Source organism: Sceloporus occidentalis, unplaced genomic scaffold, assembly GCF_023333645.1.
Source record: "Sceloporus occidentalis isolate IW3139 unplaced genomic scaffold, rSceOcc1.0.p SCAF_8, whole genome shotgun sequence".
In the NCBI taxonomy this organism is placed as follows: Eukaryota; Metazoa; Chordata; class Lepidosauria; order Squamata; family Phrynosomatidae; genus Sceloporus; species Sceloporus occidentalis.
Window position 1 is genome coordinate 48,708,968 of NW_028316988.1, and position 62,017 is coordinate 48,770,984.

At 43.7% G+C, this 62,017-nt stretch overlaps 1 protein-coding gene, 1 long non-coding RNA gene and 1 pseudogene across 2 annotated transcripts; all 3 read left to right on the plus strand.

Annotated features, from left to right (window-relative positions):
• The first annotated feature begins 18,703 nt into the window (after positions 1-18,703).
• LOC149308876 (uncharacterized) lies at positions 18,704-19,558 on the plus strand. The gene is made up of 3 exons (XR_016282196.1): positions 18,704-18,779; positions 19,125-19,220; positions 19,361-19,558. It is a non-coding gene; the product is annotated as an uncharacterized LOC149308876 (long non-coding RNA).
• Positions 19,559-19,674: 116 nt separating this feature from the next.
• LOC149308877 (uncharacterized) lies at positions 19,675-21,447 on the plus strand. The gene is made up of 9 exons (XM_089537151.1): positions 19,675-19,707; positions 19,794-19,889; positions 20,015-20,076; positions 20,201-20,279; positions 20,382-20,515; positions 20,608-20,740; positions 20,879-21,048; positions 21,175-21,285; positions 21,373-21,447. The coding sequence occupies exons 1-8, from the start codon at positions 19,675-19,677 to the stop codon at positions 21,257-21,259; spliced, it is 792 nt and encodes a 263-aa protein (XP_089393277.1). The 3' UTR covers positions 21,260-21,285; positions 21,373-21,447.
• Positions 21,448-41,052: 19,605 nt separating this feature from the next.
• Positions 41,053-41,792, plus strand: LOC149308878 (intraflagellar transport protein 52 homolog pseudogene; annotated as a pseudogene).
• The last annotated feature ends 20,225 nt before the right edge of the window (positions 41,793-62,017 follow it).

Genomic DNA, 62,017 nt, shown 5'->3' on the forward strand with positions numbered 1-62,017 from the left:
CAAGCACAAACACCACTTCCATGGCCCCTTACTTTGCCTTGTACCTTCAGAGAAAGAACTGTTCCACTCTGTGCAATGAACCCGGGAGAGAAAGACCTCTGAATACAAGGGGAGTGGCGTGCATCTCTCTTTCACTCATGCAGCCGTCTGCATGCACAAAACACACAAAATGACGATTCTCTGGGCAAGCACACTTGGCTCATTCAGCCAAGCTAAAGGAGCAGGGGAATCACTGAGCTGGCTTCAACATCTTGACTGAAGCCACACTTTGTGCCAACAGCGGTTGCCCTGTGTGCACACGCACTTGTGGCCCTCCCCGGCTGCCTGGGGTGTTGCCAATGGGCACAGTGTGCATGGTACTTTAGGGAAACATCCAAGAAGAGTGCAGTGGGAGAAGAGGCTTCTGAGAATAGCTCTGCTTGGAACTCTGCTTGGAATTCAATTGACTTGTCTGCTCTGTTACTAGGCCCTAGCTGCCACAAGGGCATAGGGGTGGGTGGCACACACACACACTCTCTCTGGGTACTAAGCAAAGAGGTGACTCCAACAGAACCTGCAAATGGCTAAGGGCCCTCTAAAATGGTTTTCAAAATCACAGGAATAGAATCATATGAATTAAGGTTTGTACTTGGTGCAAACTTTGCTTTGCCAGCGTTTGTGTGTTATTAGAACTGGGCAATTCCTAAAAGATACAGCTTTTATATCTAAAGAATCTTTCACCCTCCAGATGTTTTGGCCGATAACTCCCATCAGACTTGCCTGGTATGGCCAATAGTAAAGGGGTATGGGAGTTGTAGTTGACAGCATCTGGAGAGCCAAAGATTCCCAGCCCTGTTTTATAGCTCTTTCGAGTCATTGTTCCTATTGCATATCTTCAAGTTGCTTCAGACTTATGGCGATCCTAGAATGACCCTATCACAGTATTTTCTTGGAAAGATTTGGTCAAGGGTTTATGTCTTCTTCTCAATCTGAGAAAGTGTGATTTGCCCAAGGTCAACCAGTGGGTTTCTATGGCCAAACAGGGATTTGAACCCTAGTCTTCAGAATCGTAGGCCAATGCTCAAAACATTACACAACACTGGCTCTTTGGTACCTTTGCAGAAACAGACTGGAGTGGCCAAAGTTCAGCCTTGGGGGCATGTGTAACTGTTCCACAAGTTGTTTTGCAGCTCTTGGTCTCTCCAGACACCCTACTTCAGATCACTCTCTTCTGACAAAAAAGACAGACAGAAAAAGGGAGGAACACCTCTTTTTGAAAGCCTCCAGGAATTGCATTTAAATAAGTTGCACCTATCTGTACTGTAATATAAAACTCCCCACTGTTTTCTGGCTACTTTAACTCTTTTATCTATTTGGGGCCATTTTTTTCCAGTCCATGCAACTCCACAAAATGTCCCACGGACAAAATGTTGGCCTCCAGATCTGCCACAGTTGCTCATGCATGCTTTAGACGTTACAGAATCCTTTCGTCATTGTAATTCTAATCCTTTTATCTGAGCAAATATAAAAAGCTGCTTTTGTCTATAATTTGCAGAGGCTAAAGGCATCGAGAATGAATACTTGATTTCATTATTAGAAACCTTATTATTAGTACTGTCCATTATTTGGCAGTCATTCCAGGAGAGAGAAACTAGCACGGTCTAATGGTTTGAGTGCTGGACTATGACTCCGGAGAGCAGGGTTTGATTCCCTGTTCAGCCATGCAAGTTAACCTTGGGCAAGTCACATACTCTCAGTCTCAGGAAAGGCAATAGCAAACTTCCTTTGAACAAATCTTGCCAAGAAAACCTCATGATAGGTTTGCATTAAGGTCATCATAATTCAGAAACCACTTGAAGGCACACAGTATACGCACCAGGAAAGAGACAATAACCAAAGGCATTGTTGTAAGTTTAAACAACAGCTGGACCATGCAGGAGGGGTTGGAAAGATGGCATCTTAATGTCTCACAATGCCCCAGATAGGTAAAATGGGGCTCCTGTCCCAGCCAGAGACTGATCAGAACACGCTTGATGTCCAAACTTGACAGAAGAGGGGAGTTTGCTGAGACATCATCAAACCTGGATCTCTCCTCCTCTGCTTCCTTCCTATCCATGCTTGCAACATGCCTTTTAAAGAGGAATTAATTATGCAACTTGTTCCAAAACATCGCCTCCTCAGCAACTTGCTACTGTTAATGTTGGTTATGTTACTTGTGACTTTTTCGTTGCTTTATAAAACAGGTCAGAGAATGGCACAATACTTGGACAATGCCTCTTTCATTAAAAGTAATGAAAACAATGATGAGAAATCTTACCGTTCCAACCTAAAAAGCAGCAGTGCAATAATTACTTGTGCAATAACAGGACAATTAATGCATATTAACATCGATCAAAGAAGTGGCAGGTTACATCTAAACTTCCCGGCAATCCTTGAACAGAGAGGGTTATGTGTGCCAAGGGACCACAAATCCAGGCAGTCAAAATAGAAACACAAAAAGAGAGACCACCCATTAAGTGGGATTTGCAAGAAGATTCTAGTAAAGCCCTTGGCTCCAGGCACCAATCGTTTCTGCCCCAAAGAAGGCGAGCTGTTCGGCACCATAACTCTCCCTCCTTTTATCTTCTTTGGCAGCATTTTTGATTCCTCTTATCCAACCACCTTTTACAACATCAGGATTGTTTAAAGACTTATGTGTCTTCCCAACTGCGGTGGCAAGGAGGGGAGATCTGCCCCTGTGTACACATGGTTCCAATTTGTATTATAGCTGTTCTGGATCCCATTCCCCCTCTCTCGTTGCCACAAAAAGGCTTTTCTTTTTAAAGCATTATACCAATCTATTATTAGTTTAATAACACCAGAGTACAGAGGACTTCTTAGAATACAGCAGGACAGCCTCTTGGCCTAAGGAGTCTGCAATGTAAAAATCCCAACACAGGGAAAAAAGAAGGAACAAAGTAATACATCAGTTGTTTCAGCTGCATATGCTTTGCCTTGGTTATGGGCACATCATAGAGGGCTTACTTCTTGGATGACAACTCCTACAATTCCCCAGCAAACACGGTTATCTGGTGCGGGAATCCTGAGATTTATGCTCCCCTCAAAATAACTTTCACATTCAGTTGCAAGGGAATAATTTGTTGCCTTATCTATGGATGTAATGTACTTACATCCTATGTAATTTACAGGCTATGGATGTAATTTATTTTCAGTGATCCTCTCTAGATCTTGAATAAAAGAAGAGACTAATACAGAGGGGTCATTAAAGGCCTAAGTTTGAAATACTGGTCCAGCTCTGAACCTTTAACTGTATTTTATGAAGGATTACTTCACTCTTACCCAACCTGGATCTTATTAGATGAGCCAATAGGGATTCTGGGAATTATAGTCTGACATACAACAATCCAGTATGGTGTAGGGGATTGAATGTTGGATGATGATTCTGAATATTAGGGTTCAAATTTCTGCTCAGCCATGGAAATCCACTGGATGACCTTAGCCAAGGCATACTCTCTCAGCCTCAAAGGAAAGCAAACCCCCATCTCAAAAATCTTCCCACAAAAACCCCATTATAGGATCACTTTAGGGCTGCCATAAACCAGAAACAACTTGAAGACACACAACAAGTCCAACCTATCTGGGATCATCTGATGGGGGAAGACTGAAGTGTTGAGCTTTGCTTATTTTCTTATTTCCTTCTTTTCGCTTTCCCTTTCCCCATCATCTTATGGGAAGATGGGAAGCTATCTCATATCAGATCTTAATCTTTACTGACTGGAAGCGACTCTACAAACCTTCAAGCAAAAATATATCCCAGCCTTACTGGAAGACATTCAAGATGAAACTTAGGAGTTTGTACATTTAAATGTGTGCTTTATCACTGACATACAACCTACAACTATGGACAAGAGACTGCTCTTTTTATCCCCCCTTTTCTCCAGTGCGTAGAAGATATTATGTGTTCAAGAAATACAGAACTGGTTGCCAGCATCTACACTAGAAGGGTCCAGTAAGATACATAAAGCTGTACCTTTAATAGTTATGTACAAATGGAAATTTTCTTAAGGGTAGATTCTCCTGGTATGATGCTGAAAGACCAAGACATTAATCTTTCTTCTGCAAACATTCAAAGTAACACAGTCATATCCTCTTCTGCTTATGATTCGTATATGAACCTCACTTCTACTAAGTCTGGACAGTAGCAGAAGTTGGAAAGTTATGTTTTAAAAGTAAATTGTTAGAGTTTACAGTTTCATGTTTGGAAAAGTAGTTAGTTGCCATTACAGTGTTTAAAGTGAACCATTTACTCCAAAGACCAGGCTGCCAAATCTTTCTAGCCAACATAAACTGTTTTTATTATTCCTTCTCAGTCTGCGGAAGCAGGGGAACACATTGTCTGTGACAGCTTGCGCTGCCCACCACAAGTTTGGTGTCCTCCTAAATCTGGCCCTTGAATCATCTGCACATTCTATTCCCTGATCCTTATCTCTCCTAAATTACAACCTATAGGATGGGTTTCATGGATTCTAGAACATCCACACCACAGGGCACATTGTTGAGTCTCACAATATACCAGCAGAACACCCCACACATACCCATCAGAGCACCCAAGCTCTGCAAATTTACCTTTGCTCCATGGCATCCATCCTTGTCTCAGGCAAGAAGTGCCAAGCACGACCAAAGTGACTCTGATCCATTCACCTACAGGGCCCCTGAAGCATAGAAGGAGGTTGTGCAACACTCTCTCCCTTGGGAAACAAGAAAACCTGTGGGAGTGGTGAGAAAGGAGGGTTGTGTGAAGCAGCGGCCAGGATAGCACACACTGCTTCCCACCCACAAAGGCAGCACAGGGCGAGGAAGGCAGAGACAAAAAGCAGGTGGGAAGCTGATGGTGGCCAGAAATGTCCTCAACCACCCACCTCTGCTTCATGGTGTGGCATGAAAGTGGAGATCAGAGCTTCAAGATGTTACTTTTTGGAACACAATTCCAGAATCCATGGTCCATGGCTATGCTATCTGGGGCATTCTAGGAGTAATAATCCAGAAAAGTAACTGTTCCAAGCTGTAGGGAAGATCAACCTAAAAGAATTTTTTAAAAAAGTTTATAGTATTGATCTTTGTAATTTCCCATTTTGCAAGTCATATACATGTGTTCAGTTGCATACAGTCTAAATTGAATTTTGTTGTATTTAGATATCTCGTCATGTCATAGCAAATGTGTGAGGAGTGGTGCTCAGCTTATAGCTTAAAAATGGGGCCACAGAGTAATAGGAGTGAAGTATTCACATACTAGGGGAATCCCGCGTTCTGCATTAGTACAAAAAACAATAATTTAAAAACTGTCCAAACTGTATTATGCAATCTCTGTAGGCAGGTTATAAAGTGACACTTGGAAAGGAAAAACTGATCAGAGGCAGAAAGGAGTGAGGGATGGAGTGTCTGGAGGGCTAAGGCCAAAAGGAAGCACTTCCAGGAAGGATGTAGTTCAAAATTTTGTTGAAGATCCAACTTATCACTCCTAATAGTGAACAGTCCCCCCAAAAATGGAACAGAATGCTATTAAGAAACAAGGTACTAGGGAGCTTATGGAAATGTCAACATTTACTGAAATAACAATAAAAAGAAACTAAAGGGGGCAACTCTTCCTGCACCCAACTAACCCAAGGAGGAGTCAGCATGCTCAGTAATAACAGTGTCAGATGCAGGAGATTATCACACTCAGACAGGACAAGGTTGAGATCGCTCTCCTGTCTTTATCTCATCTGTGGGGGAATCACACGAAAGCCTTCATATCGTATGCATTGAGGCTGTCATTATCCCGTCATTAATGTGAATTCCCATTCATGCAAAATGGCAGGGCAATGCCACTTCAGTGATGGGACAATGACAGTATCAACACAACGTCATTTGAAAGGCTTTCACACTATCACTGTCACTTGCACTTTCGGTATGGGACAATGTCCATCATATGAAAGTCCTTCCACTGATTGCACAGAAGAATGGAACAAGGACAGGACAATGATGTCCCATTTGCCATGTGATAATCTCCACATTGTCCGACCATGAAACATTAGGAGTGGAAATGGAGAATGGGATGAGAAATGAAGAATGGGAATGTCCAGGAATGGACATGGTTGGCATGGGTCCTTAACAGAAGCACTCCTCCTAGAAGATGACACAATAACCTTGATGAAATACACCTGAGTACAGCTATGCCATACATTTCAAATGGTAAAAACATTTTTCTTAGCTGCCATAAGGTCTAGAACCCTATATAATGTAAATCAATAGGATTTTAGAGTTCTTATTCCCCCCCCCCCCCAATTTCATAAGAAGAAACAAAAAACATCCTCCATGTTGTACATGTGGACGTGCGAGAATGGTAATGTGGCTTGTGACATTCCATCAGATGAAGCCACAGCCAACATTTTTGGCAATACCATTAGCTGTTTTGGACTGCCCTGCAGTTCTCAGCAAAGCACCTCCCAAGACAGTGAAAGAAGGCAGGGGCTGCAGCATGCAACTCAAAGGAAGAATGACTCTTTGGCAGCCCTCCCCTCCAAGGGCCCAGACACCCCACCGGCTATAGGCCAGAGTCCTGCATTTGCTGCCTCAGCGCCAAGGCATGCTTTCTTGCTGCCAAAATGAAAATCCAAAGGGCTGTCCACTGGATCAGAGCCTGCAATCTGGAAGTCATTTCCTCACTCAGTGTAGCATGGCCTGCTTGGAAAGAAGTGAGGCCTCTGGCCCCTCAAACTGTACTTGGATGGAGAAGGCGTCTAAGCTGGACTCCATGAATGAGATGGCCCAATTACACAATAAAAGCTTCATCTGTCACTTGTAGGACTGGGATTAGAGGTGGGTGGATCGATCCATTTTCTATCCACCACACTTTTGCTTTATCATATTCCACATTCATGTACAATCTTTTTTTAATGTCAGCACAAAAAAATAATAATTAAAAATGTATGCATTTTAGATAAGCATTACTAAAATGTAACAACCCTTAAAATATACACTTCAACATGAAGTTAGAAACGGTATGCCACAAACTGCATTAAGAACATCCAACAAGGGTGGAACCAGTGGATGGCTATGTTTGTGAGAAGCAGATCAGGCAACACTGGTCAAACGTCCCTAATCGAGAGCAGTGATGTAATGGAAAATGTTAAAATTCAAGGGCTCATGACAGCCATTGGTATGGTTGCCAGATTAGGAATATCCTAGTCCCTGAGATATCAGTCTGAGATCTAGGGGACAACCCCTTGTGATATCACAGGAAAGGGCATTGAACACAGCACAAGGTAATGGTATAAGAGACAACCCCTTGTGATATCATTAAGTGTGAAATTTTAAGCATCAACCACAGCTGCACAAAGTATGCCATTTAAATCAAAAACACCAAGTCTTAAAATGAGGAAAATATATATATTCCACACTTGTCAAGACAGCACTCTTGCCCTGAGATTCCTCTCCCTTGCCCTGAGAATTGGAGAAGAAGGTTCAGTACCTGAGACCCCTTGTCCTTGTGTCCTGCACCCAAAGGCAAGTCCAAAATTACAATTTAGCAATTTAATCTCCAACAGGAGCAGGTCTTTTGTAAATCTAATGGGTTTTCAATGCCTGTTCCAAGCCAAAGCCTGCAAGGTCAGAAGCCAGCCAACATCAGAATGTTGCAGCAAAAAACAACAAACAGCTTACTTCTCTGAGGCCAGAGTGGGCTCTGCTCCCAGAAACTGTTTGGAATCCAATCCTGGGAGCAAAGGGTGGGGGTTAAATCACTCCCAAATATCTGTTCCCTTCGACAGTTGTGAGGGGGAGGCAGTCGAGCATCATTTCTTTGGCCAAATACTATTTTGGATGCAGTGGGATTCTTCTTCTGCAGATGGAATACACTCATAACAAAAGGTAAAGCTACCCACACCGGCTTTTATTAGCTTTCTTTGCCTGGTCCAGAGCCTAAATCCATCTCCATAGTGGGAAATCACTACCACTGAGCTGGAGCCTTTCCTTGAGGTTGCTTTTTTGTGCCTTCAGGTTGATTCCAACTTATGGCAACCCTGTCACACAGTTTTCACAAGAGGAGGTCTGCCATTGCAATCCTCTGAAGCTGAAAGAGTGTGACATGGTGAAGGTCACCCAGTGGGTTTCCATGGCTTAGCAGGGATTTTAACCCTGGCCTACCAGAGTCCTAGCCTAACCTTGCAACCACTACACCATGCTGTCTGGCTTTCCATGATATATGATGACAAAATGAAACTGCCTTGTACTGAGCTGAACAACGCAATGTTGTCTTCACTGACTGACTGCAGTAACTCCTCAGGGATTCAGACATGGGTCTTTTTCAGAGATATCAGGTAATGAATTCGGGACCTTTTGCACATAGGGCCTGAACAGACGGGCCAAAATAAAGCTCCTTCGGGTCACTTTGGAGGTATGCTGTTTAAATGATGCATGCATCCTAAGAGACCGGAAACCACACCAAAGCCACACCAAAGTAGCTTTGGCACAGCTTCTGGCCTCTTCAGATGTGTGTGTCATTTAAACAGCATATCTCCAAAGTGACCCAAAGCAGCTTTATTTTGGCCTGTCTGTGCAGGCCCATAGTCATATACTCACCATGTGCCTAAAGTCCATCCCCACTGGATCTGTCCACCACCATCCTATACATGGAGGACATCCCAGAGAACTCCAGGGCATTTCTCTCTTGTTTCTACACTTCTGGTAGTCCCTTTCCTCAGGGCCCTCAAATCTTGAAGCCCCTTCCCCAGAAAGCCTTCAAATTCACAACCCATTCTGATGCTGCTTCATGATACGATGGGCCACTATTTTTTAAATGCTCTTCAGGTCCCATGCCTTCTCCAGCTGGAAAGCAGGGCTTGTTGTCCAGAGCAAGCATGTGCACAACAGCATGCTGAGATTACCAAGAGGCAGCGCCAAAACATTTCATTCTGACTCAACTGTTTATGGGAAAAGAAAACAATATTTTTAAAGAAGAAACAGCATAATCCATAAAGGCAGTACCTCCCCCCCCCCCCCTTGTCTTTTTTGGCTTCCCAACATCCTTCCTTTGCCAAGGCCTTTCAACATGGGGAGAGAGATTCATCCTGCAACATTGTAATTGTTCTGGCCTTCGAAAGGGTGAAGCTATCACCTGATAAGGACTGCTTGTCCTCTGCAAGTTTCCAATTCAAACAGGATGGAAAAGTTACTTTTTAAATTACTTCTCCCAGAATATCCCATGACCATTGGCAATGGGAACTGGAGTCCAACATGTACCTTTCCAAGCTCTGCCCCTTCCCAGCAAATACCAAAGGCCTTGTATTGTCTCCCCTGTGTACTGTATCACCACCCAACAATTGATTCAATGGTTTATTCTAATTGGGGCTGACCAACAGGATACCAATCCACACCTACTGACCAACAGATGAAGCCTCAACAACTGAAATTCCTCCTCTGTGTCCCTCAGACTGGAACAAATTAAGACATACTTGATCTTTATTTGGGTTCTGGATGTCATCAGACAAGCCAAACTAAAGCTGCTTCGGGTCACTTTGGAGGTAATGCTGCTTAAATGGTGCCAGAAGCCACACCAAAAGTGCAGCTTTGGCGCAGCTTAGGTCTCTTAAGATGCGTGTGTCATTTAAATAGCACACTTCCAAAGAGACCCAAAGCAGCTTTATTTTTGGCCTGTCTGTTCGGGCCCCAAGTTCAGCTGGTATTTTATATTGTTATAGGTGTGTGTGTATGTGTGTAATCAGTATTTTATAAGATTAAATGTCGGATTTATTCCCTTAAACAGAAACACCAGACCAGATGGAAACAGTGGCAGAACTAACCAGGTATGGTTACAGGAGGAAGTGGTGGGAAGATAAAGATCAACCCTTTCAGCAATAAGAAACTATTTCCACTTTCACCAGGCATGATGCCAAAATGCTTTCATGGAAAAACAAGCATCGCACTCACACACGCACACACACTTCCAACTGAAAAGCAAACACTGGATTCCATAGTTTTTCATATTCCACAGCTCATCAGGAACGAACAAGCAAGGGCACTGGTAGCCAATGGCTAGAGTGGGATGTGGGAGGATGCTAGAAAGAAGCCCACTACTGTTGGGTTAGGTGCACTTCCACCTCTGCTCAGCCCATGAGCTCTCAATACATTTCATTTCCAAGCAGAAGACAAGATGCTTCATAGCTCAGGACCACTATATAGGGAGAACTTTACCCTCTCCCACACCTCAAGACCTCTGACATTAGGCAAAGTGAGGCAACCACATCAAATGGCAATACTGGGGAGGCAGCACTGGTAGTTAGTTCCTCTCCCCCCATGTTTCCTGATGGGTGATGGAAACCTTTCTTTTTCAGCTTCTAGGAAAACCCTGTTTGGAATTTTGGCTTGACATTAGCCATCGCAAATTGGGCAGCAGCCAAAAACAAAGCAAAAACCCAACTGTCAAATTGGACTCATCTGTCAAGATTTCCTGGTGTGTTATGACATGTTCCCTGTTTCGCTTCTCTCGAAAACTGGCTACCGTATCTGGGATGGCAACCAAAAACACGTTGTCAGAGTTTAAGATTTATCACGGTTTCCCAATGAGTTATGGCTAGCTCTCTTTCCTCCCTGGTTCCAGGGAGCCCTCATTTGGAATGTCAGTTTTTCTGAATGTCTGAAACTGAGCCCTGCAATGCAATGGAATGACAACCAAGAACACTTGGACAGACTTTCAAGAATCTAGCACAAGGCCTCAGTGAGTTATGGCTGTATCATGCACTACGTGATTTGCAGTTTTTGCATTTTTGTTCTCTAACCAACCCAGCAAAGTGGCTTGACATTATTTCCATTTCACAGGCAAGTCCTCTCCAGTCCAACTTCCTGTCTGTACATTGCCAGTTGGGACATATATCCAGTCTCAGCGGAGTAAGGAATTCACTGACTCCTATTTCCTGCTGATGATTCCCAGCTTCAAGCACATTCAAGGTTTCAGATCTCCTCTAGTTTGGCAAGACAGTTTGCAAAGGCTGGAATCCAAAGCCTGGGAAACATCTGCACTCCACCCTGCGGGGAGTGAAAGAGCAGCTCCTTCCTTCCTGCGTGTTGAATCCAATTCTAAACGGTGTTCTTGCTTTAGGTTTCGTGTGTGCTCCCGCTCTAACCACCCAGGAAAAATGGAATCATCCTGACTTCTTGCTTTCCTATATACTACAAAACCAAAAGGAAGATCCAGTTACAATATTAGATATTTGGTTTGTTCTGCACATAGCTCAGTCTGAACTAAGGGCATTACTACATGCAGCTTTTAAACCGTAATTACTCCAGGAAAGAAGTAGCATTGGCCATACACAGCGCATGACAGCACCTCCAACCCATCAATGACCTGGCAAGCATGCAAGTCCTCAGGTGCAAAACTCCCAGGGCAGTTGCACAATCCTGCGTAGGGTTGTTAGGCAGGTTAAGGGAAAGTCAGCAAGACAACATGATGGGGATGCCTTGAGAGCGGTATGTTCCCATCTTATTTTTAAGTGTGACCACTCTGAGAAAAAAGGCTCATACAGAAGCGTCCCAATTATTATTATTTCCATTTCCCCCATTATTTAATTTGTTCATACCATGATGGGTGTAAGCCAAGAAAACTGGGATATATTGTGCTCAGAGCTGCAAATTGTGAACCAGGGAGCCAGGTTCAAATTCCCTCTCAGATACTGGCCACTTTTCCGTCTACTCTACCATTCAGGGTTGTTGCAAGGGTAAAGGCATATTGTCCCATGATCACTGGAGGGAGAGGGGGAGTGTAGTAAATGCTGAACACATAAGGCCACACTGTAGATGTGCAAAACATTTTTTATTATGGAAGGGAAATGTGTGTCTATCCAAATGTTTTGGCTTGCAGTTTCCATAATCCTTCCCTACTGGCTTCAGGTTTCTTTAGCCAAGCGAGGATTCAAACTCTGTTCTCCAAAGGCACAGGACAATAACACACTACACTGTAATAGCGCTATTATTCCACTTTAACTGCTATGGCTGCCTGCTGCAGAATCCCAAGATTTGCAGGGAAGGCCATTTAGAATTCCCATCCAGAGAGCCCTTAGCTCTCACTAAACTACAACAGCAGTTATAGAATAATAGCACTATAACAGTACAATGTGAAAACATTAATAGTCCAATGCTCAAACCAGTGCACCACACCGGAAAGGCTGAATGTTTATCTAAAGTTCAGATTCTAAATGTAATGTTTTCATATTCTTTGTGATAACTTTTTTTATTCTTCCTGTGGCATCTGAGACTTACACTCCCCAAAAGCAGGTCTGAGCTCTGACTACGGCACTCCTTCAGTTTTGCCTGTTCTTGATCAGCTTTTGCTGCAGTGACCTGAGTCACTACAAGAGACTTTTGGCACCTAACCCACGCACAAGGGGCAAACAGAAGGATAATCCAGAGCAGATGGCAAAACAATGAGCAACAGGATGAGAGCTCAATGGGCACCGACAAAGGAGTCCAGAACACCTGCAGATTTTAGAGCGGAACTGGTTTCGGAGGAAAAAAGTCTTTTAAAATGTGTCCTTTACATACAGCCTTTGCTTAAAAATCTTATACACACACTCTTCTAACTGAAAGAAAAACATGCTAGAAACCAACGTTTGGGTGGAAGGTAGAAAATATGGGCAAACGATAAATAATATCAATATGTAGAGAGATCTTGTAGCTCCTTTGAGACTAACTGCATCCGCATTGTCGAAATATTCCAGTTTGACACCAGTTTAACTGCCATGGCTCAATGCTATGGGATTCTGGGAATTGTAGGTTTGTGAGACATTTAGCCTTCTCTGTTGGAGAGCTCTGGCAAATAACAAACTCCACAGCATTGAGCCATGGCAGTTAAAGGGGTCTCAAACCGGATTATTTCTGCAGTGCGGATGCAGCCAATAGTGTGAAAGGCTCATAAAAGCATTGACAGAGGTAGAAGAGGCAGATATGTCAAGGGCTGAGTGGGGCATATATAAATCCATCTCATCCTGAGAGGAGCAGATAAAACAGCCTGCCTCAAAGGGAGATGGATCCTCTTTAAACAGAGGTTGGGTGAGGGCTTTAGTTGTATATCCCTGCACAGCAGAAGGGCTGGATTAGATGTTCCTTGCAGTCCTCTTCCGCTCTACAGTTCTATAAATGTTTCTATAGATATTGTTGTGAGTAGTTTGTATTGTAATGCAAGTATGGAGTGACTTGGGAGTTTATCAGACAAGGGAAGTTGGAAGCATAATCCGATGGCAATCCGAACGCAATCATGGGGTTTCACATTATTGCATGATAGACTGCCACACACAAATTTGGGCAAAGGCAAGCTATTTTCAGGCAATGGGAAGCCAGTTCGAACACAATTTGCATTCACGTAATTTTGCTAAACTAGCGAATTCATGTGAATGCGTTCTGGCCCCACTTTCTTTTCATTTGAAATTAAGAGAAATTCCTCCCGTGTGATAAACTCCTTGGCCTTCAATAGACAACAAACACGCATTCACCTCACAAAGGACCTGCTCCGTGTTTTACTAATGCTGATGCCTCCTCTGTCTTTACTGTTCTTGTCCTGCCTTAATAAACCTGCAAAAAGATTCCTTGCAGCTCCAGTTAGAACAAAAGAATAACAATGATAATAGCAATCTTAAAAAGGAAATGCTATTTATCATTATTGTCTGAATAACATTTGCTTTTTCTATCCCAAGCATGACAGGTTTGTACCAAACAAAGTGATACACAAAACCTCCTAAAGCAACCAAGTGACTTCCAGCCTCTAAAGGATGCTCAAGTTGAGTTTTCTGAACATGTCTGGGGTGTTTTCTGGGATAAAAACTATTCTCCGTGCTCTATGAGGAGAGACTTAGGGAGCTGGGGATGTTTAGCCTGGAGAAAGTTAAGAGGTGGTATGATAGCTCTGTTTAAATATTTGAAGAGATGTCCTATTGAGGAGGGAGCAAGCTTGTTTTCTGCTGCTCCAGAGAACAGGACCCAGAGCAAGGGATGCAAGCTCCAGGAAAAGAGATTGCAGCTTAACATGAGGACAGTAAGGGCTGCTGGACAGTGGAAGGAGGGGTGTATCAGAGACTCCTTTGGAGGCCTTTAAACAGAGGCTGGATGGCCATCTCTGTCAATGGGGAGGCTTGGATGGAGAGTTCCTGCATGGCAGAAAAAGGGGGTTGGGCTGGATGGCCTTTGGGGGTCCCTTCCAACTCTAGGCTGCTGATGCACAGAAGGGGTGACATCTCGGGTGTCCCCCGTCTAAGCCCCTCTTCCCCTGCAAGGAAGGCCTCCCTCCCTGCTGCTGACCTTGCTGGTCCTGGGTGCAAGTCCTGCGGCTTCTCCATTGTCTTCTTCCCCTTAGGGCTCGGAGCCTGCCTTGGAGAGCCTTGGCGCGGAGATCCAGGTCCCGGAGGCCGGCTTCCAGCTCCTCCAGCAGCGCCTCGGAAAGGGCGCAGAGCTGGGCCATCTGCCGGAGGAGCCCCGTCGCCCCCGAGGCCCAGGCCTCCCCCAGAGAAGCCCAGGGCGGAGCGGGGCCCCTCCGGAGCAGAGCCCGGGCCTCCACCCTCCGCTTCCAGAAGGGCATGATCAGGGCAGCCCCCCGGGAACAGCCCCGAGGAGGCTGCGAAGAGGAGGAAGGAGGAGAAGCCCCAGGATCAGGATCAGGATGAGGATGAGGAGCCCCAGGAGAAGAAGGGCAGCAGCACCGCCTTCCAGGGTTTGGGCAGCCAAGAGGGAAGGAAGGGAGGCAGAGAAAGAGAGAGAGAAGGAAGGAAAAGAAAGAAAGGAAGGAAGGAAGGAAAAGAGAGAGAGAGAAAGGAAGGGAGGAAATAAATAACAGAGAAAGAAGAAGGAAGGAAAAGAAAGAGAGAGAGGGGGAGGCAAGGAGGAATAAGAAAAAGGAAGTGAGAGAAAAAGGGAGGAAGGAGAGAAGAGGGAAGGAAGAAAGAAGGGAGAGGAATAGGGAGGAAAGCGAGAAGGGAAGGGAAGGGAAGGAAGGAAGGAAGGAAGGAAGGAAGGAAGGAAGGAAGGACGGACCCCAGCCAGCCAGTGGCTCAGGCAAGAGGCTTCTTGGGCGGCAGCAGCCCTGGGATGGGGGTCCTTGGGGTCCCCCAAGATTTGGAGGGGAAGGGAACCGATGGGGCGCAGGGGCCTTCAGTCTCAGGCTTCAGGGGGAGGCAAATCTTGCCATGAAAGCCCCATAGGGAGCTTCAGCTAAGAGGGTCGTCGTAAGTCAGAAATGACTTGAAGGCACACAACAACAACTACAACGTTGTTCTTGTGTGCCTTCAAGCAGCTTCCAACTGACCCTAAGGCAAACCTATCATGGGGTTTTCTTTGGGGGGGGTGACATTGCCATCCTCTGAGGCTGAGAGAGTGTGACTTGCCCAAGATCATTCAGTGGGTTTTTGTCTCTGCGTTGGAATTTTAATCCTAGCCCACAAGTCTATAGTCCAACACTCAAACCACTACATAAACATTGTGTAAAAGCAATAGCGTAGGAAGGGCTCTTCCCAACTCAAATGCTGCCTTTGGGAGAGAGGTGTGAACTTAACTCTTTGGTTTATTCAACTAGTAGTTCCCCCTCACAACTACAGAGGAGGAAGGCCTACTTCTAGATTCCTTAGGCATCTCTATAGATCTCTAGTTTGCGCCTGGCCTTCTGATGCCTACATTTCAGGAATGTCTGTGTTTATTTCAGGATCTTTTCGGACTGAATCGCTCAACTCCACCATTGGCACCTGCAATCCAGAAAGATCTCCAAGGGCCACCGTTCCCTAGCCTTGGTTTCTAGAACCGTCGGAGTTTAGAATGGAAGGGATCTTGGAGGTCATCCAGTCCAGCCGCCCAGCGCAATGCAGGACTCTTTCAACAACAGCATCCCTGACAGATGACCAGACATGTTCAGAGGTAGCCCTTTGCTTTTCCCCTGTTCCATCGTCCTGACTCTGGTACAGACCTTCCTAATCGTGTGACCCCGAGATGTGATGGACTACAAAGCCTATTAGCCTTGCCTTTAAACTAGACTATGGGACTTCGCTAAACATGAACAGGATTCATTGTTAGCCAACCAAAAGTACAAACTTTTTCAGAGGTGTGAAATGTGCTTAACGGAAACATTCAATACCATAGTTTTAGACTGCCATCTCCTGACCGTTGTGTAAAATGCCACAAATGGCTTGACTAGATGATAGAGAATTTCCAACCTTTCATAATTTTGCCATTTCCATTCAGACGCTGACCCTAGAAATGACAGACGCTGACCCTAGAACTACACTGGAGGAGCTACAAAGGCCTAATAGAGTATTCATCTCTAGGTCTTTCAGTGCAACTTTTAGTTAAAGTTGACCTTAGAGTTGCACTGGAGGACCTAGATATTCCTAGAGAGAACATATTAATCAAATCCATGAATAATCAAATCTGCAAATATGGAGGGATGAGTGTATTAATCTCAGTTATCAAATAAGGTCAAATATTATCTATCATGAAAACCTTCCTGGATCATACCAGAGAGCTTTTTTTAAGACTAAAATGACCGCATGAGGCACTAGTGATAGACGTTTGTTGCCACGTGCGCCTTCAACATGTTTCCAACTTATGGTCACACCAAGGTGAACCTATTGCTGGGTTTTCCTGTTCAGAGGAGGTCTTGCCCTTGTCTTTCTCAGAGGCTGAAAGAGCTGCGCATCTTTTAATGCTAATCAACAAAGTACATGTTACAGTTAAAATCATGGTGCCTGCATCCATCTACCATAATAAAAAGTATAAATGGATTGCTATCAGATTTTGCTGTGCATCTTTTACAGCAAAAATGCAACTTGTCGGTTAAAAAATGATAACACAGAAATCGCTACAAGCAAGCCTTCAAATAAAAGGCTGTTGGGTTTTAGAACAAGAAAACATTCTGCAAGCATCCTTCAATTTTAATGTGTCGGTATCCTTAAAACTATAAACATTGAAACAAGAATTCAAAGGAATAAATATCTATGGGCATGATATCTAAATCTATATAAAAACTTCAGATTAAGAGGGGCACCAGACTTGGAGGCCCTGATCCTTCCTCCTCCTCATCCTAAACCTTTTCTTGCTGGAGGAGAAAAGAAAGGCAAGGAGAGCGCATGGAGCATTTTTGTTCAAGCATTTCTATTTAAACATCTTATAAGGAAATAGCTCTCATGCCGCTTCCGTTTAAGACATTAAAATATGAATATGTGACATTGCAAAGCATTTTAATGCATCCAAGGAGGGGGGGGGGAATCAGGTCTCTGCCCCATCTCTCTCTCAGATACACACACAAGGAGGAAATTGCATGAAAATGGGGACAGCAATGAAGAAACCAGGCCAAATACGGCCTAATTTGGCCTGTTAAAACAAGAGCCCAAAGTGTCATAGATATACTATCTTAAATCCTGTCCACACCGTCTCATTTCAGATTTCTACATGTGGTTTGTGAAAATTGGGCAGTGGCTTTGCAAGACTTGAGCTGCGCTGTGAATAACACCCGGCGCTCCTGAAAGCCTCTCGTTATTTGTAGCAGCGCCATAAACCAAAGCCTGTTTGAGGGTTCAAAGCATGGAAAACCAGGCTGATGTTTACCTTAGGGATATGGAGCCAGGCCATGGCTTTGCAAGACCTGAGCTGCCCCTCTCTCAGCTGGAGGATGAGGGTCCGGGTCAGGCCGACCAAAAGGGTGGCCATGGCGGAGTAGCCGCCTCACATCAGGACCCAAAACGCTAGAAGATGACATCGGAGTGAGAAGGAAGAGGGGCCACGGGCCAACATGGCACATGCTCCCACCGGTTGCCCAGATTTTTCATTAATGGTTCCTAGTTCATCCTCCGCCTTCCCACTTCCTCAGCTGCCTTTGAAATGCCCCGGCTTCCTTCTTCTCCTTCTCCTTCTCCTCCCACTTTCCTCCTCATTTCCCTTTGACTGCTGCAGAACTGGGTTCAGAGTTCAGGTCCAGCCATTCAAGGAAGCTGAGGAGGGCCGAAAGGAGCTCGAAGGCACTGAGGCCAAGGGAAGGTATGACGGCACTCAGGACCTCAAAATGTAGATTTGGGGAAGAGGGAACCAGGAATCATTAGAGAGAGGGACCCCCTAAAACAGAGTGGTTTTGACTTTACAAAGCACCAGGAAGAGGATGATGATATTATATATGCAGTGCTGGTTGCCACTGACCTTGTGGAAGGTGCACATACATTGTCTGGTCTTGATTTGCTATCTAAACCATAGCACTGCAGTAGGCATGCTTTAATCCACTTAGATAATATTTTTTTCCTTTGAAAGCATTCCATCTCTGTTTGCTGGAATCTAGGGCCCATTCTGGAACCCATCTGAAGCCTGGCGGCTGTTGGTCATTGACTGTTCTCATCCCACACGGCGGTCAGAGGTCTTTCTGGCAGGCAGCTTCAGTTGGCACCTACTCAAGACCCCAGCATCACCATGGCTAGCGCATGGGGCTACATGAAAGTAAGTGCTCCACTGGCCAGAGAGGAGGAAAGGTCAAGCAGGTTTTCAGTTTGGTCTTTACTAAGTCTGCCCATCCTTCTCTACTCTCGTTCATCTCTCATCTGCAGACTGCCAAACAGTTTATCAAGAAGAACGTCTGCAAACCTGTCTATCTATCTACCTACCTACCTACCTACCTACCTACCTACCTACCTATCCTTCCCTTAATAATATCCTTTTCCTGTCCCTGTTCTAGTTTCCCAGAAGTAAATATAAGCTATGCAGAGGAGGGCAACCCTGAGATGTTTGCTGCAGAGAGCCTTCTCTCTTTGACGGTAATAAAAGAGAGCCCTTTTCTCCCCTTTTTCTTTTTCGTTGGGGAAATTATCAGACAAGGGAAATTGGAAGTATAATCCAACAGCAATCCGAACGCAATCATGGGGTTTCACATTATTGCGTGATAGACTGCCACACGCAAATTCGGGCAATGGCATGCTATTTTTGGGCAATGGGAAGCCAGTTCCAACACAATTCGCATTCACGTAAATTTGCTAAACTAGTGAATTCACCTAAGTGCATTCTGGCCCCACTTTCTTTTCATTCGAAATTATGAGAAATTCCTCCCGTGTGATAAACTCCCAGAAGACTGTCCAAACCCATTCTTTTTTTTATCTTGACAGGATAATGAGGGAGTTAAGGAAACACCGTTAGGAACCGCAGGGAAAGAAAAAGATGATGGGGAGAAGATAAACGACAAAGGCTCTGTGAATTCATCGGTATCAAAAGGGCAAAACTGCGGGGTCTCCCTTCTCCCCTTTGTTAAGGAAAGGCTTTTACAATCAGAGCCACCCCAAGATCATCCCCTTGTACCCCATGTTCTCTCTTTCACTTCTCTCTCCCCTCCATTTATTTATAGGATTTAGACAATGATGCAGAGGCTGATTTTAATTCTGGGTCCATTTCAGACAGGTAAGTTCTCACCTTCGGTCCTGGCTGGGGATCGAATGAGTAGCACATGAAGAAGCAGTCCTGCCCATTTGTTTCATGGACTTTTCCTTTCTTTCTTTCCTTCCTTTTTTCTTCCTTCCCCTTCCATCCTTTCCCCTTCCTTCCTTCCTTCCTTCCTTCCTTCCTTCCTTCCTTCTTCCTACTGGGACTGAGGGGGTAGTAGTAGTAGTAGTAGTAATATCCCTTTCCTGTCCGTATTTCAGTTTGGAGGGCATCCCTGACATGCTCGCAGCGGAGAGCCTTCCCTCGTTGTTGGTAATGAAAGATAGTCCCCCCCTTTTTTTCCCTTTTCTTTTTCATTGGAAGACTGTCCAAAATCCATTCTTCATTTATCCTTATAGGATAATGGGGAAGTTAAGGAAGCACCGCTAGGAGCCGCAGAGAAAGAAAAAGATGATGGGGAGAAGATGAACGACAAAGGCTCTGTAAACTCACGGGTATCAAAAGGGCAAAACTGGGGGGGGGGTCTCCCTTCTCCCCTAAAGGCTTTTAGGATCAGGGCCCATCCCCTTGTACATCATGTTCTCTCTTTCACTTCTCTCTCCCCTCTCTTCATTTATAGGATTTAGACGGCAATGCCTGTCCTGGGCAGGCTGAGTGTAATCCTGGGCCTAGCTCAGACAGGTATGCGTTCTTCTCCGCATGGGTCCTGGCTGGGGACCAAATGAGTGGCACATGAAGCCACTTTTTCCATAGCCTCATCATCTTGGCCCCACTGGTTTCATAGTCTTTTCCTGCCTCATTTCAGAGTCCCAGAACCTCAGAGGGCCTCTGATAAGGAGCAGGGCGATCAAGGGTTTGATGTGGACAAACTGAATCCTTCATCGGTGAGGAAAAAGGGTCTTGCTGACACTTTTTTCAGGGCTCGTGACATACAACAAATGCCATTCACCTCATTTTCCCCTAGTCTCATTTTTCTCTCTTTCCAGACATATGAGGACATACATCGTCTGTGCAAGATGTACCCCCATTTCTCCCGAAAAGTGATGTTTCACACGGCGGACACTATTGCGCAGAAGCATTTAGGACTTATGTTGGAGCATTTCTTGACATCGTCGAAAACGTAGGCGAGTTCCTCCCATGCATCCCTATTTTCCCTCCCAGGGGCTGGGAGCCCAGCAGGGATGCCCATTGGCTCTCCTTCCCTTTCTCTAGGGTCTGTGACGCCCTCATGTTTGAAGTCTTATTTTCACCCAAATGCAACTTATCTGAATGTATACGTGTCTTCTTACAAGAAGCAAACGTAGGCAGTCTGGTTCAGGACAGTGAGACACAGCTTTTAAACAAGGTAAGAGGCTGAACCTCACATGACTTGCATGACAAGGTAGGAAATCCAAATCACCCACAGATGGGAACCCTCCTTCTTTCCGGATTGTTGACAAGAGCGGTCCTCTTACTGAAGCCAGAATCGCCTCTCTCTCCTCAGGTGAAGGCGATCAGAGCAATTGCGGCCATTACAAGGTACACCAATAATGTCCAGGTTCTGAACCCCTGGCTTCCATACCACTTCGTAACGCTGGCGAACGTCTTGGTCAGTCAGGCCCAACACATGGAGAAAGGGACCAACAAGACATTCAAAAAGTACATGGTCCCAGGGTAAGTTGGTTAGAAGGCAGGGCTGGGGGCAAAGGTTGCCAGTGGGGCTAGATTTAGGAACCTAAACCCCTTAACCAATCATCTTTTCTGTCACCTTTCTCTGGTCTCGGTCTCTCTTTTCTGCAGGGAAGCAATTGATATTCTTGCAACCCTGATTCAGAGGCTAAACTTGGTAGGGGAAATGTCCTCCAAGCTCTTCCCCCCAGAGTGATCGCCAGGCTCCTGCCTTCCATCACGGTGAGTTTGGGTTCCCTCCGTCTCTCTCTTTCCCTTCAAAAGGGAAGAGGCACGAATCAAAAACAACTCTTCTTCCCTTCCGCACAGGACTGAAAGACCGTCCCTTCAACCGGTGCCGTGGATCTGCCCCAAAGGACCCCATCTCCTACTCCTGCCAAGGTTTCAGATATCACCAGGAGACTTAGGACTTGTCTCTGGGCAAAGAAAAGGATGCCATCACACCTTTCAACACTGCCACTCGGATGCTGGGTACGGACCTTTCCCCATTCAGGACATGACAATCCCTATTTCAGCCAGGGTTAATATGTCCCATCCACTTCAAGCAGCCTGTCCTGGTTTCCAATCATGGGATGCAGCTGTGCGGCAATGGGGAAAACAAGGTGAGCACTAGCACCTAAAGCCAGGTCTGGACTGAGCTCTGAGGCTTCAACTCCCAGAGACCAGCTGGGTACTTTGAGCGTTGCCTGGATTCACATCCCTGCTCAGCCAAGGAAGGAAGGCAGAGGGAGGATGGAAGAGAGGACTACATCTCCCAGCAGCCCCTGCCCACCATGCCCTTCCTGCCACTGTTGGTCAGTTGGCCAGGCTCCCCTAAGCGTCTGCTTCCGCCCCTTCCTCCTCTTTCCTCTCCTTCTTTTCCTCTTCCTCTTTCCTCCCCCCTTTTCCTCTTTCCTTGCCCTCTTTCCTCCCCTAGCTCTCCTACCTCCGCTTTCCTCTCCCTCCTCTTTCCTCTCCGTCCTCTTCTTTCCTCTTTCCTCCCCTTCCTTTCCTCCCTCCCTTTCTTTCTTTCCTTTCCTTCTCTCCTTTCTTTCTTTCTTCCTTCCCTCCCTCCCTCCCTCCTTCCCTCTCTTTCTTTCCTTTCCACTTTTCTTTCCCCTTCCTTCTTCCTTCTTTTCCTCTTTCTTTTTTCTTTCCATCTTTCTTTCTTTTTTTCCTTCTTCCTTCCTTTCCTTTTTCTTTTTTCCTTCCCTCCTTCTTTTCTTCCCTCCCTCCCTCCCTCGTTCCTTTCCTTTCTTTCATTCATTCCATACCTCTTTCTTTATTCCTGCCTGCCTGCCTTCCTTCCTGCCTGCCTTCTGTTCCTTCCTTCCCTCTTTCTTTATTTCCTTTTCCTTCCTTCCTTCAGTCCTTTCTCTTCCTTTCTTTGGTGTTTATCAGACAGGGTCTTTGCAGCTCAGATCTGGGGCGTCTGCGGATTGGGCGATTCGCATTCATGTGATAACGAGAATGTATTTTCATACCTGGTAGCTTTAAATGTGAGTCCCTTCCACGGGACTTCCAAACTGAATCCTTACTGGCTCCTCATTTTGGCGAGTTTTGGCGAGTGCGCTAAATAAGAGGATTGACACGATTCGCATTGGGGCTCGGTTCGAACTCATGGCGAATTGGTCTGGTGTTCAATCCCAATTTGCTTGTGCTCCTGAACACCATCGCAAGACCCCCGAGTTGCAAATCTCCCATGATGTCCTGCTGCAATTTGCCCCATTTGCTTCCGGTGGCCCTTTTCGCTTTCAGGGTAACTGGGGCTGGGAGCGATCATCTCTCTCTCCTTCCCTCTCCATCCCCAATGCACCTTCTCCAGAGGGGCCTGGCCAGCCAGCGCTCTCTCCCTCCCTCCCTGCCACTCTCTCTCTCTCTCTCTCTCTCTACACACACACACACACACACACACCCCTACATCCATCCTCTTGTCATTCTCCTCATCTATTCCATCTACATCTCTCCTTTCCTGTCCTCTTAGGTTGCATCCACACTGGGGAGATAATCCAGTTTAACTCCAGTTTAACTGTCCTGGCTCACTGCGATGGAATTCTGGGAGTTCCATCTCTCCCTCCAGCTCTATTTCAGAAACATTAACATACATCCTTATAGAGATCTTGTTGCACCTCTGAGACATATATATATACACATACACACACACACATATATACACATATACACACATATATATATACACATACACACACACACACACACACACACATATATATATACACACAAAAATCATACACACACAGCTTCTTTGTTGTTGGTGGTAGTGATGTGTGCATGTGTGTGTGTCAACTGTAGGGCAAAAATCTGGGGGAAATTGTAAATGGAGGGAGGGTTGAAAAAGGTAGAAAATCAATTATGGAGTATTTCATTTTATCATGATTCAGGAAAACTATAGCCTAGTTCTTTTCATGGGCCTTCACATCTCTAGTCTGCGCTCAAGTCATTTCCAGACTTATGGCAACCCTAGTAAGAGAGGGTTTGATTTTGCCATCTTCTGAGGTTGAGAGAGTGTGACTTGCCCGAGGGGTTTCCTGGGGAGGATTGTTCAGAGGGGGTTCACCCTTGCCATCCTCTGAGGCTGAGAGAGTGTGACTTGCCTGAGGGGTTTCCTGGGGAGGATTGTTCAGAGGGGCTTCACCTTTGCCATCCTCCGAGGCTGAGAGAGTGTGACTTGCCCGAGGGGTTTCCTGGGGAGGATTGTTCAGAGGGGCTTCACCTTTGCCATCCTCCGAGGCTGAGAGAGTGTGACTTGCCCAAGGGGTTTCCTGGGGAGGATTGTTCAGAGGGGCTTCACCCTTGCCATCCTCCGAGGCTGAGAGAATGTGACTTGCCCAGTGGGGTTTTTTTACACCCAAGTAAGTGATCAGACCCTGGTCGTCCTCCACTGCTGCCTCTTGCAGCACTTCCTCAGATGCATCTAGGTGCTCCAAAATATGTCTTTGAATTGTATTACTATTAATATTATTATTATAAATTGAAAGAAAGAAGTTGGCAGCATGAGATTTCCTAAAGTCTGCTTCCTCAGATGCACTTAGTCTCAGAGGTGCAACAAGATCTCTAAAAGAATGTATGTTAATGCTTTTGAAATAGAGCTGAAGGAAGAGATGAAACTCCCAGAATTCCATAGCACTGAGCCAGGACAGTTAAACTGGAGTTAAACTGGATTATCCCCAGTGTGGAAGCAACCTAAGAGAAGGCAACTGCTACAAAGGGAAGGAGAGATGTAGATGGAATAGATGAGGAGAATGACAAGAGGATGGATGTAGATGTAGATGAAATGGATCGGGGCTCTGACAAGGAGGACCCTTTGAATTTGGCTGCGAGGGAAGGGAAACTAGAAAGGAGGAAGGAAAAAGGGGGAGCTGTCATTCAGGTGAAGCTAGCATTCGCATGAAAGTGGAGCCTGGCTCCCTTCTTAGCCCTGGAAGTGCAAAGGTTCAAGATGCCTTCAGGGCCCCACTGAGCATGTGCAAAGGTCCCAATTTGAATCGTTGAATCCCCCATGGTATGCACCGGTGTGGAAATACAATTTGCACTCACTCCGCTTTGCCTGAATCCGCATCACGTGACTTCCTTCGATTTGATTCCCCCTCAGTTCGGAAGGGCAACGGAACAGCAACCAGGTATGAAAATACATTCTTGTTATCATGTGAATGCGAATCGCCCGATCCGCAGATGCCCTGGATCTGAGTTGCAAAGACCCTGTCTAATAAATGCCTTTCATTCCCTCTTTCTTTCCTTCTTTCCTTCCTTCCTCCCTTCTTTCCTTTTCCTTTTTTCTTTCCTTCCCTTTCTCTTTCCTCCCTTCTTCGCCTTTCCCCATTCTCCTTCCCCTCCTTCCTTCCTTCATTCCCCTCCTTCCCCTTCCCCTCTTTCCTCCCTCCTTCCCCTTCCCCCTTTTTCCTCCCCTTCTCCCCCCTTTTCCTTCTCCTTTCCCTCCTCATGCCAGTCCCATGAAAGAGGAGGAGCCAGAGGCTGCCCCTCTGCTGCTGCCTGAGGCATGGCATTGGTGCCATCTTCTTTGCCCAGGGAGGTCCAGTCTCGGGGGGGGGGGGGAAATAGCCTTTCCCTCCCTCCCTCCTTCCCTCCCTCCCTTCCTTCCTTCCTTCCTTCCTTCCTTCCTTCCGCCTGGCAATCTGAAGTGAATGGCAGGAACCATCTCTCTGGTGCTGAGCCCAGCAGGCCAAGGCAAACAAATCAGAGTCCAGAAAGGCTGGGGAATGGCATTTCCACTATTGCTATTTGTTTTTTAAATTATTACTATATTTGTTGTATTTCATTTCTGTATTGCTCTGCCCTTTATTATCATCATTATTGTTGTTGTATTGTTCTGTTTTTATTACTGTAAGTATTAATTTTTCAATTGTGTCATTGCTTCCTTCTTTTGTTACAGCAATGATATTACTGAATCATTGATTGCTGAACTGTTAAATAGTAACTTGTGTGTTCATGCACTTTGCTGTGGTTTCTTCTTCTTCTTCAAACCTTCTTACTTCCCAAATTCTCAGCTGCTTTTAATAATGTACCAGGACTCATTCCCACGGACAGTTTAACTTAAGCAGTTAAGATTCCTGGTTTGCACCCAGGCGGCCCGGGTTCGACTCTCGGTGTGGGAAGTTTCACTGTTTTTATCTATTTGCTTCCATAGTTCTTTTAAAAAATTAAACCCAGTTGGAACCCTGAAATAAACCCCTTCCATTGCATCACAAAAAAGGTAAGGTTTCCAACATTTCCAAAGTGGAAATTCTCCAGTTCCAAGGCAGGAAAGCAACCAAGGCGGCTGCAGAGGAAACCTCTGGAATATCCTCTTTCCAACCTTTTCAATTAACTCCTATTATTTAATTAACTCCTATTATTACTCCAGTAATCCCCATTCAGTTGCATATTGCTGTCTGCCTGAGAGTTATTTTTGACTTAAGGTATTATTATTATTATTATTATTATTACCCTGCCCTTTCCCCAAAACTGGGACTCAGGGCTGCTTACAACATTTAAAAAATAGTACAATTAAAAATCTACAAAAACAGTACATTAAAACAGAATTAAATAAGTACCATAAGTAAAACAAATTGCATATATTAAAACATCAAATGCCTTTTAAAAAATAAAGTTAAAAATACATTAAAGAAATATAGCACCCCAGATCCTTCTTTAAAAGCTTTCTATTTTGAATTCCTGTCCGAAGAGGAGGCTGAGAGAGTGTGACTTTACATGAGGGCACCCACTGGCTTTATATGGGAGGTGCTGTATTAAACTGCAATTAACAGTTGCAACCCCCAATATGCCATGCAGGAATACACAATGCACTCCCTGGGACAGATGCCCATCCAGCCACTGTTTAAAGACCTCCAAAGAAGGAGCCTCCATCGTCCTCCAAGGCAGAAGTGTCTTCCACTTTCTTACCACCAAGGTCTTCCTAATGTTTAGCTGGAATCCTTTCTCCTGTAGCTTGCATCCATTGCTCCAGGTCTTATTCTCTGGAGCAGCAGAAAACAAGCTTGCTCCATCCTCAATGTGACACCCTTCAAATACTTAAACAAGGGTGATCATATCACCTCTTAACCTTCTCTTCTCCATCCTAAACATCCCCAGCTCCCTAAGTCTCTCCTCATAAGGCTTTATGGTTTCCAGACCTTCCACCATTTTGGTTGCCTTTCTCTGGACAAGGCTTGCTCCATTGTTGCCTTTGCATAATGTTTAATAATCTGCTCTAGAATCTTTCCAGGTATTGATGTCAAGCTGACTATTATTTGGGTCCTCTTTTTTCCCCATTTTGTAAAGTGAATAGTTTGGGATCCAGGCCAGATGCTGGATCAAACCAGTCATGGGTGGCATGCCTAGGATCCAGGTAGAACCCAGTTATTGATCGGGTGGCATATGAATCCTATCCATGATTCCTCACCAAGAATGTGAGGATACCTGGACCACAGGCTATCACTGCGATTGTACTGTCACTGTTATTTAGGAAGGATGGGGGGAATAGATTTTTTTCTTCACATTGGCAATATCCATGTGAGGCCTTTCATTTTCACTCCACGCAGAGAAAATGTTCTTAATGCCAGTTGTTATAAGCTGCCTTATATCTGTGTGAGGTCACTGCACTTGTTGCTGATTGCTGGTGGTTCTTTCTTTAAACAGCTACCTGTTCCGCAGCCGAGTGCAAAACATCCAAGCTTCAGTGAAATGCAATCACAATAGCTGTGTCTTCTGGGGCCCAGCCCAGAATCCTCATTCTCCTGCAAACTGCTTTGAACACCCTTTTGATTTTCTTCCATTAGCATGCAGAAGGAAGAAAAATGTCACTCAGTGGTGATCAGTCAATGTCAGTTCTGTTTACAGTGATGAATGTCTTTCCTGACTTAAATGTGGTAGATCACGTCAGTAAAGCACTTGGGTTTTGCAGGCATTTTAAAAGCACAGGGCAAGCATACTTAGTGGCTGGATTACTGCAGTGTGTGCCACATGGAAGCAACCCTTGGGGACTGCTGATACACCTCAACTATGTCAAAGCCTAGCTGCTAACACAACACACACACACCCATGTGGTGCCCTCCAGATTTTTGGTCTACAATGCCCATCTTTTGTTACCATTGGCCATGCTAATCCTTCCCCTGGGTGTTCATATATCGCTTTGCATAGAATTTAGGAGACTCCAACTTGGAACTCGGTGAATATGGACTCTTTCCAAAAAGTCATAACATGCTTGGCCTATGATTTGGTAGCCAAGAATAAATAGCTATGGCTGCATCCACACTGGAGAAATAATGCCGTTTGACATTGCTTTAACTGGGCTGGCTCAATGCTATGGAATTCGGTGAACTGTAGTTTGTGGCGGCCCCAGAGCAGAGCTCTTCTCTTCTCTGGGGCCACCACAAACTACAGTTGCGAGAAGTCCATAGCACTGACACAGGGCACTTAAAGCAGTGTCAAACTGCATTATTGCTGCAGTGAAAAATGGCTTCCTCATCAGGCAAGGTGTTAAAACCATACAGGAGGAAAAAACTGAAGATGTTGCTGCTGTATGTTGGGCTTCTCCCTGGGGGTATGGCTGCAGGCCTGCTTTAGTGAGTTTCTGCCTGCTTTTCAACATTGGCCACTACACCACTTTTTATGATTAAGCCCGAGCTGAATTTTTTTGGAAGTGCTAATGTTGTTGGCTATATTTCAGAGGAAAGACCTGGCAAAACAATCTCTTGAGTCTTGCTTGCCTAATAAAACCCTATGAAATTCACAGGGTATCCATAAGTTCACATACCAACGCACACATAAGCCCTTATCACACGGCAGGTTTTGCAGCTCTGATCCAAAGCCACTGCGGGTCCAAACATGTAAATTCACGTTATAACGTGATGGATTATCACAGGTGATTGCTTTCTATGGAGGGGTTGTTCCGAGGCGGATCCACAATCAATCCAAAATGACTCCTGATGTAGTTGACTTCAGTAACAAGAGAATTCACAAAAATTGTTTCCAAGCTCATTTCGATTTCAATCCAAATTGGTCTGGTGTGGAAAATCACCCCAATCTCACTCCCCCGGTACCCTTCGTCCTGCTCCTTCCTCATCCTCCTGTACCCCGATCCAGCTCTCCCTGGCCCCCTGCATCCTGCTCCTTCATCCTCCACCTCCTCATCCACCCCGATCCTTAAGGAGAAGATGTCATGGGGGTTTTCTTGGCATGTTTCTACAGAGGGGATTTGCCCTGGGCTTCTTCTCAGCCCCACTGAGCATGCGCAAGGGTGGCAATCCGAACTGATGTTGTGATAACTTATTTTGCGGTTGCTCTACCTTAGGAACGACCACAATTTAACCTTCATGTGTGATAGCTTATCACGTGAATTGCCTTGGATTTGAATTGACTCTGCTTTTCCTTCCTTTCCCCTTCCCTTTGGAATGGTTTTGGTTTGGAGTTCCTATTTCACGTGTGATGAGGGCCATACACTGTAGCCAGATACATGATCGCAAGTATTTGGCCAGCTATTCCTCCAGAAGCCAGCAGGTGACGGTGGCTGCACATTGATGAAAATACATTTGCCTATCTAAACAGTAGAGATTATTATGACTTTGGGCAGAAAAGTGGGCAGAATGGAAATTGCATTTTTCTAGTGGTCAGCATAAAAATGTCAGGGCTGAACCAAGGAATGCAAGCTTGATTTCATTTCTCCACCTTTTTTCCCTAACAGTGGAGGCTGCCCCATGTCTTTCATGTGTCTCATCACTCATCCTTCCTGCAACCTATTTCATCCATTTTAGCAGGCAGGCCATGTTTCCAGCACCCCTAAGACTAAGACTGTGACACCTTTACAAAACCTGCTTATGAAGGACCCAAGCAGGCTGACCTTTTCTGTGAAATGCTTCTGTAAATGCTTCCCTCCATATGGTAGCACATGGCCGTGCTCCTTGTTTATCTGCACCATTTGGCAATCAGTGTATACTGTTCCTGAATATGACGGTTCTTGTTACAGCAACCCTTCATGAATTAGTCTGGATCTTTTTTTAACACACACCCCTCTCATCCCGCAAACATCCTCCGTCATCATTCACATGTTCTCTGAAATGAATTTCATCAGCATTGCTTGAAGAAGCGCGTCTGCTTCTTTCACTGAAGGAGGGGTCAGGTCGGTGCCTGGAAGCTCCTGTGACATTTGATTCAGTAAGGATAGGATTGCCATACTCAGCTTCAGCTGACCAGATAAAGCATCAGTTCTCTGCTGAGCCATTTTTCCCCTATTACATGCAACAACCAACGGGGAAGCTTAGGTTTAACATAAAATGGGACACTGCTCTGAGACTTTGCTGGGTCAGACTTTGCTGCTCGCCAAGAAGCATCCTAATGAGCTGTCTTTGAAGTCAGACTGGTTCCACTCTTTCTAGGTGAGCAAATGAGAATGACCCCTCCAGACCCAAGGAGAAGGTGGGGTAGCAGTTCCATGTCTTTAAATTCAATGTGCAATGGCACCATGTATAACAAGGGAGGGGATCAGACAATGCCATTTCCCCTACTTGTAGCCCTCCTGTGCCTTTCCATTTCTTTTTTCCTTTCCACAGAAAATCCATTCAGCAGGGAAAGACAGGATAGCTGAACAATGTCTCATGATGGATGGTATTAGGGAAGCATTCTTGAAGCACCCTTATGTCAGGAAAGCAAGTCTACAAATCTTTGGGGACTTTGAACACAGAGCTTTGTGGGTTCGTTTATGCCTTTTTGCTGACAGATTTTCCGGAGATGAAAACAGGCATTTTTCAGTATCATTTCTCCACTGTGAAGAAATGTACATTCTCATCCCCCTCCATCCCTGTCTCTAGCTGAGCCGTTTCTGTTACATTGAGGAAGGCAGTCCTGCAAAGCAGAAGACAACTCAGATGGTGATGATGACTAGAGAGATGAAATAGGTTTTCTTTTTCTTTTTCCAAGCAGCATTAATGCTGTCTGAACTGTCTTGCAGTAGCGGGGTGGGGGCAATACAGTTCTCCTGATATAGAAGCATTTGATGCTTATCACCGGAATTGAATAGGACTCTGTCAATCCTCATTAATGTTCAGTAATGAGAGATTATGCAAGCTCTAGACTCAACCCAACAGAAAAACCTGCAATTTCCTTCCCTTCCTTTGCTTTTGCTTTCATTGTGCTTCCCCCTTTTTCCTGTTCCTGGTAATGAACTGCAAAACATTGTTGCTTCCACAATCTCTTCTTATTCTATTGCTGGGTACTTGTTATCTTCCCGGCATTGATCATTCACAAGGCTTAATGAATTCTGTACAGCATTAGATGCAAACCCAGTCAATTTCATCAAAGTAATGGGAGAATGCCAGAACTGAAAAAATCAAATTGAGGCCCTTCTGAAGGTTATATTTTTGAACTTTTTACACTCAGTCCAGAATACCTAAACACACCAAAGGTTCCAGTTGTTACTCTGAGACCAGGCCCCCAATCACCCCTCTCATATTTGATATGAATCTAATATTAAAAGGTAGGCTTCAAAGATATAGCCGTGTTAGTCTGCAGAATCAGACTAAATAAAATGAAATATAGAAGTTGGCAACATGAGGTTTCGTAGACTTCAATCTACTACTTGCTCAGATGCATACAGAGGAGTGGAAACCAGGGACAGATATTATATATATATATATATATATATATGCGCCATTGGTATGTGAACATGTCAATTCAGATTCAAAATCCCTTGTGTATGGAAATGAAGAAGCAAGTCCAATTTCAACCATGGTAGTTAGATGGTCATTTCAACACTATCTGACCCATTCTCAGGGAGCGTCCTCCCCTCATCTATTCTCTCCACCTACAGGTTAGTTTCCATTGCCAAACTAGTCTTGTCTCTTCATTTCCATATACATTGGCCAGTTCGCAATGTCTTTGTTCACTAACAAACCCTTGCTGATCCACTAGGGACAATCCAGAAACGGACGTAGCCAGGATTTTAGGAAGGGGGGGGGGGGTCCAGACTAAGTGCCACCATTATAATGGGGCTTGGGCACGGCAGCGCAGCAGCACGCACCATTCATTTTTCTAATGGAAGGGGGGTCCGGACCCCAAGAACCCCCCCCTTGGCTACGTCCCTGCCAGGAATCTACCGGACTCATGCCATCAGGTGTCAGTGATGCCTATGAAATCAAATGGCAGGCTATGCAACATGGGACATCCACAACTGGATCTTCTGACCTTGTTCTTATTAAAATATAACAAAAGAATACCAACCATGTTCATCTATCCACACCTCCTGAATCTTCTTGCCTTTTAGTTTTTCATTAAAACAGCCATAGCCATAGGTTCAGAGTCATTTTCTCCTGCACGGGAGCTAGGAACTCTTGGAAAGAGTAAATATACTACAGTGTATGGGTGCATTTACACTGTAGAAATAATGCCATTTGGCACCACTTTAAGTGCTGTAGTTCCATCCTATGGAATCCTGGAATTTGCAATTTTATAAGGTTTTTGGAGTGCTGATGCCTCACAAAACTATAAATCTCAGAATTCTGTAGGATGGAGCCATGGCGGTTAAAGTGGCATCAAACTGCATTATTTCTACAATGCAGATGCATCCAATAATACATTTCAGAATATTTATTTATTTATTTATTTATTTATTTATTATATTTCAAATCTCACATCCTCTGTTGGGCTCCAGGATCACCAGACATACCTTCCTTTCAATTTAACTTCACAACAGTCCTATGAGGTAGGTCAGGCTGACAGAGGGACTGGCCCCAAGTTACCCAAAGAGTTTCATGGATCAAGAAGGATTATAACTTGGTTCTCCCAAATCTTAGTCCAACCACTACATCAGCATAATACAGAATATAAGTAACAACAACTGTTTAAGCAAAGTGGGTAGACGGACTTAGATCAACATATAAACATAAAAAGGTCAGAGACTGAGTAGCTTATTGCTCAGCATTTTAAACTAGCTTCAGCCTCCTGTGCCGGAGCCGGGACACGGGATGGAGGTGGGGATCATTGCCATCAGCCCAAGTCCCAGCCGCACTCCGCCAGAACTTTTTAGAAGTCAGAAAGGTTTCCAGCTGGGACCCGGCTGAGACCCAGGCTGATGGCAGCCGGTGATTCAGCAGCGATTTAGTGAACAAAAATCCCCATCTCCATCCCACAGAGGCTGGAACCAGTTTCAAATGCTGAGCCATAAACTCCTTAATCAGACAAAACGCTTAAACTAGAGCTTGGGAAAATTACTTGTGTACCAAATTCCCAGGATCCCTTAAGCAGTGGACAAGCTGGTTGGGTTTTGGATGAAATGTACTTCAAAACTGACTTTTCCAATCTCTGATTGAATATCTGGAGATGTTCGTTTTCCATCATATCAACAGATTTGAAATGGTATTGCCTGTCACATACTACCCTTTGTTCCTGATCCCCACACAGTCAAGAAGGGGGGCCTCTGCCTATGCTGGCATCCCTACAGACCCTTTCAACTGACAAGAGAAATAAAATACGAGACAAAACATAGGCCTGTGGTGCTAACATCAACACTTTTCTTACTCTGTATGGTTTTTAAAACACCTTTGCCTGATGAATTACAGAATCATAATGTTGGAAGGGACCCAAAGTGCCATCCAGTCCAACCTGTGCCATGCAGGAACATAAAAGCAAAGCACTCCCTACAGATGGCCATCCAGCCTCTGTTTCAAAAACCTCCCAAGAAGATTTCACCACACTCCGAGGCAATATATTCTACTTTCAAACAGCTCTTACCTTCAGGAAGTTCTTCCTAATGTTTAGGTGGAATTGCTTTTCTTGCAGCTTGAACCCATCGCTCCATGTCCTAGGCTCTGAAGAAGACCATATTGGCCTAAGAAGGCATCACTATTTTGTGTGGTTTGGATTTTGTTGTACTGTATTTTGCTGCATGGCCAGCACAGCTACCCCTGAATGCGATTCCTGTTCCTTCTGACTTTTGAAAAAATGCTTTTCTCAGAAATGTCCTGCTTGACAGTCTCTGATGGGATTAACTGTCAAGAAGTAGATCAGTCGTTCACTGCTGTCTTGACACCGTGCTCTTGTTGTCACGGTTTGAGCCATTTTTCCTCGAAAGCCCAACAAGGAAAAGATGGATGAGGCACTGAGCCAAGCAGGTGTCAGCATTGCAAGCCATGAGTGAAGGAAAGAAGGAAGGGAAGCAGCAAAGTGAAAGAAAATTGATGGTTGCTTTCCCCAAAAAAATGCACCTAGAGCTTCAGATCTTTCATCCAGTTCCTCTGCAATTACATTTATTCAGTGACTGGATTTTCAGGCCTCTTCATTAGGTTCTTTCTTACATTAACTCTATTGTCTTCCCCACAACTCCCATATCATCCAATAAAACATGGATGTGCGAACACACATATGGTAAAATAATATTCAGTCCCACAGGTGATGATAAATTTTGCATTCATCATTACAGTCCTTATAGCCAGGTTCTCAATGGGAATCCAAAAATGTGTTGTTCCACATAAACAAACTCATTCTGACAGTTTTTAGTTCCACCACAAGCTGTTCTTTTGCAAAGCTAATGGGTCTTCATTGCTCATTCACAATGAAGCTACCACAACATCCTTTGCATTACAAGAAGTGCTCACAAGAAGTGAGTTATGGCACTGGGTGACACCAAACCTGGTGGCACCACTGTTGCTGGCTGCTAGCTTTCTAGCACACATGTTGCTTTCTGTTGCCACAGAGTTCCAGATAAATAAAATTGCTCTGAAACCCTGAGATGGCTAAAGCAGTTGGGAAGGTCTTTAAGGACAGACGGAGGTAGAAAAGCAGCAAGGAAGGGTTTAACCATATGCTGCCAGTCTCCAAACACACCAATTCGGCCACTCCTTCACTCAAAGTTGCTATATCTTGAATTTAATATTCACTTTTAAAAGACCCACCCAGGGCTTTTGCATGTTTATTTTTGCACCAGCTAGGAAAAGAAAGAATACAGCAGCCCAATGTTCTTATAAGCAGGCAAGTGGCAAGACGATGTTGAAAAACAGAGCCATTTTTCACCTCTATGCTTTTCCTGTCATTTGTTCACAACTCCAATAACCCTCTGAAAACCATTTCACAAATTAACTCCATCCAGAATCCCTAGAGAGTAATGAGAGAGTGTACTGCTTCGCGAGGATGTGCCTCCATATATTGATCTGATTTATTGCAACAAAGACAAAAACAACAACAACCCAAGACAAGAAAACTAAATAATGAGAGTTTTGAGAAAGCAAAAAATAAACCACTATAAAATGTCCTAACAATAGTTTTTGGTGGGTTTTTCGGGCTACGTGGCCATGTTCTAGAAGAATTTATTCCTGACGTTTCGCCAGCATCTTCTCTGAAGATGCCAGCCACAGATGCTGGCGAAACGTCAGGAAGAAACTCTTCTAGAACATGGCCACATAGCCCAAAAACCCACAAAAAACTATGGATGCCGGCCATGAAAGCCTGTGACTTCACATTGTCCTAACAATGTTGGACTGCAATTCCCATCAACCCTAGTTGCCAGTGTAGTCAGTGGATTTGGGGGATAACAGTTTAGCAACATCTAGGAATAGATTATGGGGATACTAGTCTCAACAACCTCTGACAGCCCCCATGTTCCCCATCTTTGTCCTTTATGCTAAAGAAGCATAGGGACATTTAGGACAAAATGGAAGACTGTTAGATGAACTTGGACAATCTTCCAGGAGAGCTTTAAACTTTTTCAGGCTGTGAACAAGATCCTGTATGGCACAGTACAGTGTAATAGTTCCACAGGTGGAACTACTTTATATTTGGCCATTCAACATCCCTTGGACTCACCACTGAGCTGCCATAGCCTCATCCAGTAGCCATTCTATGACCAGTGGAAAGTGGAGAGGGATTGAAAGCAGAGGAGCAACTGGCTATGTCCCTGGAATCAGATGCAGAATGAGTACATCGTCCATTGAAATCCACCAGAGTCCTCAGGAGGTCTAGAAGATGATGCATTCATTCTGCATCTTGCTATGGGGACACAACAGATACTTCTCCATTCCCACCACCACCAGCCACAAAATGGTGGTACTGGTGGTGGCTGTGGCAGCTCCATGGTAAGTTAGGATGGGTGCTTTGGTTGTTGTGGAAGGTGAAATGGAATATCCACCTCCACAATGACAAAAAACCACAGTGTACATAAGTGACATGGGGCCACTGGCCACACAATCTCTTTTCCTCCTAATGTTGACCTGGAAGTTCTGTAGGCAGCTTCCCATTTCATTTACTTGGCTTTCATGCAGTTAAGGATTAGGAAAATGTTTACCCCAGAAAACAGCTTCAAAAGCAAAACTCTCCCCAGAGAAGAAATACAGTTTCATACAAATAATTGTTTTTTACCAGCCTAGCTCCCTCTTTGCATTGCTTCAGAATTTTGATCATGGTTTCTTTCCATTGTGGTGCTGCCGGTGCTGAGCGCTTGTGATCTGTATTAAGAGCAGACAGAATGTTTCATCCAGCCCACCTTTTGTCAACATGTGGCTAGTTAGTTATAGGGTGCAATTTTCTTAGCTTGAGAAGAAGAAAAAGAAGAGATCAGCGATATATTTATTCAGTGTTTTGTCAGCTCTCATCAAATCCACTTTCAAGCTTTGCTGCAACAACAGCAATCATAATCATATTGTTGTTTCAGGGCTCCTCCAGCGTGGCCAAAAGCCTCGGGATTTGACATGAGTTATAGCTGCAGCTATCAGGGATGTTTTTTTTCTTCTGAGATCCACACAATACTCTTCCTGTTCTAATATTTTTCTTGTGAATTTCCAGTAGTACTACACAGACATGTAGGATGAGTTTTCTTTCTGGAATAAATATCATGCACCTGCATCCATTGTCTTAGTTCCTTCCATGGTATTTTTGGATGATCCCAGTGATGAGATTTCAGGTGGAGGTGTGTGACTTTTGCCACAGAGCTCTTTCCAATTACCATCATTCCATTGTCACATTTTAGTTACCAGACTTAATGTTTTCTCCCCCCCTCCCCTCTTTGATTCTTTCTATGCAAGTCAGGGCTGACATTACAACCAGCAACAAACTAGGGACAAAACCCAGTACTGTATATTTAGGGACAACTGCATGTGGGAGCAGAAACAATCATTATAGGGCACAACAACCTGAAAGAAGATGCCCCAACATTTGCTGGAACTGGACAGTCTGGATGTGCCTTTGGTTATGAGCAAGCTTGGTTATGAGTTTGCTGCTGGGTTCCAGCCATTCCCTAGCCCCCTGGATAAAGGCATTTCACAATGTCTTTGCTCTGTTCATAGCATTTTTATTCTGCTGTACATGCAGGAAGAGCCAGCGTGAGAGAGAAAGCCAATATGGCACAACGGTCTGAGTGTTGGACTAGTACTCTAGAGACCAGAGTTCAATTTCCAGCTTGGCTACGAAACCTATTGGGTGACCTTGCACAAGTCACATGCTCTCAGCCTCATGGGAAGGCAATAGCAAATCTCCTCTGAACAAGTCTTGCCAAGAAAGCCCCACGATAGGATCACCATAAGTTGGGAATGACATAACAACAAGAACAAGCAGGAAGCTCAGGAAAGCATACAACCCGATCATTTTGGACTGCAATCCCATAATGTCTGACAAGTCAACACTGACTGGGATTGATGGGAGTTGCAGCCCAAAATATCTGGAACCAGGCTTGAAGACATAGCATCCCAAAAAATAACCTTGGATACTTCAGTCTTCGGAGTCAGTGGAAGACACTAAGCACTAACACTGAAGAAAGATCCAATTTCAGTCTCATTGGCTTTTATAGTCACATTGGGAAGACATGTCATCTTGTTCTTTGTCTCAGGTAGCTTAATATCTTGGGCTGCTCTATCTTAATGTGGTTAGAGGTTCTGGTCAGCCCCACTTTAGTCTATAGAAGGCCAGTATAGATCTGACCGTTCCATCCCATGCTGGAGTACATGAATATGAAGTACTTAATCTTACTGAGTTTCTTTATCTCTTTCTTGGCGGAATTACCTTGGTGGATCTCTTATCATTTCCTTATCCAAAATCTTGGCATCCTTTTCGTTTTGTTAGCATTATCCTTTTTGAATGTGATGCGCAGAAGAGACCACAAGAGACAAGATATCTTTGTAGTTTGGATGGGCATTCTTCTAGACCCCTCCATGAACCACAGGGCAGAGGACAGAATCTGTGGTCCCCCAGAAGAAACAAACCTCTGGGGGATGTGTCAAATTTGAATGCATCTAGTGTTGCTTTCAACATTTCTTAGGTTCTATAGCCTGCCTCCCCCATACCTTTGATTGTCCTTTTTCAGTGCTTTCACTTAGATATTAGATAAAGCAGCTTTATTTTGGCCTGTCTGTTCGTGCCCTCAGTCATTATTACTGTGTGTTATCCAATGGAGTTGATGTACTGACCTATAATATCAAGGCAGATAGTTTGTTCTTTATTAGCCAGGCATGGGAGATGAGCTCTGGAGGTATTCCTGATTTTTCAAAGCATCTTCAAGGCACTGAGGTGAGTACAAAGCTCCTGTCCTGAGCCACCCGTCCAAATGGAGATGCCAAACATACTGTCATTTGCAATGTACCTCTGTTGGAAATGTAGTACATGCACAAATGTAAGATGGGTGACATCTGGCTTGACAGTCATACAAGCACAAAGTATTTAGCAATCTTGGTAGACTACAAGCTCAACTTAAGTCAACCGTGTGAAGCAGCACCAAAAAGAATGTCAGCTCAGTTCTAAGCAGAACTATAGTGTGCACATCAATAAACACAGAAGTGCCACTTTATTCTTATTTAGGTCTGTTACAGACAGCCAAAATAAAGCTGCTTTGAGTCACAGTGGAGGTATGGTGTTTCAATGATGCATACGTCCTAAGAGTCCAGAAACCACACCAAAGCCACGCTCCAGTCCTTAGGGCTGGAGCGTGGCTTTGGTGCGACTTCTGAACTCTTAGGACGCATGCATCATTGAAACACCATATCTCCACTGTGTCTCGAAGCAGCTTTATTTTTGGCTGTCTGTAACAGGCCTTAGTCACACTTCACTTGGAATACTGTATCCAGTTCTAGGCACTATGGTTTAAGTGGATAAGATTTCACTCCCTCTGCTCCTCTCCCTTTGCTGAGTGAAAACTGCTATTGCTATTCAGTTTGAGCCAGCTGAAGACAAAGGGGGAAGTGTGAGAAGGAGAGCAAAACTGGGACATTTTAAATGCTATTGAAAAGTGATACCACAGAAGATTAATCAGACTTGCTTCTGACAAACCAGAGCAGTTGGAGGGTATGAAAGGCGAATCACAGCACTATAACTGCATTATTGTGAAGGGACTCTGTTGTCTGTGAGAGCAGCAGCGTTTGCTTATTGAGTGCAGATACAGAGCACAGACTGCCTTGCCTGGTCTTTTCCACATAACCCCATCCCCTTCCCACAGAACCAACACTGCATCCGCACTGCAAAAATAAACCAGTTTGGCATCACTTTAACTGCCATGGCTCAATGCTATGGAATTCTGGGAATTGAAGTTTGTAGTTTGTCTGGGAACCAGAATTCCATAGCATTGAGTCATGGCAGTTAAAGTGGTGTCAAACCAAATTATTTCTGCAGTGCAGATGCAGCCCCAGTCTCATGCTGTCTGATGGGGGCCCTGGGTCTGTAGTAGAAAGACAGTTCTGGATATTGTCTGGTGACTGGCTTTGAATTTTTATTGAAAACAGCTAAAGAGATCCAAAGTGACTTTTGAAAGTGGAAGAGGGTAGAAAATGTAGGGATTCATGTTTAAATCTGGAGTTCCAGAGCATTACGTGAATCTTCTTTTGGCTAGCCACCTGATTTTCTGTTCCATCCAGTGGCATGTTTCCTGCCCCTCTGACCTTGTCACAGCGGTGGCATCTCAGGGCACACAAGTGATGCTGCGCGATCAGCAGAAGTGACAAGACACCTCCTGCCCAACCGCCCTGAGGAGAGGCAACGCCTGGGCCAAGCTATAATTACATTACCCTGGCAGAGAGATATATAATTCTTTAAATGAAAGAAGACGACGTTCCTTTGGAAAATGTCTCTGGCAGTCTGATTATGGGATAAATGCCATTTGTGAAATGAGTTGTGAAATTCATCAGTGTTGATACAAAGGGCAGCTGTCTAGATCACGTCAATGCATGGCTATTGTGTTTCCCAAAGACGTAGTTTCTCTTACAAGAGAAGGAAGGGCTGGTGAAACCATTAACATTATTAATTTGGGGTGTGTGTATAAGAGTACTGGTAGCCAGGACTATCACACCTCATCTAATTTATATCCAGCCCAGGGCCTCCCCCAAAAGTGTATCTGTAAGACATAAGGTTCCAATTGCCTTTTTAGATTATATGCACTTGGGGAGCAAACCTCAAATGTTCACCTAGAAACAGCTTGGAAATATTGGCCAAAACCCTGTATTGGGAGATGTAGCTATGGAGACTTATGTATAGTCAGTCCTTACTATCCACAGATTCTTTATCCGTGGATTCAAGCATCCACGGCTTTAAAATAATACACACACACACACACACACAGACACTCCAAAAAGCAAACCTTGATTTTGCCATTTTATGTAACAGGTGCAAGTCAGACTTATACCATTGTAATTCATGAACAGTTGTTTTGTTTGTTTTACAGTCAGCCCTTCTTATACACGGATTTTTTATACATGGATTCAAGCATCCACGATTTGAAAATTTTCAGAAAAAGCATAAATTTCAAATATCAAACCTTGATTTTCCATTTTTTATAAGGGACACCATATTGCTATGTCATTATATTTAATGGGACTTGAGCATCCACTGATTTTGTTATCCATGGGGGATCTTGGAACCAAACCCCAGCGGATAACAAGGGTCCACTGTATTATAACCCTCAGAAACCTTTTGCCAGCATGGCCAGTGCTATAATAATGTGGTCCCTGATATTGTATTACTACAAGTCCTAGCAGCACCAGCCAGTACAGGTAATGGCAAAGAATACTGGAAGTTGCAGTTTAGCATGACCTAGGAGGGCCATATGATATTGTAGGACTACAAGTCCTAGTAGCACTAGCCAGTATAGCCAATTACAAGGAATACTGGCAGTTGCAGTTCAGCAGGAAAATGTAAACTATGCAAAATCAAGATAAAGCCTTTACGTTATTACCCCTGTTGTTGAGAGACTCTCATACTAAAGTATAGATAACCTTCATTTGTCTTTAACCCAGATAGATTTTCAGCAACAATAGACTTTCTCTGGTTAGGAGAAAATACTATAAATACTTCAATCCTAAAGAAGTGGTGTCCAATGGAGTTTTAAATCAGAAAATCACCAGAGTTGCAGGAAAAGCCATGTCTGCGATACCAGATGAAGACAATAGTGGAAATGATATACTTTTGGTGTATCCATGTGAGACTACACTTAATGTGATGAAGCCAGCAGAGGCTGTGTCATTTTCTCCAAATAAACTCATCTTGGCTTTTAATTGTTATAAGAATCAAGGTGGAATGTGAGCTGTATCTTGTCGTATGTTCACTGAGCAATATTTGGAAGGGGGGAAGAAAACAGCAATATCATGGATGTACTTTTTCACTGGCTTACAAGCAACGGCACTTATTTAATCCAGATTGACACAGAAGATCCACAGATATCTGATTATACAATGCTTCCTGATAACAGCCATCTTGTCAGGACGATTGAGAGTTTGTCTGCAAGAGGGAGATGAGAATTCATGAGACTTCACCACGCTCTTTGAAATGTCTACTTACCAGCTGGATACTATAGCACTTCCCAAAATCATCAAGTTCTAGACGCGGCTGAATGTGAAATATGAGCCACTTCAGTTAATTCAGCCTCAGTCTGAGACTCCATTGCCTACACTCCAGCAGTTTTTCCACCATCCTTTAGAGAAATGATTCTTCTTCCTAGCCTGGATCTATTTGATTTGGATGAAACTTTCTCCTTTGGAAAAAAAAAAAAACTGTCTTGTCCAAATGACTAATAAATGCACTGAGCATGCTCTGGAATTCAATGTTGGAAGATGTGATAGTATTTTTTTTTTGGGGGGGGGGGGGAGGTAATTAACAAATGGCCAAAGGAGCAGCAAGATGCTAAAAGTATCCTACAGCACATTTTCTTTCAAGTGGTGGAGTCCAAGAAGCTAAATCAACACTAAGAACAACTTTATGTAAGTTGCACATGGTGGTATATTTGAAGAGAGAGAACTGTTTATGGAATCTAGCACGGTGTAGTGCATTAAGCATTGAACTACAACTCTGGAGACCAGGGTTCAAATCCCTGCTCACACATAAAAACTCAGTGGGTGACTTTGGGCAAGTCACACTCTCTCAGGCTCAGAGAAAGGCAAAGGAAAAACCCCTCTGAACAAACTGTGCCAAGAAAACCTTGGGATAGTGTCACCTTTGGGTGGCCATAAGTCAGAAACAACTTGAAGGCACACAACAACAAAGACTGAACTACACTGAGAGGCTTAGAAAATGTACCTGACAACCAGGATAGGCATCCTGTTGGCCACTGCATCTGTCTCTCATACCCAAACCATGAATGCCAAATGTTGTATGAAATGTCCATTAAGTGCCAAGTCAAGGTCTTCTGTCACTCTCTTGTAATCTAGCTTTGCATATATCCAATTATGAATGGGAGTGATTCCTGTTTTATAATCATCAGCATAAGTCATTGTTTATGCTTGCAATGCATAAGTTGTACTTTTTGGCGAACAAGTAACATCTGTATTCAGCTGAGCATAAAGATATGCTGCATTTCTTCAGTGCAAGATCTTAGCCATGCATTATTAGAGACAGATCTGTTTAAATATTTGAAGGGATGTCATATTAAGGATGGAGCAAGCTTGTTTTCTGATGCTCCAGAGGCTAGGATACAGAGCAATTGATGTAAACTGCAGAAAAGGAGATTCCACCTCAACATTAGGAAGAAATTCCTGACAGTAAGAGCTGTTTGACAGTAGGACAAACTCACTCGGAGCATGGTGGCGTCTCCTTCTTTGGAGATGATTCTAATATCACAGGGAAGAATATGCCAAATACTGTGTGCCAATTAAATTGTTGTGGGAAAAGGTAGCTTTCATTCAGTGTGACATTTCCTATATGAAGCTGTGTTCTCCTGAGTTGTTCTTCCCAGCCTAGTAATGTTTACTTTGACTAGCAACAGCTGCCTAGGATTTCCAGCCTTTCCCATAACTTGCTATGGGGCCCTTTTTAGTGAAGACAGAAGAGATTGACACAAGGATGTTATGCATGCAAAGCAGGCACTCTGCCACTGAGTTATTTCTCCTTTGCACTCCTGTGTGACAAGTTATACAGCCAGTATGCCTTGTTTTCCATTTGGCCACCCTCAAAAAAGAAGTGGAAAGATGGACAGTCTCGTTGCAACTCTCCCTGATATAGCAAAGAAACTCATCCTGCAAAATGATAACACAAAGGAATGATCTAGTACTTGTTTCCAAACACATTCCCTTCCCTTTTCCCATCTGGGAAGCTACTCCTTCCCGTGATTTGTTGTCCACAGTGTAATAAGAAGTCTACACAAAACCTTTCAAAGGCATCCCTGGGGGAATTTAAATTCATCATCTTTCAGACAACACAACAGGCAGTGGTTTAATCAAGCCAGGGGATTTATGGGTCATTGCAACTGTCTTTCATACCAAGCCATGAATGCCAAATGTTTTATGAAATGTCCATTAGCTGCAAAGTCAATGTTTTCTGTCACCCACCTGTAATCTAGCTTTGCAAATATCCTATTATGAATGAGACCAACGCTCCCTGCTTCATAAATCAGTCCATTATCAGCAGCATAAGGATGCTCAGCCGTTGTTTATTCACATGGCTGCTCTAACACACCTATAATTTGGCTGCCTTTCCATTCTGCCCAAAGAAGAATTCGGTGAAACTCAAAAGTTAGCATTCTTCTGCTCCAGTAGAAAGAAGTTCAGTGAAATATATCATGTTACGTTCTTTGCATCCATACCACAGCTAAGAGACATGTGTCTTAAACAGGATGGAGATGTGCATGTGCAAATGGGTGATGCAGTGGGCATAGTTCATGGTATTCAGATACAAGAATATAAGGAGAGAGTGTGAGGGAAGGCTGTGCTAAAGCATTTTGCTGCCTGAAGCAAAGGACAGCATGGTACTCCTCACTCTCCATGTACAAAACCCAGCTGGATCACAAGTTGAATCTTCCTTCAGCCCTGGCAAAAGGATAGTCTCCTTATACACAAAGGAAACAGTATTTAGCTCGAGGATGCAGGGCAGTTGTTCAGCATAAAGCTCTTTCCTCCAACACTCTGTTTGCTGTTTCCTAGGATCTGTCATCTAAGGCAAACACCTCACTGTGCCTAATGTTAGGGCTGGCTCCACTGGAAAACACCCAAAGTCTAGAACCAGGGCTTCTGGAAGCTGGATTTAAACCCCTTATTCCCTGCACCAGCTCATGTTATTGTTGTGTGCCTTCAACTCCTGATTTTCATTCTCAGTCTGAAGCACATGGATGATTAAGTTGTCATATAAAGTGTCTGTGAGTGCACACCTATTGGAAGTAGAGTAAGGTACAGATGACAGATTCCAAACTTCTGGGATCAAATTATTAGACTCATAGAATCTTAGAGTTGGAAGAGTTTAACTCTGCTGTGTTTGCAGAAGTGCTTCTTTTTATCTGTTCTTAATCCTGTACCATTCAGCTTTAGTGAGTGGATGGTCTAGTATTATGAGAGAGTGAGAAAAATGTCTCCCCATCCAATTTAACACCATGCGTAATTTCATACACGTCTATTATATGTCTCTTCTTGCACATCTTTTTGCAGAGCTAAGCAGATTAAATATTTTACCTGGATCCATACTTTTGGTCCGACCCAATAAACGCTTCATTGATAATTGTGATGGTGGCACTGTTAAAGCATTTGCTAAAGGAGCAGCCATAGAAACTGGATTTATTGTCTTGGCTTAAAGAACCAAAGAATCTCATTTGTTTTCTTGGTTTTCTTAAACTCCAATCAGTTAGATAAGAGTATAAAGATAATTGTGTGATTAATTCATGAATCTGCTGCCTCAGAAATGTGGTCAAGAGCTTATGCATGTTATCTTTTCCAGTCCTTATCTTTTGGGGAACTTTCCCCCAGCCAACCATCAGAGATATACCACCTTCAGTTAGGTCTATCTCGGATGCTTTCAGCCCTGCTCCTCTTCCTGGTAGCTTTCTATCAGACAATGGAATTGAAAAAAAATATGAATTAATCTTTTTTTTTCTAAATTGTGGTCTGAAATACTATTGTGCACGTATCTTTTGATTTCTGTCATCAGGAGAAAACTGTGAGAAGCAGATTCCTTTTGTATGTGTATTTAAAAAATGTGAACAAACTTGCATAGTCAGTGGAAAAATGCATAAAAATATGTACATTGAGAAAAGGGCACACAAAAATAGTCATATATTCCCAAGTGAGAAGGAGAAGCAAAGGCTCACAACTTGAACTGAAGCAAGGATGCAAGGAAAACTCCAGTGGAATTTGGAGAAATGCAACAAAACTGAGATGGAGAGATTTTTCACATCCCTGACAGATTTTTAGTTACACATCCTCGTTCTCCTAAATGTTTTCTCCTAGGTATTTCCACTTCATCTCCACATTAAATTACTCACCAAAATGTCTGGAACACAGGGAAGTGATTCAACAGAAGATACTTCTGAGATAAATAATAATAATAATTTGTTTTATTTATATACCGCTATTCCAAAGATCATAGCGGTGAACAGCAAGTAAGCTAATTAGCAAGTAAGCTAATTTGCCCCCAACAGTCTGGGTACTCATTTTAGCTCCCTCCTCGGAAGGATGCAAGCCTGAGTCGAGCCTGGGCCCTTTTGCTGGTCTTGAACTCGCAACCTTGTGGTTTTGAGTGAATGGCTGCAGTACAGGCATTTAACCACTGCGCCACCAGGGCTCCATAAAGAATGTAATTTGGCTTCCAGAAAGACGGAGACAGAGATTTTGGTCATCTGACTGAATAGATGCTGGTGTCAAACACACAGTGTTTGCGGCTGGTATGTGTTATGTGAGTGTCCATTCACATGTGCTTCTACTTAGGTAGGATGTCCATTATACATTGCCAGAAAAGATAAAAGATTACATTAAAAAGAGGACAAAATAGGCCACTCACTAGACATTTGGTTGGAAGAAGCAACATCCCAGGATAAAAAAAATACTAAAGCAAGCAATGGTCAAGTTGGGCCTAGCTCTTTTCCTTTCATGTTAGCCCTCATCTCTTAGCTGGAGGAGGGCATAATTTGGTGAAAACTGGGGGAAGCCAGGAGATGGCATTTTGGAGATAAAATGTTTTGCTTCAATAAGCTCCACCACTACTTTTTGAGACATAATTTGAACATATAGCTTGAGAATGCAAAGAGAACTTATAGCACCTTTGAGACTTAACTCCGAAAGAAGTTGTAGCATAAATTTTTGGAGACTTGGCCTACTTCCTCAGAGGAAGTAGACCAAGTCTACAAAAGCTCATGCTATAACTCCTTTCACCCAGTTCATCTCAAAGGTGCCACAAGATCCCTTTGCATACTGATATTCCAGACTAACACAACTCTGGAGATTATCACACTGCTTTTTTCATTGATCTGGGCACGGGCTGAGACCATGTAAAAATGGATGTTATCGCACAACTTTGTGCCCAGATCAGAGGCATCCCGTATCCAATTGGGACTTCTCCCATACTGAGCAATGTACAGATAAGAATCGTTTTTAGCTCAGTATTGGAGGAGTCCCGATCAGGTCCGGGGTGCCTCCAATCTGGGCACGAAGCTGCATGATAACATCTCTTTTTACACCATCTCAGCCCATGCCCAGATTGGGAGAAAACGGCCAGTGCAATAAACTCCTATGTCTCTGAATTCTATATATCTGGAGAGAGGTTCATTTTCACATTCTCAGCCACCTGTATATTTCTCAAGTAAACAATTTACACACAAGACCTCCAAGAAAATGTTGCAGTGTGAAGTTCTATCAGTACAGGGTTCCAGCTGGCCAGCTATGTAGGACAGCCATTACAAATCACCAAGAAAGACAAACTATATTAACCTCAAAAGGAGGGCAAAAGAGGACACACATATAATTTAACATTGTGCATGCTAACTGATATTTAGTCAAATTTAGAAACAAGGCTTATCATTGAAATGCCATACAACTAATCATAATGGTGAAGAGTGTGACCAAGAACTTGGTAACATGAAGCAAACAAAGCATAATTTCAACAGGATAAAAACATCTTTGATCAGGACTTATCACACAATTTCATGTCCGTCTTGCTATTGCTTTGCATTACATTCATTAGTGGAGCATACCTTTTCATTGATGGGTAAAGCCTGTCAATGGCTCCCAATATTGCTGCTTTCCCATTAGTGCCTTCTGTGAAATAGGTGACATCCGCTTCAGTTCTGATATGCTGGCACTCATTTGGCATCAGTGGGCACGATTCCCCTCCTCTCCTCCTAGCCCTTTGCCATTCCCAGCCAGGCTGTTCTCCTTTCCTATTTCTTTTTTTAATCTCATTGCATTGCCATAAGTACTCAAATGTGGCAAAAATAAAAATAATAAAAACCAAAAGGCGTGCTGGATAGGGCAAAGGGCAGGCAGGCGAAGTTTTGAAGGTTGTGTGAAAGAGACAGAATGGGACCACATATTGCCAAAGCAACATTTAGAGGTATTGCAGAGAAGTCAGGCCTCACTTGGAATACTATGTCCAGTTCTGGGCACCACAATTCAAAACAATGTTGAGAAACTAGACTGTGTCCAAAGGAGGGCAACTAAAATCATGAAGGGTCTGGGAACCATATCCTATGAGGAAAGACTCAGGGAGCTGGGGATGTTTAGCCTAGAGAAGAGAAGGTTAAGGTGACATGATAGCCCTGTTTAAATATTTGAAGGGATGTCATATTGAGGAGAGAGCATGCTTGTTTTCTGCTGCTCCAGAGAACAGGACCTGGAACAATGGATGCAAGCTCCAGGAAAAGAGATTCCACCTCAACATTAGGAGAAACTTCCTGACAGCAAGGGCTGTTCAACAGTGGAACACAATTCCTTGGAGTGTGGTAGAATCTCTATCTTTGGAGGTCTTTAAACAGAGGCTGGATGGCCATCTGTCAGAAGTGCTTTGATTGAGAGTTCCTGCATGGCAGAATGGGGTTGGACTGGATGGCAGTTGTGGTCTCATCCAACTCTATGATTCTATTAGAAATGCTCCCAAACTTGTATGTTTCCATTTCCTTAAACTAACGTGTGGGGAAACAGCAGGCTGGTGTGATAAAGTTCTAAGTGATCTCTATGTCTGCTCAGGCTGCTATCCAGGTGCGAATTGTGGACCATCAATTTCAGGGCTCCTGCTCTCCCTTCTTATGAACCTTTATTTTAGAAATGGACCACACCAAAACAGAGGGTGCCTCCAGAGACAAGACTATCCTCTGCCAACTCTTTAAAAAGAGGGCTGTTCTCTATAAAGCAGAATACATGGCAATCCTACTACTGATCTTGATAAAACAACAAGAGTTCATTGCCCTAGTGCAATTAAAGCCCATTTGTCCACACAGGAGAGAGGAGAATGTGTAATTTTATTTGCTTCAGTGAATAGGTGTCTCTCATGTACTCCCTGCATTTTATTATCTGCATCTCTGTCAAGCTGACACTAACAGGCTATTTCTGAAAGAACTAGAGCAAAGGGAAAGGGAAACACGTATATATTTCCCCATTCATATTGGCATGATATTTTCTACTGGTATCTCATACTAGTTACCATTTTCTCCCAGTATACCATATCACTCCCCTTCCTCTTTCTCCATCCACCAACTTGCCTTCTCCACTGCCAATCTCCCTTCTGTCGAGTAGCCTGGCCACCCAAAGCAGCTGGCACTGCTTTAAACAGAGGGCAACTGGGGATGGTGGGTAGACAAGCAGGCAAGCCCCAATCCTGCATGGCAGGGGTTTGGACTGGATGGCCCTTGTGGTCTCTTCCAACTCTATGATTCTATGAATCCAATGGAAGAAGAAGGGAAAGGAAAAGTGCAGCAGCCATGAGAGAGAGGAGACAAAGCAGAGTAAGTGGTGGTGAGCTGGAACCATCTTGAAGATCTATGAAACATGATATTTAAAGAACTGTGCCATTCAGTCCTGGGCAGAGCAGCAGGTGGTTTCCTAGGGAAAGCATTTTTACTCTTAGGCATATATGTGTACTATCTATGACTGGGACACCTCCTCCCCCATCATTTTGGAGTAAGGCACTCACTCTGCTCAATTTACAAACTGCCACCATCATGACTGTGATCCTTTCCATGAAGTTTCCTAGCCTGCAATTACTACATTTCTCTCTGCTACCAGTCGCTGAACAATATAAGGTTCTGCCACGATGATGAAGATGCAGTTGGTCACCACTGTGTCTGGGCGACAGCCAAGAAACATTAGAGCACATTATTCCTGTTTTTGCTCAACCAGCCTTTCTAAAAAAAACAATCCGGACGTTTGCAAGCCAGGCACGGCAGCTGCTTGCTTTGTTTGGGGAACGTTGCTGGCTGCATTTCAGTACCCTTTATCTGTCAAGTGAGCTAGAAAGAAGAACGTTCAGGACAGGGAAACAGCTCAAAGCAACGCTATGCTGGGTACATTGCGTGGCAGCAAGCGCACTGGCTAGCACATCCTCCAGGGGGATAGAGAGGAAGAGCAGGACAATGCTGGCATCCTCCAGAGAAACCAGTTCTTTGTGGAACAGCTGTGAACCAATCCAGAGTGATTTTAGTAATCTCAACAATACCATGATAAGGATATCTAGTCAGAAATAAGGCTTACTGAGTCTAATCAAACCTAATCTTGGGTAAGATATAAGAATGCACCCTTAGTTATTTAAATTCTGGAGCCATTCAATATTATTAATATTGATAATAATATTAATATTGATAATTAATGTTATTAATAACACATCCTAAAATATCATTACATGCGTAGGAGTGGGGAATCAGGGTGCTCAAGAAAAAAATATGGTTGCCAGAAATACAAATGCAATCCAATGAGGACTCAGCATAGAACCACATCATTGCAAGGGACTGCAAGAGTCATCCAGTCCAGTGGCGTCACTAGGATTGGCGTCACCTGGTGCGGGAACTCATGGTGTCACCCCCCCATTGTCCTCCTCCCATTTCATACCATACAAAATCCTTAGTAATGCTTTTTTGCAGTAATGTCCCTCGTAAATCATAATTTCCATATACCACTGAATGTAATGCTAACAGATGCAACATAAACAACTAGCAAAATTAAAATTATATCTTCAAATTGCAATATTGTACGCACAACCTAAATGTATTTACATATGTATATAGTAAAGATTTGGTTAAAATGTGATGTTTTTTTAAAGAAATTTTTAAAATAATTTTTTAAAAATTTAAATTTTTTTATTAATTTTAAAACTTGTATGCCCTTTCTTTGCAACCCTCTCCTAAGCCATCTCAAGCAACCATGAGTCAGAGGTTGAACATTACTTGCAGTTACCTCCAGCTGTGATGGTGTGGTGTGAACCTCCAGAGGAGGGCTACAAATATGGTATAAATAATAAAATAAATAAAACTTTTATTTATATACCGCCCTTCCATTGATCAGGGCGGTGAACAACATGATAAAAATAATACATACATTGTACAAATTAAAAACAACTTAAAAACCCCGGTCAGCCATCCATCTTGCCGTCAACATAGAGAGGGAGGCCATCTAGGACTTCACTCGGGGAATGCAGTTCGAAATAGAAGGGTTTTTAAGTCCCTTCTAAACTGAGCCAGGGAGATGGCCGAGCGGAGCTCTGTGGGCAGCATGTTCCTGGACCAGGGGAACCTATCACGAGTACCTCCGTTTTCTCTGGATTCAGACTGAGTCGGTTTTTCCTCATCCAGCCCATTACTGGGCTGGCTTTCCAAGCTCCAGAACATAGCCATCCATGTTCTGGATATTTAAAAAGGAGTGAGAAATCCTCCTCCTCCATCACCAAGGACTGAATTTCTATTTGGGAATGGTTAGGGCATGGGTTGGCAACTGTGGGAGGCTAGGGGACTCAGGAGACCTTGGAGGGCTGCATCCCTCCTGCATCCCCTGCTAAAAGAAGGTTTCTTCCTCAAATGCATACAAGTAATGCATCCAAGTAATATTTCTAATAGTTTTTTGTGGGTTTTTCAGGCTATGTGGCCATGTTCTAGAAGAGTTATAGAAAAAAGATGCCAGTCACAGATGCTGGCGAAATGTCAGGAATAAACGCTTCTAGAACATGGCCACATAGCCCCAAAACCCCACAAAAAACCATGGATGCCAGCCATGAAAGCCTTCAAAATATTTCTAATATTTTAAACTGTGTTTTTAGATTAGAAGAAGCTTTTTCTTAAACAGAAAATGGGCAGAGGTTACTTGCCATCCATTTCCTATTTCAAAAAGGTCACTCTTGGACCCAAATTGGCTGATATGATGGAAATGCCACCTCCATTTCTAGAGTGTTTTGGGGCAAACAAAATCACCCCTATGGTCCACACTTTGCCCGCTCCTTGTTTAAAGGGACCTATTCCCAGCAGCGCATGGAGCTAAGGCCATGTGTAGGCCAAAGGAAAAAGGATTAGGCCAGGAGTAAACTGTACAACTTTGCTTCTCTGCAATGGCTTCCGATCATGCAAAATGAGAGTTCCTGTACCAAGCAAAGTCTGGTCACCTTGTAGACCTGAGCTCTCCGGTTGCCCTTTTGTGCACTAGAAATATATCTTTATTATTATTATTATTATTATTATTTTATTAAATTTTTAAAAGACAGACAGAAACATATCTTGAACTGAAGTCTGTGGGGCTGGCCTAGTGGCGGAAATCTGTTCTGAGGTCAAACAGATCTGGCGGTCTAAAAACTATTATGGCTGTGTTTCCCAGTGACATAAAGTGGCTAAGTATTAAACTTCCTGCCTCCCCAACCAAAGTCAAGAGGTGAGCCATAGATTGTAGCAGGTTGATGCTCATTGTGCAGAGACTACCTTTGTTCCTAGACATTTCTGAAAGGAAACTTTTACACAAAGGTGCTGCAAATTGTCCAAGAGTCAAGTTAATGGTGGGTATCAAAGACAATTCTCAAACCTTGCAGCAAAAGGCCAGAGGACACTCTGCTGACCTAGTTTTTGTTCCTTTCCTTGCCGCTTTCTCCTGAGTACAAAACTAGATTTATGGTAGATTTACCGCACTTCCCTGCTGATGCCTTTTTTTTTAGCTTGTCAAAACTAGTCCAACAGCCAGTCTGCCAAACATTATGAAAGCAACAATAAGATTTTGTCAGCTTTTCTCAGGTCTAAGTGATGGGGCTAGATCCTGGATCAAGAAGAACAGCAGTGTTGGCTTTATTGTTGCTGTTTTAATTAATTTTAACACTTGTATGCCTTTCTTTCCAGAGTCCATACAAGCATAAATCATACATAAACATAAATGTGGTAGTGTCTTACACATGTATAAGATCCCCTACAGAAGCGATCAGACCTTTTTGCCTAAAGCAGAAAGTCTGCACTCAGTTCAAGGTTGCAGAAGCAGAGTTGTGGGTGTGATGCAGCTGAGTTTGTAGAAGTGCATGAAGATGCAGATTTGGATGCAGATGACAGATCAATTGTACATTCAGTTGCACATTTGGGTCTGCTTTCAGTTTCACTATCAAAACAAGGGTGGCATAGCACAAACGATGGATAGCTCTGTGGCTGCAATCCAACATCCCTTCATAAATGTCTGCATGTGGGGACATGCTGTACCAGTGCTACCCAAACCCTTCTCAGAATAGCAACATTGCACAACATAGGTCCGTGATTGGGTGTCGTTGCATAATGTGCAATGCACAACCTCTGTACACAGTATACAACCACAATGTGCAGTACACAACTGCACTGACCTATACTGCTGTATGCAAATCAACAGAATACATCTATTGCACTGTGGAAAATAATGTGCCCTGTAGGAGTAGCACTGCTTATGCACGCGTATGTCACTAATAGGGGTACTGGCCTCTATGTTCAGAGTTAGGATTTTAACATATATAATTGAAATGTATTCAGATGAATAAATCTGCCATCATGTTAAGCAACAAGCCAAAGAAAAACTCAAACACTTGGACAACTTCAACAGGAAAGAAGAAACCCTTAAAGTAAATAAAGTTTGGCTACCAGTCCTGAAGAACACCAAAACCAGGACTCAGCAAATGCAAATGAGAAACCACTCAGGATCAGAGGCTTCCCAGCAAACAATGATCACCAATTAGCAGACACTAATCCTCTTTTGCATATCCTCCCACTTGGAGGCCCTGCCATCAACAACAGAACAATACAAAGATTAACATGGAGATCACTCCTCCCAACCCAGGGTCACACAGTGTGTATACAAACACACACATACACATACACACACACGCACACACCACTCTCTTCCAGGTCAGCATTCTCTGAAGATGCCAGCCATAGGTGCAGGTGAAATGTCAGGAATAAACTCTTCTAGAACATGGCCACATAGCCCAAAAAACCCACAAAAATTGTTAACGCATCAAGGAACAAGTTAAAACTTTGCCATAGACTTTTCCAAAAGCCATTTTTTAAACCAAGCACTTGGAAACATGGTGGAGCATGGTGGAACTTACCTGGGAGAGTATTCCACAAAAAGGGCGCCACTATAGATAGAGAAGGCAATGCTTCTTGTCTCTTCCTGTGTCAGCTTTGACTAGGAATGGGGATTTATTTTTCCAGTCTGAGGGGTGCATTCCTACAAGCAAGAGACAACATAAAGCGGACAGAGCTGCATGTCTTTTGCTTTTATCCTCTTTTCTGTTTCACGTATAACCCAATACTGCTTTATCACACTAGAGGGAAAATAGGATTTAAACAAGAGTTAAACACAAGTTAAACAGGAAATGGCATGTGATAAACTCTCATTTAACTCTTGTTTAAATCCTGTTTGCCCTCTAGTGTGATAAAACAGTGGTCCAAAACACACTGCACAAATATCCCAGTTTGAGACAGCAGCACTTCAAACAGAGGTCTGCCCTCTACAAAACAGGACAATTTTCCTTCTTTTACTGTTAACAAAGCCTCCAAATAAGAATTTTTTTTCAAAATCCTTTTCTGCCCTCCTTTTCTCTTCCCTGCCCTGTTTTTTTACAACATTGGCATGGGCACGGTTGCAGCAGTGGGTCTGCAGTAAACAGTGCAATAAAGCTTGTGCTGGAAGAATGGAATACTCCTTTGCTAATTCTACTTGAGTTGTGCTTGTTTTCAAGAGGCAAGGTTACAGCAGCTGCCTCTGGAATCCCTTAATGCACATGCAACAAAACAGAGAGAAAAGGAGAAAGCAAATTAGGCTGCCTTACCAGCTACTATAGTGGTTTGAGCATTGGACCAGGACTCTGAAACCCATGGTTTGAAGCCCAGCTCAGCCTTGTTAAACCCACTGGGTGACCTCAGGCAAGTCACACTCTCTCAGCCTCAGGGGAAGGCAATGGCAAACCTCCTCTGAGCAAATCTTTGCCAAAGAAAACCCTATGGAATTCATGGGGTCGCTAAAAGTCAATGGGCAACTTAAAGGTACACAGATGTGTGTTGGCCATATAGCAAATCCAATAATATCAAAAATCCACCAAATAGTGATACCATTATGGAGACAACCAAAATGCACAGTGTTGCATGTTTTTGAAGCTCCACTGGCTTCTTCAACAGGCAAGGTGTTAAAACCCTACAAGAGGGGGGAAGAGCAAAGATGCTAGTCAGAGGCCTGCATTTTCCTGTTTTTGTTCTTAGTTCAGGTGGCATGGTGGGGTATCTCTTGCAGGGTGGCACCTCCTCCTTCTGGCAATGTGGCTAATGGAAAAATCTCAAAGGCTAGGAAATTTAACATCCATTTGCAGCACAAAAAGATACAGTGGTCCCTTCACATTCTTTGGAGTTAGCGGGGGAAGGACCCTTGGAAATGTGGAAAATACACAAATAAAAAACACACTATTATTTTTACCTGAAAAGACAGCTCTCTAGGAATTTCCAGGTTCTCCAGTGCAACTCCATGGCTAACATCTGCCAGAGGTTGATCATATTGGAGGACCTACAAATGCCCAGGTAAGTGTTTTCTCTAGGAACTTCTAGGATTCTCCAGCATAAGTCTATGGTCAACGCCAGAGCCAAGCCCAGAGATTCCTAGAGAGAATATAATTAAATACACAAATAATCAAATCTACAAAAGTCAAAACTGCAAATGTGGAAGGCCAACTGTAATTGGAAGAAAGAAGCTGGTAGCATGATTTTTTCTAGGCCAGCATTCTCTGAAGATGCCAGCCACAGATGCTGGCGAAACGTCAGGAATAAACTCTTCTAGAACATGGCCACATAGCCCAAAAAACTATGGATGCCGGCCCTGAAAGCTTTGACTACACACTAGTAGCATGAGCTTTTGTAGAGTTCAAGGTCCCCCATGAATGCAGAAAAACCGCAGATAAAAAAAAATCTTGTTACTAAAGAGAACATCTTTCTAGGAATTTCCAGGTCCTCCGGTGCAACTCTGTGGTCAACATCTGTTGGTGTTTGATCATAGAATCATGTTGGAGGACCTACAAATGCCTAGAGAAGTGTCCAGCATAACTCTATGGTCAGCTTTTGGCAGAGTTGTGCTAGAGGACCTAGAGATTCCTAGAGAGAACGTATGAATCAAAACGGCAAATGATCAAATCCGCAAAAGTCAAACCTGCAAATGTGGAGGGCCAACTGTGCTTCCTTTGCAATCCAGTATGTCTCCATCTTACATGGATAGGTATAAGTTGTGTGTGTGTATGTGTGTGAAATGGCACAGAATTCCCAACAGCAAAGAAACTCTACTGAGGTCATGTTCACAAGTGAGCCAAGGAGGCTGCCTTCATGGGAGAGGAAGGAGATGATAATCGAATCACACACTTAGCTGGTCAGGATGAAAAAAAGGCAAAGTGAAAAAAGCAAAACCCAGTAACTACCTTCATCTGGTCATCATTTAACCAGTTTCTCTCTGTTTGCCTCCCTCTCCCATCACCGCCCCTCTCGGTTCTGGACTGTGGGAAAGAAATAACCTAATCTGCATGACAAAAGGGCTGGGATCCTTTTTGCCAGGGCACAGTCCCAAAAAAGGGGGCTGGAAATGAAACTGTGACAGAAGCCCAGCTTTCATAATTGGCAATCAAACTGCTGTAGAGCCTGACAAGCTGGCAACAGTGTGAGTAATTATCTAATTAACCCCAACCCAGCAGAAGCAACGAAGGGGAAATGGGAAGCGCATTCTTCCTCTGGTGTGAAAGCTTCTATCTGTTTCCCCAACAGGCTTTCGCTGGTGAAGGGAAAAGAAACGTCCAAGTACCAAAAGAGCTGGTGGATGGTGACGGGTCTTTCCAGGTGATGCCCAGTGGGGAGGAACCTCTGGGGACAGGGCAGTAGCCCACGCATGGAGCAGACAACAACATTGCACCTCCAGAAGCAAACCAGATAGGGTGCCACAGGCCACATTGGCTACCAGAAGAGTATATTTCTTGGTAGAATTCAAAGATCTAGTCATGTTAGTCTGTAGAATTGGTACATAGAGAGATCTCGTAGCACCTTTGAGACTAACTGAAGGAAAGAAGTTGGCAGCATGAGCTTTCGTAGACTTAAGTCTACTTCCTCAGTTGCATTTGGTGGAGTGGTAAGCCAGAGACCAGAAATCCCACTGGGATAGATGCGGGATTTAAAAGTAAAAAATTGGTGTTATTGCATTTACCTGTTGCCAAGCTGTACACAGCCCATGCCCATCCTGGGAAGCCCATCTGCAACCCGGACTTTTGCTACACAAATGTGTTTCATGCACAAAAGTATTTAAAATATTGCCTATAAAATTATGCAACCCAGGCTATGTGTATGAGGTGTACCTGAAGCAGAAATGAATTCTATGTTTAGACTTGGGTCCCAACTCCAAAATATTTCACAGTGTATATGCATATACTGTGTGCTCTTGGTACCTGCTGAGGTTTAGTTCCAGGATCTCCCGTGGTTACCAAAATCCATGGATGCTCAAGTCCCATTACATAGAATAGCATAGTGAAATATTCCTTAAGTAAAATGGTAAAATCAAGGCTTGCTTTTGGAAATTTATATATTTTTATAATTTTCAATATTTAGATCCATGGATAAGAAAATCTATGCATATGGAGGGCTCACTGTATCCCAAAATCCAAAAAAACAACACCACCACCCTGAAATCCAAAACACATCAGGGATGGCTACTGCTGCTTCCAGAATCCAAACATGATTTGGTGATGTTATGTGTCTTCAAGTTGTTTCCAACTTATGGTGATTCCTAAGGAAACCTAATCATTGGGGCTTTCCTTGGCAAGATTTATTCAGGGGAGATTTGCCATCACCTTCCCCTGAAGCTGGGAGCATGTGATTTGCCCAATGTCACTTAGTGGGTTTCATGGCCAAGGTAGGAATCGAACCCTGGTCTCCAGAGTCACAGTCCAACACTGGCTCTCTCCAAGCATGATGCATGGAGCTTTAAAAATTCATTTGTAAGAACAGAGCAAATATAACCACCTCCTTTCCTTAACAGGTACATCATTAACACACAGTGCAGTGTTCAGAGATAATTGAGTCATGTCTTTTGCGTTATGAGCCATTCCTTTTCCAATTAAGTGAGCCCTGTGTTTGCAGCTTGTTACTGGGGGCAATTAGCACCTTTCCTGACTTGGCTTAATTAACTTTTCATACTGGCTTCCATGTTGGGCATCCTTGTTTTCAAGGCAAACACTGTTGGGGCTTCCCCATAGCATTTAATTACCTCGCTCTCACCATCCACCTCCAGCCTGGCCTTCCTTAGAGGTATCTTGGTTCCTTTTTATGTTCTGTAACCTTCATTGTTTCTACTCTCATTATAAAATTGTGACATTCCAAGGAGGACAGAAACACAAAACATTGGAACATGTATAATTTGGGTCACGGCACTGTTAGGACGGATCCACGTGAATTGTAAGAACAAATTTAAGTGTTTCTGTGAACGTAGCTTATGCCTTGAGATGATCGCTCAGTTTCCTGATTCATTTACAAGATCCTTTAATCACCTCTCAGTTCAATGTATTGTAAATAACTGTTTGATGTTCTAAATCAGGGATGCAAATGCAGCTATAAAAGTCACAAAGAAAATTAAATTAATCCACAACAAACAGTCAGAGAGAGCCTTTTGTTTCTAAAGAAGAAAGCCCTGTTTGAAAGGGTTTGTTTTTCTGCGCTTGGCATTAAAATGTTCCCCGGAAGGAGAACAATAGATTCCAAAACACCCTGGGATTTTCAGTATTCTAAATCCACACTGAAGGCCATCAAGCAATAAGTTTAAACAAGCTTTAAAGTTTGGATGAGGTTGGATGAGCATCTTTCAGGAGAGCTGTAGCTGTGCAATACTCCATGGCAGGGGGTTTAACTAGATGGCCTTTTTGGTCCCTTCCAACTCAGATTCTATGATTTTATGAAAGAAGTAGCTATCTTCTGCAGTTCTCAGAGTAAAGATGTACAACTGAGTGCTAAAGTTAGAATTGTCTAAATCACACTATTCCCCATCGCCATGTACAGATGTGAAAGGTGGGCAGGGAAGAAAGCTGATAAGAAGAAAATTATGTTATTTGAAACGTGGTTCTGGAGAAGAGTGCTGATGATAGAAAGGGCAGCCAAAAAGACAAACAAATGGTTCCTTGAACAGATCAAGCCTCAAATCTCCCTGGAAGCCAAGATGATCAAATTGAGGCTTTCATATTTTGGTCTCAACATGAGAAGGCATGATTCATTACAAAATACAATAATGCTAGGAAAGGTAGAGGATAGTAGAAAGAGAAGAAGATTGCATGCCAGATGGATAGACTGAATTTGCAGGACCTAAGCAGATCAGTGGGGACTGATGCCTCATTCACAGGATTGCCATGAGTGAGGGTCAACTTGAGAGCAGTTAACAACAACAAAGTTGGACTTTGGTAGACTTCACTGACTGGACGTCCAGGTAACCGGGACCTCTAAACTGGGACCTAATAAAAGGGACCTCCAAATAGATTCAGTTTATCTGACCCGTAGCAAAGAACCTCAATCCCCTGGATTGGGACCCACACCTGCTTCAATGGGATATCCCAAGCTCACCCCTGCAGAACTATCGCATTACTGATCCTAATTATTACCTTTAACTGAACCAATGCAACCAGAAAGGCAATTACTTTTGCATCTATCCTGACATTTTCATAGTTGTTGTCTGCTTAATTTATACATTATTTTATTCACAAGATGTGGAACTGGTTAATTTAAACCCTGTAGGATAAGACTGTTTTGCCTCAAGAAAGCTGCTATGATGAAACAATGGCATTCCTGTAATTATCATTAGGGTTCACTTTTTCCCCTCCTTTGCCACTGTAAACAAATATTGATCTTTTCAGAGCTGCAAGACTTCTTGCTGGTTTTGTTGCAACAGGCTTTCATGGCTGGAAATCAGAGCAACAATATCACCCCTTTGTTTTTACCTTGCAGCACCTTCCCTTGAATGATGCCTATGGTTGGATACCATTGCAAAGCTACCAGCAGGTCATTGCTCTTATCTCCCCAAAGCCCAGCTGCACACCATCAGCTTAGTTCTGCCAGCAGCACCTGGTTATATAGGGCATATAATTGCATGCAATGAGCAGGAATTCACAGCCAGGTTTTAAGGCTGCAGTAAGAATGGCTTTTGTGAAAATTCAGGAAGCATGGTGTTGCTGGCATGCTCCGTTTGAAGCACAACCGTTCTTGCTGGGAATCGCTGCCTGGGGTAAGGGTAAAGTGTTTTAAACTGACTGTTCTAAATGGAGCAAAAGAACGTAATGGGGACATTGGCTTTTTCAGTCCATCACTTGTGCTTGCTCAGTCCTGCTTCATCTCATATGCTTAGCGTGAGCTTTAATTACCTTTGCAGGCTTCTCCCTCTCCCTTTCCCTCATGTATTTGAGTTCATGTTGGCTAAGAAATATCATGCCACTTGGTTCCATGTGCAGGAAATGCTGGCTATGGAAGATGCACAAAATACCTTTAACTAGGAGGAGCTGGATGCAGCATACCTTCTAACATTTCACAGATCAAAACTGAGATGTCTGGCCAAGTGACGTCAGAGTGTGGTCCAGGTGGCAGATGGAGTGCTGTATGACCTATGACATACCATGCTGCACTTAACTACAGTGCTAAGTTGTGGATTCAGGCCAGATCCCTGCTGCCAAACCTCACTTACTGGTAAGCAACCACTGGGGTTCATGGGGATCTGTTCCCCTGTCAATTGAGAAGTGGCTCCCTTTCTCATAATATCACTTTCCCTTTCCCCCCCCCAGGAAGATACTTCCTCTTTGCCTGTTCCACCATTTCACTTCAGGATGACCTGAACTTCAGGTTCTAGCATTATGAGATGGGGAGTAAAACTAGATGAATCCTTACCCTACTGGGGAACCTGTGCATCTCCAGATATTGTGGAGTACAACTCCAATGAGACCCACCAAACAGGTCCAATGATCAGGGAGTCTTTGTGTATCACCTCTCTCTTCTCAGGCCCTGCACAAAACTGATTCTTTGTAGGGGAGTGGAGACACTGGCTTCAAATTGAGACATGTGAATGAAGTAAATAGGGAGATGCAGTGATGGCTTTGACTGCTCTCCTTTCCCCCCACTTTTAGGTATATAGTGTCTCCTGCTTCTTTCAGTTCCAGCTGCTTTACTCCAAAAAGGCTTGAGGCTTTCAGATGGTCACAGCTTAGATTGGCCACGTCTGCCAAAGAGTCCAGCTTCCTCACCTGCCTCCTCCAAATTCATGAAAGCCTATGGGCCAAAGAGCAGCAACATCTGGATGCTCTATTTCATATTCAACCATGTGCCAAGGCCTTTTTGCATTCACTGTGCACCATGTAGGCACATCTCCAAAGACAGTGGCAGAATTCCTGCATACCAAATACATTTCTTCTGCCACCAGTGGATTCTGATCAAGGCCTGTCATCAATATCTTCATTTTTATACTTTCAAAGAGATCTGATGGGTGTTTCCAAGAAAAGCAAATAAATGTTCCTGAGGCAACGGACTAAAAAAATAATCATGGACAGTACCTGGAGCTTCTTTAGAGGAAGAATTTAGGATAAAAATTGCATCAATAATAAACAGAACTAAACTTGCTGGTTCTTCTTGAGCCTACCTCACACGTCTGTTGTGTGTGTCATAAGGATAAACAGAAGGAAAATACATTGAGTTCAGCTTCTTGACATAAGGACACTATGGCACTAGGACATAAAAATAAAGTTTCTACTACTGGATTAATTGGGCCAGACTCCTATTGGTATTCTGTTCATGTACCCTGTGAGTGTATGTTCTTTTGAATGTATAGTAAAAGGAGGTATTCAGTATCTCCTAATACAGCGGTTCTCAACCTGTGGGTCACAACCCCTTTCACAGGGGTCACCTAAGACCATTGGAAAACATGCATTTCTGATGGTCTTAGGAACCAAGACGAAAATAATTTTATGGTTGGGGGTCACCACAACATGAGGAACTGTATTAAAGGGTTGTGGCATTAGGAAGGTTGAGGACCACTGACCTAATACAATGCCTACTCCACCACCAGAAGTGTCAGAGACCCCATTCCCACTATAAAAAGAATTGGATTGCTGAGCAAATTAAATGAGCCTAGTTCCCATTTGAAACCGGTTCCTGTCGCGATGTGATCGAATCCGTCATGATGAAGTGAGGCAAAGGCAAAAGAACCGGTTTTTCCTGACACCCACTAAAAAGAGGGTCTTTTGAAAAAACACAATTCCAAAGCTTGTCCATAAACTGGGAATGAAAGATTGGAATCGCAGCATTCTGGAGGGGAAGGACTGAGGGCAGAGGGGTGTTTACTATCCCTGCCCATTTTTGGGGAGATGTCATCCCCCCTCTCGAGTGGTATCTTGTCATTATTGGTGTGATGTTCAGTTCCTTTTTAAAAATAAACTAAGCGCTTAAGCGACAGAATGGTGTAGCAACTACTTGCAAAGGGGCTAAACCACTCTGTCGCTTAAGCACTTAATTGTATTTAAAAGAAAGAAAAGAAAACATGCCCTGTCCTCCTTCTCACAGGCCTCCCTGGGCCCCGGTGCTCTCCATTTCTGTCATCTTCCTCCTCTTCTCCCTTCCCGGCTTGGCGATGTCCCTTCCCTGGCCCCCAAGCTCCCTTCCCAGGCTTGCCTCTGTCTCCTCCTCCTCTTTTCCGCTCTCCCCTCCTTGCCTTGCTCCATTGCCATCCTCCTTGTCACACTCTCTCAGCCTCCAAACCCCCCCCCCCCCATTTCCAAGCTGGGCTTACGTCAGATGATTGACAGGAGAGTTTAAAGCGGTGCCACAATCCCCCCCCCCCAAAAAAAAACAGTCACACAGGGT

What these genes read in the sequence shown, in the direction of transcription:
- LOC149308877 (XM_089537151.1), top strand. Translation starts at nt 19,675, where the DNA reads ATGCTCGCAGCGGAGAGCCTTCCCTCGTTGTTG. An exon ending in AAGGCTCTGTAAACTCACGG is followed by an intron (nt 19,890 to 20,014) that starts GTATCAAAAGGG and finishes CTTCATTTATAG; the next exon opens with GATTTAGACGGCAATGCCTG. An exon ending in TTCTTGACATCGTCGAAAAC is followed by an intron (nt 20,516 to 20,607) that starts GTAGGCGAGTTC and finishes CCCTTTCTCTAG; the next exon opens with GGTCTGTGACGCCCTCATGT.